The sequence below is a fragment of the Peromyscus maniculatus genome, chromosome X (assembly GCF_049852395.1).
Source record: "Peromyscus maniculatus bairdii isolate BWxNUB_F1_BW_parent chromosome X, HU_Pman_BW_mat_3.1, whole genome shotgun sequence".
Lineage (NCBI taxonomy): Eukaryota > Metazoa > Chordata > Mammalia > Rodentia > Cricetidae > Peromyscus > Peromyscus maniculatus.
This window is the reverse complement of record NC_134875.1, coordinates 58,921,963-58,994,051: the sequence shown is the minus strand read 5'-3', so window position 1 is coordinate 58,994,051 and position 72,089 is coordinate 58,921,963. Positions and strand designations below refer to the sequence as shown.

The 72,089-nt window shown below is 36.6% G+C and overlaps 1 pseudogene; it reads left to right on the top strand.

Moving 5' to 3' along the window:
• Positions 1-47,615: 47,615 nt before the first annotated feature.
• On the top strand, positions 47,616-48,725 carry LOC102903629 (actin, cytoplasmic 1 pseudogene; annotated as a pseudogene).
• Positions 48,726-72,089: the final 23,364 nt, after the last annotated feature.

Genomic DNA, 72,089 nt, shown 5'->3' with positions numbered 1-72,089 from the left:
GTGATAATTTTTATTTAAAAACGCAAGCTTCATTTCTCAGTCCTACTTATTTCTCTTTTGAAATGACATTTTTATAATTTTAAAATCAAAATATCTTCTAATATTATAAAATGGAACATCAAATACATAACAAAATTTAGACTACATTCTGGCAATTTTGATATCTAAAATCAAGTTTACCTTAGGTTAATTATATTATATTAATAAATACAAAACTTATGTTTAGAAACCATCTCATACTTTGACTAGCTTCAAAACATTGTCTAGAGAGCATGATCAAGGATCTTCAGGACTAAACTATAATGTAGAAAAATATTTTGTCTTAATTTTTTCTCTTTTTTATTTAAAAAAAATTATTCATTTTACATACCAACCACAGATCCCCCTCTGATCCCTCCACCTGCTCCCACCCAGTCTTCCACCCCTTCTTGCCACTCTCCATCCCTTCCTCTAATAGGGTAAGGCCTCCCATGGGGAGTCAACAAAGCCTGGTGCATTCAGTTGAGGCAGGACCAAGCCCTTCCTCACTGCATCAAGGCTGACCAAGGCATCCCACCATAGTTAATGGGCTCCAAAAAACCAGCTCATGCACCAAGGATGGATCTTGACCCCACTGCTAGAGCCCCTCAAACAGACCAAGCTACACAACTATCTTACTTATGCAGAGGGCCTAGTGTAGTTTAAATTTTTATTATATTGTGTGTGTGTGTGTGTGTGAGAGAGAGAGAGAGAGAGAGAGAGAGAGAGAGAGAGAGAGAGAGAGAGAGAGAGAGGTGGGTGGGAGTGCTGCACATGGCACAGTGCACCTATGGCAATAAGAGAACAGCTTTGTAAAGTTGTTTCTTTCTTTCCTTTCAGCTTTTCAGCTTTGCATGAGTTCTGGGGATCAAACTCTGATCATTGGATGTGTGTAACAAATACTTTACCCTCTTAGTCCTCCAATTAGACTAGACTATTTTAATATATTCTCATCTATGTTTTGAAATCAAATAAAGCATGCCTATTGAGCAGTTCACTGCGCTTCAGTATGGTGAGGAGATACTTTGAAAGTTTAGATACACAATATTTCCAGTATTTATCTATGTTTATCTTTTTATTTGAAGAAAGAGAGGATATGAGAATTGACTATGAAAACAAATGTGGTTTCGATGGGTTAGACAAAAGTCATTGAAAATCACATGAATAATTTTATTACATTCAAAGTACCAAAGCTCCTATGACTTTTGACCACCAATATTTCTTTTTTGAGCAGTATATTTCTCTCTTTAAGATATGTCAATCTTGATAAAAAGTACAAAAATGCAAATGTTTTAAGGTATAACACTTAAAATGTTCTAATAGGGGCATTATGCCAGTTTCCAATGGAACTTGTCTGTTAAAAAATATGATTAACAAACCACACCAACATGCAAGAAAACTGATATTCTCAGCTACTGTAAATACCTAAATTATTACCAATGCTTTAATTCCATTATTTATCACATAGGACCTGAGTCACTATTTTTACTGAAATAAGATCTGTAAACAATGGGCCTACAATCATTTTCTTTTCTTTTCTTTTGTTTTCAGAGAGGATCTCATACCACTGAATACCTTCCAACTCATTCTCTAGCCCAAGCTGACCTTAAAATCATTACCTTCCTTCTCACGCCATGAGTGGTGATGTGCTTGTAGGCATGAGCCACACTGTCAAGTTCTAACCAGTCTAGAGAATTCATAGCTACCCTACTGTTTATAATTATTCTGAAGTGCTCCAATATGTCTTTTGAATACTAAAATTGTTAACATTCAAAAGACGTTTAAGCTTTCAAGAATATATTAATCTTTTTCCATTTCAGGCCAAAGATAATAGATGATACAAATCTACTTAACTAATCTTCAATCAACACACATGATGTATCAGGCACGGTTCTCACACTATATACAAAAACTATAAGCACTCCAGACAACACCCCCCACCCCTGCATAATGCTTTGTCTTTGACATTGCACTACTCTTTTAATATTTAAAAAGAAAATAAAGCTTGGGAAGCCAAAAGCAAATATTATTTTGGTGGTCTATATTCTTTCCAGAATGACAAATTAAAAATGAGGAAACTGTATAATCAGAACAAAACCAGGCAGTTCCAAATATATAAGTTCTTTTTCAGGATAAAATAAAGTGATATGGGTGTGTATAGCAGAAGCACCAAGCCACTGGACCATGACCAACCCTCATTGGGATCCCTATTGAGCTTTGTAGACTGGGTTACCACGGAGGGCTGTCTTAGTTAAGGTTTCTATTGCTCTGAAGAGACAGCCTGACCACAGCATCTCTAATAAATGAAAACATTTAGATGGGGTGGCTTACATTTCTAGAGGCTTAGTCCATTCACTGTCATGGTGGGAAGAAAGGCAGCATGCAGGCAAACATGATGCTGGAGAAGTAGCTGGGAATCCTACATCTTGACTCAAAGGCAGCAAAAAGTGATCTATCTCACTGGGCATGATATGAGCATACATGAGACATCAAAGCCTGCCTCCACAGTGACACACTTCCTCCAACATGGCCATATCTACTACAACAAAGCCACACCTCCTAATAAATAGTGCCACTCTCTTTGGGGGCCATTTTCTTTCAAACCACCATATTCCACTCCCTAACCCCCAAATGTTTGTAGCCATATCATAATGCAAAAATGCATCCAGCCCAACTTCAAAAGACCCCAACATACATCTATAACAGTCCCAAACTTAATTAAAAGTCTAAAATTCAAAGTGTCTTCTGAGATTCATGCAATCTCTTAACTGTAATCCTCTGTAAAATCAAAATCAAAAGGCAAATCACATACTTTCAACATATAATGACAGAAGATGTACAATACCATTCCAAAACATAGGGAAGGCGAGAAAAATAAGGAAATATTGGACCAAAGCAAGACCAAAACCCAGCTGTGTATACTCCAAACTCTGCATTTCCATGTCTAATGTCAAAATGTTCTTCTAATTTCCAACTCCTTTCATCTTTGCTGATTGTAACTCACTTCTCTTTCTTGGGATCGTTCCACTCCCTGTTAGCAGCTTTCCTTGGCAGATATCCAATGACTTTGGCATCTCTTACATTTTGGGGTCTCTAAAGCTATCCAGGCTTCAACTTCACAGCTTCACACAATGGCCTCTCTAGGCCTCCATTCAGGAACACCCCTGATACACTCCTGACCTCAACTGCTTCCCTTAGTCATGGAGGCAAATCCTTAACCCCTTTCTTCTATCATTAACTCTAAAGCCAGAAACATGTGGCTGAAGCTGCCAAGTTCTGTTGCTTACTGGAGCTGGAACATGGCCCTTCATTCAATTACATCTTCACCAGCCTTCTGTTTTCACTGCCTAAGCTTGGCTGTCCTGAAACTTGCTTTGTAGGCTAATCTGGCTTCAAACTCAAAGAACTGCCAGTCTCTGTCTTCTGAGTGCTGGGATTAAAGGTGTGCTCTACCACACCTGGCTCTAAGCTTTCCTTTTTTCACAAATCAGAAACATAGCTGGATGGGATCTTTCCCTGAGGTCACCACACTATTTATTCTATTTCTTAATACGTTTCTCTCTTTTAATGCAGGACTTAGCTCCGCTCTACTTTCTGATGCTGGTGCTCCTTCTCTCCTCAACTAATTTTCCTTTCTCAGCTTGCTCCTTTCATCATATATCTTCATTAGAGTCAGCACTACGAACCACACAACAGAGTCTATAGTAGGCTGTTTTGAGATTTCCTCTGCCAAGGGAATTAATCCAAAACTCTTCACTTTAGCATCAGGCAGAATCTTTGGACAAGGGCAAAAGGCAGCCAGTTTCTTCACCAAAATATCACAGAAACAATCTCTAGACAACATACCAAAATTCTGCTCATCTGCAACCTCTTAAACTAGCACACAGCCACATTCTTCATCAAAATATTACAAGACCAGTCTCTAGACCACATACTAACATTCGTCTTCTCTGAAACTTCTTGAGCTAGACAACCACAGTTCAAATCACATTCAGCACCATTGTCTTCCATGTTCCTACTAGGTTGGCCCATTAAGCAGTACTTAAATAATTCAACTGCTTTTCTAATCCACAGTCTCAAGGTCCATATTCCTTCTAACAAAAACATGGTCAGGCCAATCACAGCAATGCTCCAGTCCTGGTACCAATTTCTGTCTTATTTAAGGTTTCTATTGATGGAAATGGACACCATGACCATAGCAACTCTTAGAAAACAATAACAGAGGGGGTAGTTTACAGTTTCAGAGATTTAGTCCATTATCATCATGGCGGGAAGCATGGCAGCATTTAGGCAGACATGGTGTTGGAGAAGTAACTAAGAGTTACTAAAAGCAATAGGAAATGGTCTGAGACATGGGTGTGGCTTGAGCATATATGAGCCCTCCAAGTTCACCTCCACAGTAACACACTTCCTCCAAAAAGTCCATACCTACTCCAACAAAGTCATGCCTCCTAATAGTACCACTCCTTTTAGGGGACATTTTCTTTCAAACCCCACAAGGGCCATATGGATGTCTGAAGCCATGTTGATGTCCATGGGCCATGCTGCCTCTGAGGACCAGATTAATAATGTGAGTGGACTATGCAGCCTCTTGAGTCCATGATCTTCTCTGGGTTCATGTTGTTATAGAAGGCCATGTCTGGGTCCATGATCCTACCTCAGCTGCGGTCTGTGTTGATGTCCATGGCCCATGCTAATAATGAAGACCATGTGGATATCTATGGTCTGCACTGCCTCCTGGGAACATGTTGGTGTCTATTGGCTGTGCTTCTGCCAGGGACAACACTGATGAGAGTAGCCTGCACTGCCACCTACGGCATGTTGATGTCAGTGGTTTGGCTGCCTCTGAGGGCCTTATCTGGGTCTGTGGTTCCACTGCAGCCAGGGGCCATGTTCTCAATCTGAGCTGTCACAAGAGACAATCTGGAGGCTTCTGATCCCTCCTGCTGCTGACTATGAAGAGCAAGGAGGTTGATTTGCTGTGATATCGATGACTATAGAACCAGGATTAAGATGGAGCGACATGAAATGCTTCTGTGACAACCCTACCTTCCACTCCCCAACCCACCCCCCAAAAAAACAGCCTACACAGGAATCCACCAAAGAGAACTCTTTTGAAGTGTTATGGGGATGCTAAAATGTGATTCTCCACAATGATGGCCACTGGTCGGTGTGTGTGAGGGGAAGGGCTCTGCTCTATTTAAGGGGCAGGCCACTAAGAGTTTGGCCATCTTCCAGTGAGTATATGGATAATATAAATTGAACCTTTTGATTATTCTTATTTTGTTTTTACTTTTTTGGGGGGTCACAAGATGGGGGGACTTGGAAGGACTAGAAAGTGAACATGACCGGGATGTATGATGTGAAATTCTCAGAGAAACAATAAAAAATGTTATGTTGAAAAGAGTGGAAAGAAGGATTTTTTTCATGGAATAAAAATAAAATAATGTAGAATGTAGTACACAAAAACATGAAAAGTCTGTCATTTTTCCTAAAGTTACTTATTTTTAGCTAGCCATGTATTCATATATGACTGATTAGACTCCAAACACATCTTTAAATAATTTCACTTAAGTAACTATTGAGCTTTCTTCTGTGTCAGAAACTAACTGTGTTAAGAATATAGCGGTAAATACAGTATGTATACTGTGGTCTCCATTCTGAAGTGTATCATTAAGCACAATGAGGATACAGGGTCTTTTCTAAGCATATAGTTGATTCTCAACAAGTTGAGAGGGTAAAAGAATCCTTTTCAGGGAAGACACATTTTATTTGAAAGAAAGCTAAATTAGGAAGAGAGATAAGGCAGAGGAAAGAGTGTTTCAGACTAAAAGAATAGCATATGTGAAGGTCTAGAATAAGAGAAAGGGCAAGGCATGTTCTGAGAACAGAAAGAGTATCAGAGTGTCTGGAGGGGAGAAAGCCAGATTGTGCTGGGACTCTAAAAATAAGATAATGATTTTGGATGTTATCCACTGAACGGAATTAGTCATGTGAATGTTTTTGCATTTACATTTTTGAAAGATCATCCTGTAGAGTGTAAAGAATGGATTAGTAAAGATAAGGATATGGTAGAGGCTATGAAAAGATCCATTTTAAAATTCCATTTCCAAGGCTATTGCTGGCAAATTTTCAGTATTGGAAGGAAGGAGTTTAGTAGGGTTTTAATAGAATTCAATAGAATTTAATAGGAATTCAAATTATATTTTCCCACAGATATTTATTTATTTGTGTATGTGTGTTCAGACACCATTTGCAGTAGTCAGTTCTCTACTTCCACCATGTGGGACCCGGAAAACAATCTCAGGTAGTCAGGATTTGGGGAAAATACCCTTACCCTTTGAGGCAACTCAAGCCCTAGCATTGTGGGATTTAAAAAAAAAAGTTGCTTAAAGTATCTTTGTCTACATGCATCTTGAAATTCATAGATTAAAGAACCCAGAGTTTTCTCTCCTACATCATACAATGTAAATCATGCATTGCTTTGAAAGTGCATCAACTCATTCAATATTTTTTTTTACCTCATCACCCACATAGATTGTTTGAGTAGTAAAGATAAAGTTGTTAGCAAGACAGCAATGTCTGATTTTCACTGGATTATACCCTAGTGAAGAGAGACAGGCAATGAAAGTAACATGGTATCAAATAATAGAGAAAATGCAATGAAGAAATACTACTTTATAGAAACAACAGTAACTACTATTGGCAAATGTGATTAATTAAGCATGTGTCTAAATTAGGTGGTCTGAGTAGGTATCCTTATCAGAATTATATTCGCTATAATTGAGATTACAAGAACATTGTTCAAGATTACAGTAAAAAGTATTCTATGAAGGGAGACTGAAAAAGGGGTTCTTAGAAAAGCAAGGGTATTGTGTGTCTAAGCGTATAAGAGGCAGAAGCAGTGGATGACTATGAGGAAACAGTGTCTTCTGGACACAGCAGTAGCTAAGTAGGTAGTATAGGAAAATCTAACTTTAACTCCTGTATATGAACTCATAGCTGTGGTCGTAGCAGCATGTACAAGACCTATGCAAGCCCAAGTCAGACCAAAACCTAGCATGGAGATAGAAGGTGAGTGTGAAGTTCTACCCTAGGAGGGGAGTTCTTAGTAATTGTTAGCTGATGGAAGAGGAATGATCAGTTTTCTCTAAAAGTACAGCCTCTGGTAAATGAGCAATGCTCCAGGAAAATGTCAGACATTCAATGATCTTTGGGCAGCACAAATTGGCCTGAGTTGTGAAAAATAGAGGACAGGAAGTTGTCTGGGAAGGCAAAGGTGGCTGGATCACAGAAGATTTAGGAGTGGCAGAGGAAGGGAGACTATGATCAAAACACATTGTGTGAAATTCTGAAAGAATTAATAAAAAAACATTTTAAATCTTTGAAAAAGAAAAATTAAATAAAACAACTAAATCCAGAAATATCAGGATGTACCAGTCTTAACAGATAAGGGACAGAGTGATAGGAGATTGGATCATAGAAGTGAGTGTTGAAGACATTATTTAAGGCACTGTAGGTTACTGTAAGGAATTAGGCTCTAGTTTTATGTTTTATGAGAAACTACTAACTATAAGCAAAAAAGTATAGTTCACATTTACCAAATGGATCATCTTTTATTTTCAATAGGAAGGCCTTCAAAAGGAAACACATCAACACAAGGTTTGATGAGCAGCAAAGAGATCAATTACAGCCAACTGTGAGTTCAGTTTAGCAGTAATGGTGTCTCCTAGGATGTGAAGTGAACTTAAACTCGTTTGACAAAATCACAAGGAACAATCAGGGGAAACATCATATACAGTAAACTAAGAATTTGATCTCATGGCTTAGAAAGGTTTGATGTCTGTCAAGTGGTAAAATTTAAAAAAAAAAATTAAAACCTCAAGGATCAGATTTGAAATTTTTCACAAATTTTTGGCTAGACTTTTGACGGTCCTATATTCTGCCTGTAGAAAAATAAGATAGCCTATTGGTTTCAGCAAAAAAGCAAATATTAACAAAACTGCATCTGTTTTACAGCTTCTTTTACTTATGAAGCAAGATGAAAAGATTTCTTTTCTTTTGGAGAAACTTGTTTTTGCAACAATGAGCATATGTATTAAATCACTCTCTTTCTTGACAGTGATAATAGATTGAGTGAGCCCTAAAGACATGAGCAAAGAGCAGAAATTCCTACATTTGGAATGATCATGGTTCTAGCTCAGTCTTCAGTAAGTTGTGTCTGTGTAGTCAGTCAGTTAAATTCTCCTCTCCTTACTTGTCTTCAATTCTTTTCCACAATGACTATTATTCAAGTGACTGTCAAACCTTTGTGTTATGACAGTTTAAATTAGTGCTTTGAAAGTTCTCCCTTTGAAAGGAGGCAACAAAGAAGACAAATGACAAATAAGTGACAAAGACTATACAAACCAGGGATACTGTGCCCCAGTAAAACCAGTCGAAGTCCCGTCTCATTACTGGGCTACTACTGACTGCCAAAAACATATATTTACCAAGGTGTTTGTAACATAAACTAAGAAGTTTTTAGTTTTTCTAGCACACACAATCAGTAGGGACATAATAAATGGCTGATTATATAGCCTCAGATATAACTTATCAAGTAATTAAGCAATGAAAGATGAATAATTGGATTTCAATATCACTTTGCCCCAATTTTCACAATATTTGGCAATGTTGGTACTGTAATTTGAACTCAAGTATAATTCACAAATGCATGCTATTTCCTTATCACTGATCATTGAATGGTGATGGAAATAAATGAACAACTTTATCAATGAAAGATTTCCTACCACTAGAGTAAATTTTAAAAAGTATTTTATTTAACCTATCCTATACAAAACATTTTTTCAAGATACAATAATTACAAAATATTTTATATATTTCATGAGTTTTTAAAATCTGTGTGTATTTTTATCACTTTTTATAGTTTTTACTCTTTTGCATACTATCCTGGCTAGTTTTATGTCAACTTGACACAAGCTAGAGTCATCTGAACGGAGGGAACCTCAACTGAGAGAAAATGCCTCCATAAGATACAGCTGCAGGGAATTTCTTAATTAGTGGTTGATGTGGGAGGGTCCATCCCATTGTGGGTGGTGCTATTCCTAAAATGGCTATAAGAAGTAAACAGAATTCCTCAATGGCCTCTAGCATCAGCTCCTGCCCCGCTCAACTTCCTGCCCTTGTTGCTTTTAATGATGAACTGTTACATGGAACTGTGAGCAAAATAAATGCTTTCCTTCCCAACTTACTTTTTATCATGGTGTTTAATCACAGCAATAACAACACTAAATAAAACACATTACTTTATGGTAAAGGGAATCACTTTATTATAACAAACTCACAAATGAAGCCATCACACAGCTGGATGAGGTAGCTAGTGCAACAAACTCTGTCCATCTTGGAGAACTTCTACCCAGATAGAATGGCCATTCTGAAGCCATGGATCTTCACTCAGGTTTTTACATTTTCATTATTAATTACATTTTATATACTCATTCACTACAAAAAAGGGAAAAATGGAAGCTTTAAAACCTTTTTTTCAACTTGTGTGTCCTTTTGCCTGCATTCATTCCCTTCTCATAACCTAACATTACTCTTTCTTGGTCTTGTTTCTTATGCTATAAAGATTATATGTTATATTTAACTTCAAATTAGCATATCATAATATAAGCACACAAAACCACAATGATTATCTGGAATTTTTAAAGTTCCTGTTCATAACTAGCATTCAGTCAGAAAAACTAGTTTATGTGTTGTTAATTTTTATAGTCGTTAGCTAAGCAAATAAAGAAGGACATTCATAATGGTAACATATTAAAGTCAGTGATTCTCAACCTTCCTAATGCTGTGATGATTTAATACAGTACCTCATGTTGTGGTGACCCCCAACCATAAAATTATTTCATTGTTACTTCATTACAGTAAGTTGGCTACTGTTAAGAATCATAATGTAAATATTTTATAAGTAGTATATATGATATACAGCCCACAAAAGGGTCACAATCCACAGGTTAAGAACCACTACAGTACGTGAATAAGTAAATGAAAAAAATCAAATCTGCCTTTAGCCTCTACCTCAAAACATGAAATAAATACTATTTTTAATTTTGTATCATAAGGTAAGCACCTATTTATTGAAAATGAGAAATCTTATAAAACTTGGTCATACTTTTATCTTTTCATATTTCTTTTAACCTATGTATACATGCATTTGCAACATATTTAATTAGATTTTCATTTAACATTTTACAAGTATATATGGTCATGTCTGACTATAAATTTATGGGTTTAAGTATGTTCTGTTAGGAAATAAGCATATTTCAGATGATAAGGAAAACAATATAATCATAAAATGCAGTAATACACACATAGTTTGCATTTGGATAGTGTAAGAAGAGGTTATGTAACTCCCAAAATAGGCATGTGTCTAGAGAAAGATGTCTTCTCTCAGAAGGGAAGGACATGGAAAATGTCAGAAGAGAGGTGGACAAGACAGAATTCTTATGTGTTTAGATGATATCACTAAATTGCAATGGGGAACCTCATCAGAGGTTTCCAAGGGGCCATAGCAACTTTGGGTTTTATAATTACTAGGTATTTATCTTATTACTACCCACAGTTAAATGTGGTGATATTTTATTTCTGCTGAAATGTGGTGATATTTTATTTGTGCTTTAATGAACAAAGCTTGCCTGGAGATCAGAGGAAAAAAAAAAAAAACAAGCCATTATAAGTAAACAAAGAAGTCAGGCAATGGTAGCACCTGCCCTTAATCCTATCACTTGGCAGATGGGGATCTCTGTGTGTTCAAGGCCACACTGGAAACAGAGCCAGGTGTGGTGGCACATGCTGTAAATTCCAAAACTAGTTAACCATGGAGGTCTGGAGGTCTGCACAGACAGACAGGAATTGATAGTACTGGGTACGAAGAGGAAGTGATGTAGCTGAATAGAGAGAAAGAGAGTAAATCAGATGGCAGAACAGCAAGGCATATAGGCCTGGGTAAACAGGAAGTTATGGCATTTGGAAGCTACAGAGTTGGTGAGGTAAGGTTGGCTGGTGGCTTTCCCTATTTCCCTGAGTTCTCTAAGGTGTTCACCCCTATATTTCCTTCCATTTGTTTTTAATTTAATAAGACCATTTAGAAATTCATCTACAGTTGAAGAAAAAGGTTTTTGTGGATTATGCAAATGAAACAAGCTCTAAATTGATCAAAATATGCTTTGAAGAACTACCTTAAAAATACTTATGTGGATAAAAATATTGAGCTCCACAATGGTGGGGATTGGACCAATAGGACAAAATTTTGAACAGAAATAACCCAGGGGCTATAAAATACAGTGCTTATAATATAAATGGATAAGAGTATCTCAATTTGTAATATTGGCCTTTGAAACAATGTGAAGAAAAGGCATTTTGTTTTCAGTGACTTATTAGACTACAAAATTCATATTTTCCTTTAGTTCTGAAGCTTTGTTTCCCAAAAGACCACCTGTCTTAAACTTCACCTTAAAGAATCTTGCTTGAAATGTACAGTATTTCAAATGTTGTGTCCTGTTTCTCATTTGCAGCAAAGCATTGCTTGTAAAATGTCATGACCGTTGGCAACTAAGTGAATAAAATTTCTCTGCTGGACTCATCCAAATTTGTATGCTGAAGGGTTAATATGTATTCCAGTTTAATATGCTCTTTAAATAATTAAGTAAAAATGATAGGCAATTAAAATACATTTTAAAAGCAAAAACTACTTGCTGTCTGAAAAAAATTCAAAAGTCTCTCAAAATATACCATTTGATCCATTATTTTAATTATTCCTAAATTGATCTCATTCAATCTAGTAACCAGATGGATAAAATCAGGGATTATTTACTGATTTTTTCCAGTTGTATTAAATATATGAAAAATTATAGAATCTTAAATGTTTATAATGCCAACTAATGCATAATAGTGAAAATGATCTAATTTTCCCAATAAAAAGTACCAGAAGAAAAAATTATCAATGGGTTATATAGCAAAATAATATTTATACATTAAAAAGGCTATAAATTTTTTCAGTTGATATGGAAGATGATCATAAGAATTACAAAATCATGAAAATTCAAACTATAGATGTATGCATGCATCATAATTTATAAATGTACACAAATCTAAGAATCATGGCTATCTTAGTGGATTTATGAAAATTTGTATTATATACATTTTCTAACTTTTTAGATCAAAAGTATGTAACTTTATTCTGATTAAGATATTTTTAAAATTATTGCCTGAAGTATTGCTTTAAATACATGATTATGAGTCATTTAAGAACAAAGTATTCATCACTATATTCTCAACAGTTAGCCTGTCACCAAGAACACAGTAGGTAATTAAAATTTTAAATAAATGAAAAATCATATATGCTATTGCTTTTCACTTGATCCTAGCCAAAAGGTCGAGAAGCGATGCTGCTATTGCTTTTCAAAAATCAATTCTATAGGTTTAAGGCCGAATTTATCCAATTCTATGGAAATTAATGTTTATAAAGTAAATTCAAACTTTATCCATTTTGAAATGGAATTGCACAATGTCCCTGCTAGACACTAGACACTAACAAATTAAAACCCCAGTGAAAGATATTATTTACTTCTTCTGAAGTTATTTGCCAGTGAGATGTCATAGACCTTCCATACAATACAAGCTATTGCCAATATTCTCAGTTACCTACCAGAAACTGATAGTAAGACATTGTAGATGAAGATCTAGCATACCTGAGTCATAGAATATGCAGAAAGTAAGGTAGTACTGACCTGGAAGTTTCATCTCTCTACTTAGCTTTCGTACTGGCAAGATTTATGCATGTCACCTGAGGAAAAAAGTAATTATCAGTCTTACTCACCTGGTAACCTTGCTATCTATCATAATTTCTGGCCTGGCAAGACACACCTACTGATGCTTTAGTAGCATGAACATCATTGAAGTAACCAAACATTTTCTGGTTGGATTTAAGTCTTGCACCACAAGGGGAAAACTATATCTGCTACCATTTGGGGCCTGAGAACCTATGGCTACATAGATCCTAGGTTCTAGGAGAATATACTAGTATTATTCTGCTAAACGGGTATAGCATTAAAGCAAATTCTAATGAATTTTCATTATATTCATAGGTTAATGTATTTTTCAATCCTCATCAGAGAAGTTTTGTTTGTAGTAGATTGTGATTAACATATAGACACACATTTAGTCAATGTGTGTAAAGTAAGAGAAGACAGAATTCTCAGCCCTAAATGGAACATATGTACTGCTTTGTGGTTGATATATTGTACACCCCAATAAACTTATCTGGGGGTCAGAGAAAAGAACAGCCACTATATTAAACATAGGTTTAGGCAGTGGTAGCACACACCTTTAATCCTAGCATTCTGGAGGCAGAGATCCATCTGCCTCCACATTCAAAGCCACATTGCAAACAGCCAGGCATGGTGACACATGCCTTTAATCCCAAGAAGTGATGGCAGAAAGCAGAAAGGTATATAAGGACCAGGAACTAGAGACTTTTAAAGCTTTTAGGCTTTTAGCAGCAGTTTAGCTTAGATCCATTTGGATGAGGACACAGAGGCTTCCAGTTTGAGGAAACAAGATCAGCTAAGGAATTGGCAAGGTGAGGTTAGCTGTGGCTGGTTGTGTTTCTCTCATCTTTCAGCCTTCACCCGAATACCTGGCTCTGGGTTTGTTTTTATTAATAAGACCTTTTAAGATTCATGCTACACTACACTACCTCTTAGCAAGACTCGGGATAATTTCAAAAGGGGAAACGGAGAGTGCAAACCAAGAGGTCGTAGATGACTACAAGGAAGCAGCGTTTTCTGGAAACAGCAGGGGAACTATTTACATGAACTCACAAATAGCTGTGACAACATTCACAAGACCTGTGCAAGTTCAAGCCAGATCAAATCCCAGCATGGAGAGGGGAGTTGGGAACAAAATCCCACCCCTACCATGGAGTGCTTGGAAATTATTAGCTGCTAGGAAAGGGAGAGTCCAATTTCTCTAAGAGTATTGCCCCTGGTAAATAGTCAGTTTTCCAGTGGAAAGACATGGCATCCAAGACTATTTGGTCTCCAGAAATTACTTTTGCGAAAAAAAGACAATGAGCTGGGTGTGGATATGATCAAAACACAAAGTATATTAAATGAAATTCCCAAAGAACTAGTAAATATTTTTCCTTCTTAAAATATTTATTTAGTTTATTTTCTATGTGACTTGAGTTTCATTAAAAATACTCACTAAATTAATATTATCTTAGGTTATAGACAGTATTCCCAGCAATTTCTGAAATGTCCCAAAATATACTTCTGTAATGCTATGCTATATATTTATGTGCCAGGCCCTTCTTAGCACTAAATATGAAATAAAAATTTTGAACAACCTTGACAATGGTCTATACCCTGTAGCATCAAATATTGATCGAAATTTAATTCTTTATAAGAAAATAAGAAAGCACATCCATCTCATTAGTGTGTATACTAGAGGATGGTTTAAAATAAGCATTTCTATTTATTATCAGTAAATGGTTTATTTGCATACCTATTTTTATCAATCTGTATACCTGGAGTCACATAAAAAGTTCTCAGGTAAAAAGTGCTCTCAAGTGGAAATTTTAAGAATACTTTTTTTTAAAAAAAATGATCTCATAAGTTTTGAAGCACTTTGGCTATGACTTTTTTTCTAATCTGATCAGACACTTCATCTAACCCTAATCATTAGAATTAAATCCAATACTTACTAAACCTTTCATTTCCTCCAATCAATAATCAATTTATATAATGGAAAATCAGGAGAAAAGAGAAAAGTATGCCTATTTTCAAAGCTGGCATTACCCACCAATGAAAGAGACCAATAGACCATTACACTATGGTGTGGTAAATATTACAATGGAAATATGTGGAATTAAGATAAAGTAGAAGGAAATCTGCTCTGGTATCTCAAGATGCTCTCACACAAAATTTATATTTAACTGATATTTAGTTGGCCTCTCATCACTGTATATTTCAAAAGTACTTTTTGCTCTTTTTATAGTCTCATTATAGTCTTTATACTATTTCAATCCCCTCATCACCAATCCAGTGACTTAAATTTATTTCAGTCCTTGGGATTGAACTTGGGGCTGTGTGTGTGTGTGTGTGTGTGTGTGTGTGTGTGTGTGTGTGTGTGTGTGTTAAGCATTTTACCCCTGAATTACCTCCAGACAAAAAATTCAAAATGCTTTATTTTGCTCTCTATGCCAGACATTCCTTTGAAGATGAAGCAATAACAAAATATAAACCTTTTACATTTGTGAAAATAATTTTAGTGTGTGCAAATGATAAAAGTAAATGATAAGAAATGTAACAAAATCCAGACACAGATGATTAAGGACAACTGGATCAGAGATGCACTTTAATGTGTATCATACATTGTTCATGACCATTTCTGTTGAATTTTGAATTACTCCGAGACATCATTTGAAAATATTCACTTTTGCTTTATGTGTGTCTATAGCTATTTGTCAAACTGAATTGATTATGATGCATTTCCTTCAAATTCCCATGTCTTTTTTCTTGCTTATTCAAATATCATAATCAAGGTACCTAGATAAAGTGATCAATATGATTTCTTGCAATTCATGTTCTGCAATAAAGAAACAAATTTCCTTTAACGTTATCTAAATTTCCCATTTTAAATTTAAAATTTTAGCAACATAAAATATGGGAAACCATGAAGCTTCTTTTTGTTTTTATTTTTTATTTTTCTTGTGAAATGACTTCATTTATGTATTGTACCTAAATACATAATGAAAACTATAGTTTGCATTTCACAACTAGAGCAATTAACTTGAAAACGATACTTAGAGAAAATATTGCAGAATAACAATAATAGTTTCAAAAGTACAAGACATTTTTAACCTGTGAAAGATGCTAAACTATAATGATGAACTGCAAGTCTGAAAAATGAATTTAAAGTTCTTGACAGTTTCCCTGGATTAGCATTTTTGACATCTACATTCACTACAAAGAATAACTGATACGATTTTTGTCAAGTGAGATATTTGTTAGCTTGTGCTTATCATAACTCAATAAAGGTGATGTTTGAGTCTGGGAAAATCCTTCCACAAATCTTAGTTTTCACAATGTGTTTAATTAGCCACCTAAATTTTTATTTGAATAGTAATGAATCCATCTGATTAATGTCTTTAAACTGAAACCGACGATTTGACTTTGTTTGGAATATAAAAAGTACAGCCAACTTTGAATAATAAGAAGCATGATTAATTGATGTCAGACTAATAATGTGCACTGCAATTTTCCCAGCATTGTTGAAATGTTAAACTACTCAATTGGGCTAAAATGACATTATGGAAAAATTTCAAGATGAGTTATATAAACTTTGCACTAATAACAGGATCTTGAAGAAGAGCCATAGGTAGTTGGCATGGCATTTCCAAGCAAAATGATACACAAACATAATTCCTTGTAACTTTAGAAACCTAGTATAAATGAGCACTTCCCTAAGTCTTTCCCATGATAAATTTCATTATAATTGGTTAAGAAGAAATTCACAAAACTTTCATATTCACTTTGCTGGTAATTTCCCATTTGTCATATTTTGTGTATTAACTAGTTGAAAATGAATGAGGACTTCTATTTTACTAGCCATTTTTTTCTTTCCTTAATATTAGTCATATTAATTCTCTCCTACAAGCACAATATTCTGCCATAAACTAAAGATTGTATCAAATGACATCTATGTAACCCTTACAAGAAAGGGATATACTATTTTTCTTGTAATAGGACTTAATTTATGTAAGGTACTAAAAGACATTGTCAATATATATTGTTTCGTTATTATTGTTGATATTGTTGTTGCTTTGTTGTTATTGTTTCTACTGCATACAAGCCCCCTATAAACCCAACCAGGAATTTCCCTCTGACAATTGGTAACACACTAGATTTCACTTATGTCCTTGTTAGTTTTTGTCACCTTGATGCAAGCTAAACTCAACTGAGAAGAGGGAACCTCAACTGAGAAAATGCTCCTACAAGGTTGTCCTATGGGCAAGCTTCTGGGTCATTTTCTTCATTGGTAGCTGATGTAGGAGGGTCTGGATCACTGTGAGCAGTGCTGCCCTTGGGTAGGCAGGTACTCCTTGGGTATATAAGAAAGCAGACTGAGCAAGCCATGGAGGATAAGCCAGTAAATAGCACTCCTCCACAATTTCTAGTTCAGTTCCTGCATCCAGGATCCTGCCTTAAGTTCTAGCCTTGACTTTCCTCAGTGATGGAGAATGACCTGGAAGTGTAGTCTTAAATAAACTCTTTCCTCTTCAAGTTGCTTTGGTCATGGTGTTCAGTCACAGCAACAGAAACTATCTATAATTAAATCTATCTATAAGTCAGACTGCGGTGGGATATCATTCTGTATGCTGTGAATCTGTGTTGCTCTGATTGGTTGATAAATAAAACACTGATTGGTCAGTAGCCAGGCAAGAAGTACAGGTAGGGTAAGCAGATGAGGAGAAGCCAGGAAAGAGGAAGGCTGAGTCATGAGTCACCAGCCAGACACAGAGGAAAGAAGATGACAAGGCAAAACAGTAAAGGTACCAAGCCACATGGCTAAACATAAATAAGAATTATGGGTTAATTTAACTGTAAGAGCTAGTCAGTAATAAGCCTGAGCTAATGGCCAAGCAGTTATAATTAATATAAGCCTCTGTGTGCTTACTTGGGGCACATGTGTAGGAGAGATTTGTCCAAAACACCGCCAGCCAGGACACAAGAAAACTTCCAACTACATTTGGCATACTAATGTGGGGCTCTCGAATTTCCATAAGGCCTAAAAGAGCTTAAAAAAGGACTTCTAAACACACAATAACAGTGCCAAAAACATCTTTCTACTTCATGTCTCATGTGGGTAGAGATATAGAGACACCAAGGTACAGAGATGCTATGTCATGCAAACTTGACCTACAGTATGGCAGGTTCATAGCACATGGGCTTGAGTGCACCATGGCAGATTCCTGCCACTGTCAGCATGGTGCATGATGGATATAGCTTTTGCTACTACAGACAAAAAATCTAAAAGGTTTTTGAGCTACACACTGCTGGATGGAATCATAGAACCACTGTTTCACAGAGTCAGCAATGAGCATGGTTCCCCAAGAGCTAGCAGTAAACCTAGTTTCTGCCATGTTGTAAAGCTGAGGTGGGCAGAGCGATCAGCCAAAGCTGCCCTTTCAGTCCTAGCCATGCTGCAGTTTAAAGCAAGATTCACAATAAAACAGATTCAGATGAAATAAACCTCTAAATGGTTTACAATGTGTATAAAATTATATGTAGGCTTGGAAGACAGAGGAAAAGGACTATAGACAGTTATATAAAGAAATGGAAAGTTTTAAAAAATAAAGTCTTTAAAGAGAAAGTAAAAGTAATATAAATAATAAGCCACATAAAGATGGAAATCACACAGAGGATCTGGATTATGTTGTCTTTGGGATTTTTAACTGCAGAGAGACATTTGATTATAAAAGCTGCTGAGTTAAATCAATATGTATATTTTAAAGATCTCTTGATTTCAAAATTTATGTCTAAGGATACATTGTTTTGGAAAAGAGGTTCTGTTTTTTTTTTCCACAGAAGATGGGAACCTATGGATTGCTTCCAGGCTAATGTGGTTTGATCAAGAAAGACCCCCTGAGAGGTCTCCAGATGATTGAATATCCAGAACAGCTTCAAGGCAACTAACTGGCTCAGAGAATACAGTGTCACAGACTACTCCAGTCTGGATTTGCCCATAATTCTTAATTTTCTCAGGATCCCCATAAGACTACCAGTGCCCCCTATCAGCAGGTAGTAGCCTAGAACACTTTGCCCACATTCCCAAAAAAATAGATTATGGATGTTTTTCTTTGTCAAAGATTGGTTACAAATTGTTATTGGTCATAGTCAATATCTTTCTAAAAGAAAAAAGGGGGATGGGATATAGATATAAGATGAAATGGTAGATTGTTGAATCTACTTTTTTTTTTGTTTTTGTTTTTTTCGAGACAGGGTTTCTCTGTGTAGCTTTGCGCCTTTCCTGGAGCTCACTTGGTAGCCCAGGCTGGCCTCGAACTCACAAAGATCCGCCTGCCTCTGCCTCCCAAGTGCTGGGATTAAAGGCGTGCGCCACCACACCCGGCTTGAATCTACTTTTAAAGAACAATTGGTTTAAAATATTTTACATTGCTATAGATTTTAGTTTATTGATACAAATTTAAAGTTAATTTTGTTATACTATATGTATATTTCTACTCTTGCTAAGGTATTATGTTTATACAGCTCATTTGAAATTGTAATGGATAATTAAATACACACTAATAATTAGTCTTCTATGATAGTCAAACTTATAGTCATGTTAGTTAAGTTTTCTAGATAAAAATAGATATAATTCAGTTAGGTAGGTAATCTTCAAACACTTCAAATTCCTATAGAATATGGCATTTAAAATGTTTTAAAAACTTTGATTTTCTGGATATTGAGACATGTCTGCTCCTGGCAGCACCGATCTACTTCAAAGAAGATAATGGACATTGAAGAAACTCATTATGGAGTTTGCTTTCTTTGTGGCAAAGGTTAGCCACTGGGCAAAAAAGTGCCCTTGTGTTGACTGCTTGGCTGTATGTTGCATAAACTGGACATGCAGGACCCATAGGAAGGTGACCCCTGAACTTTGCAAGGCAAAATGGTCCTTCAGGTTCCTGCTTCAAAGAGAAGACTGCCAGATAGTCTACAGGACACAGACAGAAACGACTGAGAGTCTCTAGTCCTATAGGCTGAAGTTGGATGCCCCAACATTGCAGAGGAACTTTGGGTGAGTGTCCAGGCAGCCAGCTGTCTTTGGATGAATGTCTAGCATCCAGCTTTCAGATTTTTGGAAGTTGCTTACAATGCTCTTCCTGTTTAGTTAGGTAATATTATATCCTTCTGGGGCCTTTGATATAGTTGAAGACTAGATAGTTATAATTGTAGTTTTCCTTGGTTATGATAAAATATTAATTAGATATGAAACATTAGACTCACAAATATAGGAGAGATAGAATATTTTCTTTAATTTTGCCAAATACAAATAGATTAGATATCATAACTGAAATTCTTGCTTGATAACTGTTCTATTATAAATAATTTTACTATGTTAAAACCTTCCTTTTTGATTAGACAAAAAAGGGGAAGTGCTGTGGGATGTTGTTCTGTATGCTGTGAATATGTGTTGCTCTGATTGGTTGATAAATAAAATGGTGATTGGCCAGTAGCCAGGCAGTAAGTATAGGTGGAGTAAGCAGATGAGGAGAATTCTGAGAAGAGGAAGGGCAGAGTCAGGCGTTGCCAGTCAGACACAAAGGAAGCAAGATGACAAGGCAAAACTGAGAAAAAGTACCAAGCCATGTGGCTAAATATAAATAAGAATTGTGGGTTAATTTAACTGTAAGAGCTAGTCAGTAATAAGCCTGAGCTAATGGTCAAACAGTTATAATTAATATAAGCCTCTGTGTATTTACTTGGGGAACACAAGTGGGAGAGATTTGTCCTGACCATGGGCTGACCAGGACACAGGAAAACTTCCAACTTCATCAGAAAATAATGTTAATTAAAAACATCCATAAATTATCAGATGGTATTAGGCATTAGTATAGTTTTTCCCAAGACAGTTTTGGAAATCTGAATGATCTGGAATAAGAACAGCCAGTGCTTTCAGTCAAGTAATCTGTACTATGTTTTCAGTGTTTTGAATATTTAAATAGCTTTGATTCAAAAATAATTTATGTGTAGGTTTTTTTTCCTTAATAGACCCATGTGCCGTGCACATAAACACATGATTTTGACCATACTTGTATTTTTTCCTTTCAGAAATGGGATGGGATGTTTTCCCCTCGCATTTCCTATATGCTCTAGACATCAACAAATAAGGTTGATCAAAATAAGATCCTAAGCACACTTCTAATTCTTGTACCCTTAGAAACCAAAAAAACTATCCCTCCTAGTTGATGGCATCTACTTCAGAATCTGAAAAATGTGTTTACAGCACCATTCATAAACTTACTGTAATCAATGTCTTCCTTCTAGTTAGTAAGCAATTTATTCTTAAGAAGTGTTTATTGGAAAAAATGCAGTTTTATTTGAACAAATTTTGGGGGAAAAATAAAGTCTTCGGGTTAGTCATAAGTGAAGAAAAGAAAAATCATTTGAGAAGATACTAGTTGAAGGAGGACCTGATAAAGAATATGTAAATAAATTCTAATTAGTCAGGAAGCATCTAAGAATGCTCCCTACAGCAAAATTATTGTCTTCAATAGACAATATCTTTTGTTATCAATAGAAATCTAACTTTTGTTAGACATTTAAATTTTTCCTTTTATATTTTCTCACTGAAACTATGCAGTAATGACCAAATCCCTTGAATGAACAAAGTGTCTAGTAGAAAGTTTAAAAAATAGATATTGAATAAATGTTATTGCATATAATCTAATGGCAATTAATCTGAGGGAGTATCACTTTTATAGAGAGCACACAGAATATTAACAAGTGAATTAGTAACACTATTGTGCATGTTAAATCACTTAGCATTTTCCAAAGGAAGGAATTCTTAATTGATCCTTTGCATGATAGTGATGATAAAGTTTTTATCATAAGCCCTGTGTCAACATATAATATGGGAGATTCAAGCATTACAATGGTATATGAGATATCTATAAAGTTTCTGCTTAGTAGCAAAACTTTTATCACTCTGAGAAATCTGAGATAAATAACTTTTAGTTGATGAAAAAAAAGGGCTGACATTCTTTTGTTTCCTTTCATTTTGTGAAACAAAATCAGTGATCCTGCTTCAGGCACCTCGAGTTCTGAGCTTACATACATGGGCCATCACCTCTGACTACCTGGTACATTTTAAAGAAGTTAACTATAATATGAAACATGTAATCTTAATAGCACCACAGACTTTCGCTGTGCTGTGTTACTTTCTATAGTTTTTTTTTTTTTAAGACTTCTGGGTAGATTATAGCATTTTAGTAGAAGTGCTCCAACAACCTGTAAGTGAAGAATTCCACAGCTACTGAGTATGATGGAATGTTTTCTAAACAAAAATGTAAGTATCTAACACAGTCTAACAGTCATTTCAAGGAACTCTTAAAAGAAGAAATGAAAAAAAAATCTGAGAAATTGAAAATGATTAAACAAAGTAGCATTTTATATAGAATGTCCAATTACTGTGATAGGGTAATTTTGACACTGGAGTACAATGACACTTGCACAATTTTTCTGTTATTAAAACATGAAGGGAAACATTTGAGACTTTTGGAGAAAGATCAGTTGAAATTTTAGGGTTTCTGGCCATCTTTTTTGTTTAATATCTATAACCTAATGATCCCCAGAAAGGTATTTATAGCTACAAAATTTCTTTGAACTACAGATAATACAGTCCAACAGAAGATACTTATACTTGAATGTCTCAAATAGAACAAAAATTGTCAAAGCATATCCTTATGTTCCCCCTTTATCAAATTGATAGCTCCTCCCTGCTCAAGACAAAAGCTGACATCATTGTTTCTAACTTTATTCCTAAATTGATCCAGATTCTGTAGACAAACTGCTAAAGGCCTTATTAATAATAATAAAAAAACCAGAGCCAGATATTGGGGTGAAATCTGTAAGATCAGAGAAGCAGAATAAGCCACAGCCAACTTCACCTCAACAACTCCTCATCCAATCCTGTTTCCACAAATCTTCAGACTGAAAGCTTCTGAGTGCTCACCTGAATGGATTTCAGTTGAACTGCTGCTAAAAGCCAAAAAGCTTAAAAGCCTGTAGTTCCTGATCCTCACACCCTACATTTCTTTCTGCTTCCTGCCATCACTTCTTGGGATTAAGGGCATGTGTCTTTCCCAAGCAAGACATGAGATGTCAAGTCCTAGGATTAAAGGCATGTGTCTTTCCCAAGAAATGAGATTTCAAGTGCTGGGATTAAAGGCGTGTGCCACCATGTCTGGCTCTGTTTCCAGTGTGGCCTTGAATTCACAGAGATCTGGATGGATCTCTGACTTGGAATGCTAGGATTAATGGTGTGTGCCACCACTGTCTGGCCTCTATGTCTAATCTAGTGGCTGGCTCTGATCACCAGATAATTTTGTTAGGGTACACAATATATTGGGGAACACAATATATCACCACAAGATTCCTCCTCCAAACCATACCATACAAATATTTACTTCAAAGTTGCTATTTTCTTTTCAAGAAATCAAATTGCTACCACTGTCTGCATAGTGGCACAAGCAAGGATTCTCACTCAACACACATAAACACTCTGTCTAGTTCTGTTGCTCCTTTTCCTTATAACTCCATCCCTCTCCTTATGCTCTCTTATTTTCTTTCATTTGGTAAAATATAAAAGTATACTCTCTACAACTCTCCAAAAACCACCTCTATTTTATACCCTAAGCCACCACTCTATACCAAAACTTTACCATCTATCTCCCTGATACTGGAATAAAAAGTACACTACTAACATCATAAATATATTTCCAAGACAAAATGTGTTATATCATGACACAATAATTTTAAATGAATAGAGAGGTGAAAGATAAACTATGTTTATATGAAAGAAATTATGAAATATTCTTCAATTCTCTTATTTACATGGAGTATGAGTATTGTCTTTGATTCTCTCTTCTCATGTTTATCCTACACTTCTCTGTCTCTGGGTTCTATCAGCCTTTTCCTACTATTCTTATAGTCTTTTTACTTGTCAAAACAAAAATACTTTGTGCTCCTTGTTCTGTTTGTAAAATCTTTTTTAAAAAATCTCATTGAGTGTTCTTTTTTTAGAAAACTGCAGTAAAAAATAAAATAATTGATTTCACATTTTCAGAAATAACAATTATCAATGTTATTTTGATAATTGTTTTTTATAAAAATTATCAAAATCAAGAGCTGTGTAAGCTCTTCCAGACTTTATATGTATTTTGCTTGCACTCTCTCTATTTTATTTTATTTTATTTTTTTGGTTTTTCGAGACAGGGTTTCTCTGTGTAGTTTTGCGCCTTTCCTGGAACTCACTTTATAGACCAGGCTGGCCTCGAACTCACAGAGATCCTCCTGCCTCTGCCTCCCGAGTGCTGGGATTAAAGGTGTGCGCCACCACTGTCCAGCCTCTCTATTTTATTCTTTCCTCCACTTTCTTTCCTTCTGCCTCCATTCTTTCCTTCCTTCTTTTCTTCTTCCTCTATTTTTTTTATTAAAGTCCTCTTCAAATTTCCCAGGATAAACTTATGCATAAAGCAATCTTACCCTTTCCAAAGTTTCTTACTAGTGTAAATAAAAACAGGTAGTAAGATAATTATATTTCTCAATTGGGGATATAAAAGACATAAAGAGAATTGTGTGATGAGGGATGACTGGATACCTAATATTGATGGAAATATGAATAAACATCTCTTTAAGGAAATGATATTTAAACCAAGCCATATAGGAAAGGGTAATAGTAGGACACAGGTGCCATGGAGAGGAAAATGGAAAAATGGTAAGGTAGAGGCTTGGTCACCTAAATATCTGAACAATTACAGCACCATTTCACATGTCAGTGTGAATGGGGGAAAGAAAACCCACAAGGCCCCAAGATTAAGAGATACAGACAGACTGTTGAAACAAAAACAATTAGTCTTCTCCAAGGATAAACCCTTTAATTGCTTATCTAATACTCAGTGGTCAGTACTAAAGATATATATATATATATATATATATATATATATATATACTAATTGGATTCATCAAGTTGAATTTATATATGTAATAAAAAAGATTTAAGAAAAGGAGATTGTGAATTTGAGATGGAATAGGAAGGGCACATTTAGAAGAAAGGGAGAAATGGCAGGAAATGATATAAATATAAACTCATGAAATTCTCAAGCAAATAAAAAATAAATAATAATAATTATATGTAAAGTATCTGTTATGGAAAAAGATTTTCTAAGTCCATATAATTTTCCCATATGTACAAAAAATCTTTCCAGTGGCATAGACTTTGCAGTGATCTATATATTCCTACAGTATGATTTCATTTGCTGCAGTTAAACATTTTGTTCATCCATGAGATTCAGATCAGGTGACAGATATAATAGTGATCACCAAACTCTTCAACTTTTCTATTTCTTTTCCAGAGTCTTTATTGTCATGGAACATCATATAGTTAGTTCTCACAACATTACAGGGGTTTTGTTCACTTTTGCATTGTCAAAGGATATTACACATTCCTGAATACAGCTATATTTTCATATTTATGTCAGCAAGTGTTTCCGAGAAACTATGTAGAGCAGAGATAGTATCACAAGCAGACATGGAAGTGGCAAATACGCTCTTGTCTTGCTAAACTACTGACTGCTAATGTTCCGGATTGCCAATGCTCCTTAAGATAGTCTAGTTGTTTTCAAACTTCATTGTGCATAAGAATCACTTAGAAAGATTTTTTTTTAAATGACAGTTTTCAAGGTCCCACTCTCAGTTTGAGTGACATCTCAAACTTTGATTGCTAGATGGTTTTGATCCTACAATGTAGAACCACACCCTGTGAACTACCCTTTTACTTCACCAATGTAAGTGTTATTTTTAACTAAGAATTTATTCCATGAACACTGCTACATTTCAGTATTGCTTCTTAAATATTACTTTTATGTTAGTTTATTTAATATTTGTGCCAATTTCTGTTACTCCATTAAATTTCTCACAGTTGCTTGCTTGCTTAATCAAGCACTTACAGCCTTCATGTAATATTTATAAGCACATGTTTTAATGTTTGCTATGATCATCTTTTCTTGCCACCTATCCCAAAGTACTTGCCTATTTTTCAAGGACCTTTATTTTTGGTTTTCAGATAAACATTAGAATCATTTCCAAAGATATAAATAAAAAGAACATCTTATTTGAGATTTGATTGGGTTTATGTTAAATTTCAAGATTAATTTTGAGAGAATTATATTTTAAGTCATGCAAGTTTGAAATGTGCTTGCCCTCTGTTCAAATCTGCTTATATGTACCTTAGTGAAGTTTGCTTATCACCTTTTGCATGGGCTAATACAATAATCTTCTATAACTCTCCTACCAATTCAAATCTGACATGACAACATTCCCAGATCAATCTGCCAAGAGCAGGGCATTCAATATAAAATCTGCTGCTTGAACATTTTTGTGATATTGCATTTCAAAGCAAGTAAGGTAAAACTCTTTAACCCATGCTCTAGATTTTAGCTAAACTCTCATGATTAATGAAATTCTAATGCAATTGTCATTCAATATATCTAAGAGCAAAAGAAGTTTGGAATCTTGGAAACTCAGATCTGTGCAACAGAGGTGCTTATACTAAATGTGAATTTAATATGCGTGCTTTTAGACAAGATAAATAAGTTTCTTCAGATAAATAAGAGTACTCTTTCAAATTACTCAGAACATGCTTTGACTCTGAAGTTCAGAGAGTAGTCTAACCTGTTTCACTTCCATTGTTGAAACGTGTGTAAAGGGATCAACTGTTTAATTCAGCCACTCTGGGATTACTTTAGACAAGGAAGGAGAATAAAAGCCTGGGTCAAAAATTAGTATTTTCTAATCTTCTTTTGGAATCCCTTATTATTAGGTAAACATGGAGAGGAAACTAATGCATTTGCTAATTATATTGAATAATGGAGCATACAAATCAGTAAGCAATTAAATCCTGGGGAACTGAGATGGCCTGTTTCTGAGGACTTCTGAAAAATTTAGTGTCCATATTATTTGGAGCAATACTAATTGCTATAACAAAGAAATCTTGTAAGTGCCAATGGTGCAACAAAATAGAAGTTAATGTCTCGTTAACGTGAAGAGTCAAATGTAGTTGTTCCTCTTCAACATGCTGCTGCTTTCCTCCATATGGTGATTGAAGGAGCTAGTTTCCAGAGTAGGTCCTGGGATTCCTTTGCATCAAGCTGAGGACAGAGGAATTAAGTACTGCAAAAGCACAGTGGCTTCATCATGATACCTATCTCCACAGTCACACACATTTCTGCCCACATTTCCTTATTGAAAATCGGTAGCATTCTCACAACAGAAGGAATGCATACATGACTCTAAGGAGAGGTCATTGGCGTTGAGAAAATGCCATCACTGGCTGAGCAGCTACATTAAGATGTGACCTGCCTCAACAGAATCTACCAAGCTGAGCTGAATCTCCAGGGGAGTCCTTGCCTTGGAGGAGGTGGGAATGGGGGGTGGATTGGGGGGAAGGGAGGCAGTAGGAGGGAGGACAGGGGATATGGCTGGTATGTAAAATTAAATTAATTATAAAATTAATATAAATTAATTATCTTAAAAAAAAGATGGGAACGCTACCCTATGGAAATGTCCAGTGTCAGTGTTTGGTGCAAGGTGAATTGTCTTTATCAGTAAATTGAACTATGTTCACCAACTGATGAAATGCCAGTACAGGACAGCATATTACACTTAATAATTTTTTATTTACTACATTCAAGGCATGTTATACTCCAGTATTCATTACTGAATTTCACACTTTGTGATCTAATCATCCTGGTTTGTTCACTAATTGTTTCATGTGCAGATTTTTGTCTTTCCAAACAGATTATAAATTCATGTACAACAGATTATATGAGCGCAGAATAGGCAGCAAGTATTATTAAATTCAATTGAATGCTCCCATACTTCTGAAAACTCTGCAAGAACTGATCATAATCCCTCACATCAAAATTAAGCTCCTTAGACTTCACTGTTATTCTTCCAACTATCCAGTCATCTGCATCTTCCCTCACATTACCTAAATCAATCAACTCTCCAAAATTCACTGGAAACGTAGAGGATTTTCAGAGGCAGTGACTTGAGATAATCATAATTCTCCATATGCTTTAATTCAAAGCTGAGATTATAAATTATACTAAATTTATGTGGAAAGGGGCATATATAGAGATAATTCATGACTGCAAATAAAGCTAAATGTCTTAGGAAAAAATTGAATAAGGTAGTGGGAATAAAGAGTAGTTTTTATTGGTTGCTAAGTACTCTTTTTAAAAATAGATAAAGTGACATATTTCGTGTGTGTCACCAAAATATTACTCTATTTGTTAATTCAGAGACACAAAGAAGGAGTCACTTGTCCTTTATACTCAGACAATTTTATACCCCAGTGTTTCCAGGATGTATTTGTATCAGCTGTATAGAACCATCAGTACTTCTGATAACTCTTAAAAGGAGTCCCTCTTTAGATGATAAATTACATGGTTATCCTATCCACATCTCACATCTAAGTCTTCTATATGCTCTGCAGTATGGACAGAAAAAATGCCACCCTAGAGGCTTATGAAGCTTGTCTGTCATTACCAATATGACATTATTCCATACTGCTGCTACACTAGTCAATCTTTTCTGAGGCATCATTGTCTGCCACTGCCAATACGGCTAACAAAATGTGAATGTTGCTATTGTTGATGCCTTCATTATACATGAGCTACTGTTCTAGTGCTGTCTATGCTCTACTTTCAGTATCACTGATTCCATCCCACTTAACACTGGGAAACCACATCTTTCCAACAAGTAAATTCAATCAGCTAACTCAAAGCACTGTACCTTTGTGAGCTTTATGCTTTTGCATGGAGGTAATGTTAAAATTAGTTGTATGGACCATTCATTGGGACACATAAAATAACCCCTTGATCATTACTTTTAGAAAGTTAGAATGATATTTCACTGTCACGTTGTCAGAATTATAAATCCTCCTTTTCTGAAGGACTTAGCTTTTTAGCCTTCAAAACTGCTCCAAACAGTACCTTTTGATTGCCTCTTTAGATTTAGATCTTATTCCATTGTTTATAAAAGTGGAATGCAAATTAGACCTCCATGCTCAAGGAGTGATATCAGAGTTCAGATTGTTGAATGAGATCAGTTTCATAATTATAATCTATTGTACTTCACAATATCCTCTTTCTTTTGTTCTGTCATTTTCAGTTGATTTTGTTATTTTATTTGGGCATTTTAAATAATATCATTAAAATGAAAATACTAAATTTGTGTTTTGACTTATGTTCTAAAAATTTAAATGTTATATTGCACCTTGTGTCAGATTATCATGTTGGATTTATAAAAATAGTTGAATATTGCTAGGAGGAACCTAGTTGGATACGGTATTTATAGATTAAAAAAGAGATTGAATGGTTTGATAAAAAGATTTGGCATTTAGAAGGGATTTCTGGAAGAAGTTATTGAGATGTTATGAGTACTACTTTCTCAGAGGGTGATTATTGTGGGATGCTTGCACCTATCATAAGTCAGAGGAAAGAGTCATCAAAAGAATCACATGGAGACCTTGAAATATGTTCCCTGGAGGCTAATGGACAGAACATTAATATATGACTCACATCACGTAGACAACCTAAAGGGCAATGTTTATAGGTTAACTATCAACATAACAAAGATAACATTAAAAAATAAATGAACAAACAAAGACAGCAAATAGAAGTTGCTATACTTGAGGAATGCCTGCACTTTGTATAGGGGGATAAAACATACATAAGTGTATATGTGTATGCTTTAGAAGAAATAGCCATCAGATCCCTTAGAGCCAGGTCAGAGAGGTAATGGCAGAGACACTTTCAACAAGAGAATAAATTGTCAGATTCCTATGTGTAACCAAGTAACTGCAGGAAAAAATCCAGAATAGGTTAATGACAGCAGACAGAGAGGGAAAGGGAGAGGGAGAGGGAGAGGGAGAGGGAGAGGGAGAGGGAGAGGGAGAGGGAGAGGGAGAGGGAGAGGGAGGAGAGGGAGAGGGAGAGGGAGAGGGAGAGGGAGGAGAGGGAGAGGGAGGAGAGGGAGAGGGAGGAGAGGGAGGAGAGGGAGAGGGAGAGGGAGGAGAGGGAGAGGGAGGAAGGAGAGGGAGAGAGGGAGGAGAGGGAGGGAGAGAGGGAGGGAGGGAGGGAGGGAGGGAGGGAGGGAGGGAGGGAGGGAGGGAGGGAGGGAGGGAGGGAGAGAATTTCAAGCGATATGTGTCTAGCCATGAGATGGTCTCAAAGGTTAAAGGGATATTCCATGAAAGACAGAACTAAACTTAAACAACTTCTAGCTCCAGGAAGTATCTGTGCCTCCCTGTGATAGTGTAGTGAAGCCCTTCCTTTCCTGTTCTCTTCTGCCTTTCTATTGGCATGATGAAGTACAAAATGCACAATTAACAAGATACAGGAAGAAAATGAAAACTTAACATAGAAAAAATCTGCCACCCCTTCTTCAAGTTATATTGTGAAACTGATGGAATGAAGACAAAGTTGTGCTTAACACTGCAGTCAATACATTAATTTTTTTAAGTGAGACTCCTATTGCTTAAGGGTAACCAGAAAGTGTATGGAAGAGTCCTTGATTATTCTCCCCAGGTGCAAGGGAAGATGTCATTTCCCAGGATAAATTTAAATAGATCAGAGGAAAGAAAACAAGGATTTTTTCTAATTATATTCCACAAATCTTAGAGATGAGTTATATGGTAACCATATCGATGTTGAGTATTTTGTGTCTTGTTCAATATTTAATAAAAAGGAATCCATGTAGATCTAGATCTAAAAATCTTCTATAGCATACAATAACATAAATTTCCAATAGCTTTTTTATTTACCCAGTTATTAATTATTAATTTCACAATCTGTCTGTCTCTGTCTCCTCTCTGTCTCTCTGTCTCTGTCTCTGTCTCTGTCTTTCTCTCTCTCTCTCTCTCTCTCTCTCTCTCTCTCTCTCTCTCTCTCTCTCTCTCTCTCTCTCTCTCCTGAGCTGAGGGCCAAACTCAGGGCCTTATGCTTGCTAAGCAACCCAACTCCCACAATATGATTCCCAATTTTTTTAAGAAGTGTTAGAGGACTGGAGAGATGGCTTTACATTTAAAAGCACTTGCTGCTCTTCCAGAGGACCTGAGTTTGATTCCCAGAACCTACATGTCAGTTCACAGTCATCCGTAACTCCAGTTCTAAGGGAATTGACAATCTCCTTTTTTTTATTTTATTTTATAATTTTATAATTTTACATATCAGCCACAGATGCCCTTGTTCTCCCCACTCCCGCCACTCCCCCGCCCCGGTGTGTGGGCCTCCTCATTTTAAGGAAATAAGGGGCAGAGACCTGGGAGAGTTGGAGAATCGGAATGGTTCATACGCCATGGAAAGACACATAAAGGAAGAAGGTGGATGGAAAGGATTGGGCAGATGTTGGAGGCCAGCTTGCCACCTTGGTCTAGAGTGAAGGCAGTGAGGAGTAGACTGAGGAGAGAGGTCTGCTTACCACCCAGGACCACTGCAATGTCCGGATCAGGCTGCTGCCAAGGACCATTAGTGGGTTTCGGGTCCTACAGTAGCCAGGGCCTGTGTTGATATCCATGACTCCTATTGCCAGTCAGACTCCAGTGGGCTGGGCCGCCTCCTGGGTCTGAGGTCCAGTCCACAAGACATTTTGCCACTGGAGCCATACTGACCTGGGGCCATGGTGACAACCAGGCCTAGGATGCTGCTAAGGACCATGTCTGTGCCCATGGTCCTACTGCAGCTCAGGTCTAGGTTAATGCCCATGTCCCCACAGTGCCACCAAAGGCCACATAAAGCCTGGGGTCTGGGCCACATCCTGTGGCCTTGTTGGTGTCCAGGGGCCATGCTGCCATCAGAGCCATCCTTATCTGAGTGCCTAGAGCTACCACTCGAAACAAGGATATCGACCAAGCTGAGCTGCAGCATGAGGCCATGTCTGAGTTTGTGGCTGAACTGCAGCTGGGTCTGCATTGAGCTCTATAGCACAGGTTGCCACTAGGGCCCATACAGAGGCCTTGGATCTGGGACTGAGCCTCTGGCTTAGGTGGAGTCAGGGGAGCAACGCCACAGCTGGGACCATACAGATATGGATGGCCTGTGCTACCAACTGGGGCTAGGGTGTCATCTGGGCCCAAGCTTCTGCCAAGGGCCATATCTGGGTCCATGACCTTATAGAAGCTAGGGTCTGGATTGACATACATGGTGCCAGTTATCCCTTAATGCCAAGAAAAAGCTTGGAGTCAAACCAGCCACCTGAGTCTGGGTTGGTGTCTGAGGACCAGGATGCAACCATGGCTGAGTTGTCTGCACTGCTACTCAATGACATGGTGACATCTGGGTCTGAGATGCAGCTGAGGGCCGTGTTAGGGTCCGTGGCTCCACTGCAGCCAGGGTCTGTGCTGGTGTCTGATGCTCCTGTTGCCATTGAAGGCCCTGCAGACATCCAAGATCAAGGGCCAAGTTAGTGTCTCCGGGCCATGTCGCCACTGGGAGCAGTGGTGCTATCTAGAAACAGCTGCTGCTAAGGACCATGTTGGGATCCATGGTCCTACTGCAGCTGGGGGTCTGATCTGAAGGTCCAGGTCTTGCATTGCCACTAATGGTCGTGCAGAGGCCCAGGGTTGGGGCTGCAACCTGAGGCTTTGGTGATGCCTGGCAGCCTCACAACTGTCAGAACCATTCCCACTTGTATAGCCATTCCTTCCACCCAGAGTCAGGATGTCATCCAGGCCTAAGCTACTGCCAAGGTCCATGGTGCAGCCGCAGCTGGGGTCTGTGTTGGTGTCTGTGGCCAGTGGAACCTCAGGAGGCCTTAGGAATCATGCAAGATGATATCAGAGGGCTATACTGAGCCAGTCCGGCTCTTCACTGCTCTGGGAAAGCTGGCCTGACCTCTCATGGGCCACTACAGCAAAAGAGTTGGGCCCTGAACTCCGGAGAGAGGGCCCCCACCCCTTACCACAGGCAAGGATGAATCTGCCCTGAGGGCATGCATGTAGGGGAGCTGACTCTGCCATTGCACCCGAGGATCTCCAAGACACAGGATACTCCAGAAGAGCTCTGGTGAGGATCCAGTGAAGATAGTGTACCAAAAACCAGAGGCTTTGAACCAGACCAATGGCCCATTGCAATGAACAGTTGCCAGTCAAGCCAATGGGACAAAGGAGTAAACTCACAGAAGCCTCCAATGCCATCAGGATGGATGAAGAGTTGACAGAGAGTCAGGAGAGAAGGAGAAGCAGAGGTTTTTCTGTTTCTGGTGTGGGTTTTGTTCTATTATGGTTTATTGGGGTTTTGTTGTTCTTGCTTTTGCTTGCTTGCTTGCTTGCTTACTTTGTTTTACTTTCTTTCATGGGAGGAAAATGCAACAGGGATGAGAGGGGATATGGAGGGAACTGGGAGGTGAATAGAATTGGGGTGCATGGTGTGAAACCCCCAAAGATTCAATGAAAAAGTTTTTAAAAGGGAAACGAAACATAGGGTTTTATGAATAGTTTCTAGCCAAATTCTAAGCATCAAATGGATTCTCATTGTTTTATTTGTGTTCTAACAGATTATGGGATTATCTGTTGTCCTCAAATTCATATACTAGTATGTTTATCTGGAGTATATTTCTAAAGCTTTCTACTCTATCATGCAATGCTAAAATATACCCCAGCATTTCCACTCCTGCTATATAAGTCAGAGCAATGTTAGATTCTATAACAAGCTAAAATTTTAGTGGCTTATGGTGGTTTATTTCCTCTCTACATCTTTCATTGTCTCTGGCTGGCCTTGAACTGGTGATCCTCCTTGAGATTGCAGCAAATCTCCATGTCCAACTGACAATGTAGTTCTTGCTGAAACTGTAGCTAGAGTTTTCCTGCCTGGCCCACAGTCAGGACAAATCTTTGTCACCCGCCAGTCCCACAGCCGCTCAGACCCAACCAAGTAAACACAGAGACTTATATTGCTTACAAACTGTATGGCCGTGGCAGGCTTCTTGCTAACTGTGCTTATAGCTTAAATTAATCCATTTCCATAAATCTATAACTTGCCACGTGGCTGGTGGCTTACCGGCATCTTCACATGCTGCTAGTCATGGCGGTGGCTGCAGTGTCTCTCCGCCTCAGCCTTCCGCTTCCCAGAATTCTCCTCTCTCCTTGTCCCACCTACTTCCTGCCTGGCCACTGGCCAATCAGTGTTTTATTTATTGACCAATCAGAGCAATTTGACATACAGACCGTCCCACAGCAGAAACAGTCTCTTTGGATCATTAAGATGTTTAGACCATTACCCCACCCCGATAGCTATGCAATGACATAAAACCCTAGAGTTTTGTTTATTGATTGAATGATATTCCTTTAATCAGACAATGGAAAAAGATACAATAGATAGGAGTGCCTATTTCTTAACCATTTATTCCTGAAAGTGACATCTTCAACTTTCATTTACTGTCTTTTAATGGAACATGTCCAGAGATAGATATAGATAAAAGTAGAGATAGAGATAGATAAATGGAGATGAAAATACAGATGATACAGACACAGAAATAGAGATGCTGGTAGGATAAAGAGCACAGTTTCTTGTAGGGCAGCTCCTTCTCCAAAACACCTCTATACTAAAGAATTTGAATAATAGCTGTACAATGTGTGCCCATACCATCCTAAATTAATGAATTGCTCTAGGCTTCCATCTACCTTATGACTTACTCCTCTCCCCTAGCAGCCTATATAGCTCCTTCTGGTACTATGAAAGCTGGCCATCAAAGAAGTTTCTTAATCAGTACCAACTTTATCTTTGTGTCCTGTGACCAAAGTGTATGTTGTCTTGGGCAGTGTGCTTCACCATCAAGTTCTGATAGGCAACCAGGAGTAATGGTGAAAAACTACATCCATCTTAAAGTTCTTCATGATATGGCACCTGATGGATCTATCAGACTTTATTTTCTGGTATTTGTCTATGCTCTATGATCAGAAATTTATTCTTGCTTTCTTATAAACAAGATAATAATAGTCCCATCTTTATGCTCTATCATGTCGATTGTTTTATATAATGCAAATTTTCATACTGTATTCTTCTTAGATATTCAAATATTATGAATCCATCAAATAAAAGTCAACCTGCAGTCTTCTTTAAAATCATCCCTTATAACTCAATTTGTATAGTGCTACCTGAATATTATAGTCATGGTGTGGTTTAGAAAGTCTAGAATGTTCATTATTATAAGGGATTGTATTTGGCTTGGAGTGCATTGACTTTCTTTCATTCCTTCTGTGTTGTTATTTTAAATAACTCTAACAAAAGTACTAAGATGAAATTACCTTATAAATAAGAGGTTTATTTACTTCATAGTTTGAGAGGCTGAAAAATAAAACAATGGATGTTCTGACAAGGGCTCCTATAACAATGATTGAGTCATATGAAGAAGGAAGTGGCTATACCCGGAAACAGGGGCCAAGAAATTGGGTGATTCCAGGATTAGTCTCATTCTTTTGACAATCTGTTCTCAGGAAATATCAGGATAAGCAGGGAAACTACTTTAATCCCTTCTGAGGGTAACAGTGATCTAAGGACCTCTCACTAGGTCCAATCTCTGCAAAGCTTCTAATTCCCAGCATGGTTATCTTGAGAATTAAAATCCTAGCACTTGAACCTTGGAGGAAAACAACACATGGCTCATTATGTTTTTGTTTAACTAACAAATTCATTGTAGCATTGGGGGCAAAAATGTATGGCTTATTCTATACATTTATATGGCATTTTAATATTATGTAATGATGAAGAAAATCATTGCCTTTGCCTTCAGACAATAATTTTAAAGGTGGGTTTCCATTTCCCTATAAAATGTATAAGGTAGTTGTACCATACCATCTGTTGCTTAGAGTAACACACTTTTAAAATTTACAGATTTACTTATTTGTATCTCTGGGTCTTGAACTCAATGCATATTACACATATATTCTGCCATTGAGATATGCTTCTAGCCTTTTGTATATTTTAAAAAATAAATTACCATATATATATATATATATATATATATATATATATATATATATGGTATTCCTATATATGTATATACATACATATATGTGTGTGTATCTTCATTTAATTTAATCTAAGGAGAATTTTAAGTATAAATAAAAGGTTTAAATACCTCATATAACTAAATTTGAGTCCTGGTTTGTCTACATACTTAGAATGTAGTAGAAGTAGAAGTAGTAGAAGGCAAACTTGTAAATATTTTTTCCTGAAAATGTGGATGATAATAATTTCCTTAAATCTATTGTAAGGATTTAATAATGTAACATTAACAAACTACCTGTCATAGAATAAAGTTCAATAATCACTATTGTAATTTTTTTTGTTTGTTTTTTGTTTTTTCGAGACAGGGTTTCTCTGTGTAGCTTTGTGCCTTTCCTGGAACTCACTTTGCAGACCAGGGTGGCCTCGAACTCACAAAGATCCGCCTGGCTCTGCCTCCCGAGTGCTGGGATTAAAGGTGTGCACCACCACCACCCGGCAACTATTGTAAATTTTGCTGGGCTGAGTTTTTCCATCTTGAACGACCACACCCAGGAACTAACATGAGAATATGCCTCATCTCCAATTAAATTGGCTTATATATACATCACAGAAAGAGTATGTTGTTCAATTATCCTCTTGATAGGATTGTAGGACCTCCATGTTTATACTTATATTTAAATTTCTAGACGGTCTAGAAAAATTGAGTTTAACTAGCCCAATACTTGTAACTGATAGTTATAACTGCCTGCAACAGATAGTACTGATTGTCAGCATGACAGAATCTAGAATCACATTAGAGACAAATCTTTGGGCCTGTCTCTGTCTATGACAGAATTTCAGATTAAGTTAATCAAGGTGGGAAGATCCACTCTCAATGTAGGTAGTAGCATTCTATGTGCTTGGAATTGAACTAGAGGGCTGAGCTGGTAAGGTAGCTTAATAGGTTAAGGAATTTGCTCTCAGCCTTGCAGACCTGAGGTCAGTACCCAGGAACCACATTGGAGAAAAGACAGAATCAGCTTCCCAAAGTTGTCCTCTGATCTCCATATTAGAGTTTGTCCATGCACATGCAGGTACATATTTAAGCATATGGATGCATGTGCCCATGCACACAAACACACACAATAAATAAATAAATGAATAAATAAATAATAAATAAATTCAATTTTAGATTGAGTTTTTATAAATTCCTTGAGAATTTAAATTTTTAAAAAGAGGAAAAATAGAATTGGAGATATGTTTTGTTGGTTAAAAATGCTTTCTGCTCTTACAGAGCACCCAAGTTTGATTCTCAACACCTACATCAGGCAATTCACAACTGCCTGTAACTAGCTCCAGGAGATCTGACACGCTTTTCTGGCCTTTGTGAGCACTTGTACTCATGTAGCATTCAGTCTGTCTCACACACATACACATATATTTTTAAAAAATAAAAATGAATTTCTTTAGAAAGGAACTAAGCACAAGCCTTCATTTCTCACTTATTCCTGACTGTGAACTCAATGGAATGAGTTACCTCACACTCCTGTTGCACTGTCTTCCTTGTCAGGATGGACTGTACCCTCAAATTCTAAGACATAATAAACCCTCTTTTCCTCAAGTTGCTTATCAAGGATTTTGCCACAGAAGAGTAACAAGTATAGGTGTGAGATCCAAGATTTGTCTTCACACCAATCTGATTCTAAAGCCTGATTTTTCTCAACATAAAACTCTGGTAGGTCTCACCCATATTTTTTCAAGAATAAAATAAAAAGAAAGCTTTTCCCTTAAGTGAATAAAAAAACTATTTTTATATTTCATAAATGTATGACAGGTGATATGACTTGAGCAGAGATCCACCTGGTATATTTATTGATGTGTAGTTTTTTGATGTCCATTTCCTTTTTTGTCCCCTGAAGGATTACAATTTCAAAAACTGATAAGCAGTAATTCGATTTTGAGTGTGAATAAGGACATGTTTGTTTGCATATGACAGGAACTTCTCTAAGATTCTCAAAACTTAAAAGCAATCTTTCAAATACATTCATGATATCTCCACTCAAATCTACCTAGATTAACAATATAATATTACCACTAATTACCACTATTGCCACTAATACAAACAGGTTTTTGGAACACTGTTATCATGCTTTATATTTGTTAATAGAATCTTAGTCCTAGTAGAGAATATATAGAGAATGTATCTAATTTGTATTGTATTTTTGTTCATTTCTTCTTTTTACGATGTAAATTTCATGAGAGTATAACAGTTTCTTTCACATCCTAAACCTAGTGCATAGCCTTGTGTACAAACATTGCTTTTTAAATTACTAGTTAAACGAATGAATATATAAGCAGTAAATCAATGTCATTTCATTACATTCCTCTTCTTTTATGCTTAATCAGAACATTTATTAACATTTAATTATGTGAATCAGATCAAGGAATATTATAGTTATTTGTGAAGCCTTCAATAAATTGCTCAGTTAATTAAACTCCCTGGTCAGTTACCTGTAACAGCTGTGTCATTCATAAGACCTGTTATTCCATATTGATACTTTCTCTCATAGTTATGAAGACAATGACCTTAGTACCAAATGACATAGGGTTTTTTTTTCTATTAACCAGTTAAAGTTAAATGTCTTTAATTATATATTTTCCTTAGAAATTGCTGCTGTAGAACATCATTCTGTATGCTGTGAATATGTGTTGCTCTGATTGGTTGATAAATAAAATGTTGATTGGCCAGTAGCCATGCAGGAAGTATAGGCGGGATAAGAGACATTGAGAATTCTGGGAAGAGGAAGACTGAGTCAGGAGTCACCAGCCAGACACAGAGGAAGCAAGATGATAAGGCACAACTGAGAAAAGGTACTAAACCATGTGGCTAAACATAGATAAGAATATGGGTGAAATTAAGTGTAAGAGCTAGTCAGTAATAAGCTTGAGCTAATGGCCAAGCAGTTATAATTAATATAATCTTTTGAGTGATTGTTTTGTAAGCAGCTGTAGGACTGTGGGTGAGAGATTTGTCTAGACTGTGCACAGCTGTGCAGGACACAGGAAAACTTCAGACTACAAACTACAGTCATCTAGTTTCTCCTCTACAGCTGTATACAAGTAAGAGAAATGGGGGGGGGGAATAACTTGTCTTTCTGTTTATGGCACCATGAAATCACATTTCTATCAGATATACTAAAAGAAAAAAAAGTATAAACTGATAGCTTGAATTATGAGAAGACAACTTTACCTTCTCTATTTCTAGTCCTCATCCATCTTCCTTTGTCAATTACATATGCCACAATCTTGCAACACAAAGGCAAGGGCACAATACACAATATGACATTGTGATATACAGAAAGAAACTGGAGTCTGAAATTCAAATCATTAACTAAATGTATATGGTTTATAACTTAAATATTTCTGCAATAAATTAGTATCTATATTAGTAAAACTAATCCCATTTTAGGTTTCTACCAACTTAAAATTGAATGAGTTCTACCTAATAGATCCTGTAAATACTTGGCTATTGCGTCTGTATTCATATGCTAGGATTTTGAAAACAAACACTACGGAATGCAGCCTTTCAAACAGTGATTTGTTTTCCCATAGACTTGAAATCCAAAATTGAGGTGCTAGCAAGGGTTGTTTTATTTTGTTTTTTTTTTTTCCCCAGGCTCCCTCTCTCTCTCCCTGGTCTACAGAAGGTCTTTTCTCTATTTGCATACACAGTCAGATTTTATTAGGACCCACCTTAACCACCTAATTTGAACTTTAGCCTTTTGAATCTTGAGGATAAGTTTATACCTGTTACTGATTTTGTTGGAGAAAATGAGTGCAGTGAAGGGAGGAGCTGCATCTTCACTCAAGCAGTGACTAGTGATTAGCATACTATCCAGGAGAAAATAGGCACTTGCTGAATGGCAGCTGCCTTTGAACATTGAATCTGTTTTTCTTAATGTTTAGACTGAAATGAGTGGCCAATTTAACTGAATGGCCTCAGCGGACTCACAGAATTACAGCCTTAAAACTCCATTTCTAAAAGAGTAGATTTGGGTATTTCAAAAAAGATCTACAGCAGGTTAAAATGGAAAGCCACAATGAAAGGAGCCGAATCCTAAGAAGGTATTTAATATTAAGCATTCCCAGCTACTGAAAATATAGATTGTACAAATACCAGAGAGAAAATGATGAAATAAATTTACCATAACCTAATGTTGCCTTAGTGGTATTGAGTATATCTCAGCTGGGCTTCCTATACAAACCACTCTTTCCTTCCACAACTAATCTGCATGAAGCCATAGTATTGCTGCCACACTGAGTGGTGTGTTGGAGCAGGCTACTACCAAACCACAAGAGCTGATCATTATATTTTGAATCATCTTTCATGCTAACAGTTAAACCATCAGTGGTTTTCATCCCCTGTAGTTGTCATATTCCTGCAATAGAAATTGGAAAGTCAGGGCTGGGTTTGGGGAAAATAGTATCTAGATGTTTAACAAACACCCCTGGCTATCATCCAGAAGAGAACACTCCATACAAAGACTCTATACATAACTATCAATTGTGAAACCAAAAAATAAGAGGTGAGGATCAATAGGAATAATAACGAGGTGGTGATTAAAGAGGGGGGAGCTTCTCCAAGCCTCTGCCTTCACTCTCAGAGTTTCAGGAGGGCAAGCCGCCCCAGCTCTGCAAAGCCTATTTACATTGGTTGTCTTTTAATCTCAGCATATGATTTTGAAGCTCTGCAACCTACACTCCTTATCACCTGATATTCCACACTACGATAAATAAACAATGAACCTGTTATTCCAAACTTTCACCAACTGTACTTTCTTTGACTCTAAGGCTAAGTACTTCAGTTGTTTTGATTGTCATTGGCCAATTTTCAACATAGAGCAAGATGAAATGTAACTCTCTCTTTTATCTTCTCATTAAGCATTTTGCAACATGTTTATACTTGGAAAGTGTACCCAAACCATTAATTTGATATTTTTTAACAGTTACAGAACCTGATGGCATGGGAGGAATAACTTTACTATGCTATTTCTCACAACCAAAGCACAGCAAGCTTATTTTTCTTTAACTCAAATATACATCTTAAAGCTTATAATGAAGCACAGATCTCTAAATCAATTCTTAGAACAATCAGTGTACCTGTTTTACTGTCTGTGCACCTCTCTCTTATAAATATGTAAGCTCTTGTAATGTAAGCACTAGCCCTCACTCTTTTTGTTCATATACCAAAGGAGCATATTTAAATTGTATTAGTTATTTGAGAATATTGTACAATATGTATTTGATCATATTCAACCCTAACTCCCTAACTCTTCCCAGACCTACTCCACCATCCACACAAAACCTTTTGTCTTTTTTTTTTTTGTTTTATACAATTCAAGAACAATTTGCACCGGGTGGTGGTGGGGCATGTCTTTCATTCCAGCACATGGGAGACGGAGGCAGGCAGATCTCAGTGAGTTCAAGGCCAGCCTGGTTTACAAAGTGAGTTCCAGGAGATCCAGGACTGTTACACAGAGAAACCCTATCTCAGAAAATAAAAAAAGGAACAACTTGCTCTGCCCAAATATTCTTGAATGTATTGTCTTCCTGTGGAGAATATTGACTTACCTGGTGCTGTTCCCAGTAGCTAGCAAGTGCTAATAGCTCCATTGTTAGGGGTTGGGTTATGTGATCAAGTCTCCCTCAGTGCTGAGATTTGGTTTGTCTTGGGTTTACACAGGGCTTCTGCATACTGCCACAAATGCTGTGAATTTATACATGTAGCTACCTGTTGTGCACAGCAGATAGTTTCCTTGTAGTCATCCACTACCTGAGACTCCTACACTCTTTCTGCCCTCTCATCCACAATGATCCCTGAGCCTTAGGAGGACAGTATGTAATATAAATATCCCATTCTGTGCTGGACATTCTGTAGCCTCTTCTTCTCTGTGCCTTGGCCAGCTGTGGATCTCTGTATTAATCACCATCTACTGCAAACAGAAGCTTCTCTGATGAGAGTTGATTAATTCATTAGTCTATGGTTATGATGATATGTCAGGGAGAATCGGTGTAATTCTATGTCCATTTAGCAGAATAGATAGTAGTAATTTTTTGCCTAGGGCCTATGACTTGTCTAGGCATAAGTTCTTGTTCCAACAGTTGGTGTCAAATAGAGGTTGTATCTTGTGGATTAGGACTTAAATTAAATCAGTAAGTGTTTGGTTAATCCCATGATGTTCATACCACTATTGTACAAGTGGGCATGTATTGCCAGACCAGTCATTATTATAGTTTATGGGTTCACAGCTGACTAACACTGATGATTACTTTTCTACTCTGATAGCATTCACCTTCCAAAAACACAATGGAAGCTAGACAGTAGGGATGCCAAGTCAAGTTTTCTCTGTTAATTTCTCTCTGTTCTATGACTAAAGTATAATGTATCTTCAGCAATAGAGCTTTACCATCAAGTTCTAGTGGGTAACCAAGAGCACTGACAATTTCATGTAATATCTGGGGGTCAATGGTATCCCACTGGCCAAGAACTTAAAAATAACTAACCCACCTCTGGCACAGGGACTTACATTTCTTAGACATACAGAGAGAGAGAGAGAGAGAGAGAGAGAGAGAGAGAGAGAGAGAGAGAGAGAGAGAGAGAAGACTTTAAAAGGATGGAAGTCCATCATCAGTCATAACAGTAGCTTAATTTTTATGTACTGTGCACCTTTTGAAATAATGTTATAAAGCACCTTTCATAGTGACTCAAATAGATACAGTCCTACTTATCACATGAGGAAATTGAGACCTAGAAATGCTACATAATTTGCTGAAATACCTAGAAAAGCTTAATTGGGATCACTAAATTTTAAAGAGTTTAAAATTAAATTTCATGGTTAATGTAAAATGAAATTTTTCTATCATGTCACATATACATTATCTCACATAAACACATGGATTGATTTTGGTTTCCTTTTGAACGTTTTGGAAATCAGGTCTGAGAGATTAAGTCACTTGGTCAGAGTCACACAATTAGTATGTGACATAATTAAGATTACAACTAGTATCTGAGGATAGAGAGGGTTTGGTGGTTAAGTGTATTGTCTGCTCTCATAGAGGACCCACATTCAATTCCTAGCACCCATATGGTGACTCACATATTCCAGGGAATCCAATACCCTCTTCTGGCCTCCATAGGAATCACTGGATTACATTCATGCAGGCATAACAGACATAACACAAAAATAAACACATATACATCTAAATGTAAGAGCCAAAGGGGTCAAGGACACCATGAAAATATGGCCCACAGAATCATCTAAGCAAGGCTCATAGGGGATCACAGAGACTGAAAGTGACAATCATAAAGCTTGTATGGGTCTGACCTAGGTCCTCTTCATATATGTTATGGCTGTGTACCTAGGTGTTCTTATGAGACTCCTAACTGTGTGAGTGGGGGTATTTCTGACTCTTGCCTACTCTTTTCTTCCTACTAGGTTGCCTAGTCAAGCCTTGATATGATGGTTTTTTTGCCTAGTCTTATTGCATTGTTTGGTTGATATGCCTGGGAGGTCTGCTCTTTTCTGAAGGGAAACTGGGGAGGAGTGGATCTGGGGAGAAGGGAGGTAGAAATGAACTGGGATGAGTGGTAGGAGTGGAAACTGTGATCAGGATGTAATGTATGAGAAAAGAATAAAAAGAAACTACTAAAGTCTTGTGATTTTCAAATCAGAGTCGTTCCTACTCTAAGACAATGAAAGAGAACTGGTACATAACCAGCTTGTTACCTCTTGAATTTGCTCATTAACAGACTGTTGAGTTACTCTCTTTATTCTTGCTCCTTTCTAGCAACAGGTATTGATTTTGCACCTTTTTATTGGAAGCATTAATTTATTGCTCACATACAAGTTTTCTCTTCTGAATATTACATGTTGATACAACAAATAAAACAAATGATATATGTGTCTCAGGGCCTACAAAGAGCAACATAGTAGTACAGTATTAGTGGTATTACTTTATAGAGATTCAGCCACTGTTTAAATCCCAATAGGAAATTAATGTAGTAACATTCTAATATGTTCAGTATAAATGTCACTAATCAAGAGGAGATAGCACTGAACAATTTATGATATACCCTAAATTCTAATAATCAATAAATATTCTCCAAACAAGTATCATGATTTAAAGTACTAAAACTATGAAAAGGTAAGAATTTCTATTAGCTCAATTAAAGCTTGTTAGGCTTTGAGTATGTGCCAGGTGACATTTTGAGTACTAAGAGTAAAATCACAACTAGCAGCATTCTAATTTTGACCTTGTTTCATGAAGCTAACATTGTTCTAAAGACTATCAAAACAGCAAGCACAGGAAATAGAAAATGAATAAAGTTATTGAAAACGATAATCATCATGAAATAAATGGATAAAAATAATGGCAGAAAGAAATGAGACACACATTTTATATTTGATTGTCACTGAAAAAGGTTTTAAGGAAAATTTAAACATTCCTTTATACTTAGTGAACAAATATAAACACTCATTTATTTTGTATCTGTGGATTTAACCAATTACAGATTGAAAATATTCATAAAAATCATATCTGTATTGACAAGATGCCAAGATTTTTTAAATTTCCTGAAATAAAATATTATACAGAATACTTTAGAGAATACTTTTATTGTATTTGGGGTTATAATTAAGATAGAGATAATTTAAGTATATGAGAATATATATATATATATATATATTTCATGAATTTTACCATCCATGGACTATCTTGGAACTAATAACTGAGGGTATACAGAGAAAGCAATATAGACACTGTATAGTATATATTAAGAGCAAAAATTACCTTTTCTTTTAGAAGCTTAATTTGTTGGGGAATAGAAATTATTCTTAACAAAAGGGGAACAAGACCACTTTCATTTGTGAAGATGTGATATACAATAATAATATTTAAATAAATATATATGTGAAATATGTATATATACATGCAAGTTTTTCCAGTTACATGGAAATGGTTAAAGCAATACAACCAAAAAACAAGCCACGTTGTCATATGTTTTGGAATCATCAAGTTATAAATTTGAGGAAAATTATAATGCAATTATATTGTGGTATCGCTTTGAAGCTATATTTTTGATTAATATCAGGTCCAATTTAACCTCTTTTTCTTTCAGTACTAACTCTAAAGGATGTTTTTCACATATAAGAAAATAGAAAGATGCTACTTTCCTTGGTATTTTTAAGATTCCATCATTTTAATCTTATGTCATTTAAAAAATATGGAAATTCATTCATTGTTCTTTGTCTTAGAAACAAACTCTCTCCAAGTCTGCGTGTGGACCTTTTCCACAGATTTGGATTTTAGAAGTATAAAATTATTGGTGAATTGTTCAGACTCATCAAGGGGAATTTTTAAAAATCCAGTTTACCTTCTTTCATTTTTCTTGTTTTATTTTTGTTTTTCATACAATGAAACAGAGCTGTGACATTTATTACTAGAGATTTGTTGTTGATATCAAGGTTTGGTGGGTAGCTCAAGAGGTTACTAAAAAGCAGTCCTGAAAAAGGCTGTTGGACATTTGTTTTTGCCTCTCCTGGTTTTTCAGAGATGTTTCAAAAATGTTCTGATTATAAAGCTTTCTTAGTTTGTAAGGCTAGGTCTATCTTTCTCTAATACTTGGGGTTGCTGTATCATGCACATAAAGTCAGGAATACTGTGATAACTTAACAGGTACTAAGATAGATGGTAAAACAATGCCCTTAAGATAATTAACTAAGTCACCAAAAGTAGCAGTTTGTACAGAAAAATGTGTATATTCTAAACAGAGAGAGGATAATCCCAAAAGCAGCACCACCAGGGAAAAGGAGAATAAAGGTCTTTTTAGGCCCATTAACGCAACCTGAGGTTATTTTGACAAGAAATGATCAGATCCCTTTGGAAATTTCTTAATGAATTTTCTATTGTTCTACTGGTTACTGTTGTATGTCTGATGCATTGTCATAAAATCTTATACCTGGGTTATAGTTTTGGATGATTATAGAACTAAATTTTGTAGCTCTTTTGGTACAGTGGCTTATACTCAAATTGTACAAAGCATTTCTTCTGTGACCTATAAGAGGATCTGACTTTCAAAGGCCAAAACATGGCAAAGGAGAAAAGGAGAACATTGCCAGAGGCCCTCAAACTTCTGACTAGTGATATAGGACTCAATGCACTTACTCAATTTGCAATCTGTAAAATTACCTCAGGTGATTTTGTATTCTCATGTGATTTCCATGCAATCATTAGCCAATTTCTAAATACCAGCTCCTCAGTTGAAATTTCCCCAGTAAGGATAGGAAATGAAAGGATGAGTTTCAGGAACTCTCTTACTTAACTAAAGCTTGGTATGTTTCCTGGGAATGAAGAAACACAGTAGTCAACATCCTGATTATGCAAACCTTGCCTTCCTCTTTATTAGTACTTACGCTAAAAACAGAATGGGCAATGATCAGCTATGCACAGGTATTTCCTGAATGAATCTCCACCAAAGCAATAGCCACACAAGTGTTATCTATAAAGTAAATTTTTACTTGCCATTCTGTGTGACAATCTCTTCCTTTTGAATGGAAAATAGAGGGACTTTTTCATGGCCAGTAAGCATTGATTTGACTAAAAGCTGTAAGTGTTTTAATTACTTAAAACTGTTTTCCCACAGAACAAACATGCCATGCTTGTTGGCACACTTTAAATGACTTTAATGGCATCAATATTAATATCAATTATACTAATTGAGTACTTACTGTGCATTTTTCACTGTGAATAGTGATTTCCATGCCTTATTTCTCCACTTATTCCACTAAAAGTATAATACAAAACAAGGGTTACTCAAATTGGTTTTTGAACCAAAGCAAGTAAACTCCTGCCAGTCTTCAACAAGAACACAGACATGAAATGCCAAAACCTCTGTTTACTGTTACAACACAATATATGTCTCATTAAACTCTAATGTTATTCAATTCATGTAGCGTGTCAAACTTGGCTCAAACCATGTTATTGTCATGTGTGGTAAGACTGTATCACTTGTGGTATTTCCATATTCATTTATCAACTGTCAACCAAACAGATATAAAGCTGACATATTTACCTTCATCAAAAGATAGTTGTACTGTAACTTTACAGATTAAATTTTTTGAACTGGCTACCAATGAACATCAGAAGATAAATTTCAAATTTGCAGCATCACTCACTTCATTGTGGATAAAAAGAACAAGAAACTCGAGCTTGGTGAAATTGCTTTAAAATCTCTTCTGTTTCACCTATCAGAGTACTTATGGGATAGCTCTCTTTAGTCTAAGTGTTGTTAAAACCAAACATACAAGATAAATGTGTATGTATATTATTGTTTATTGTGAGTAATATAGTCACCATTGCAGACTAGATTATGTAGATTAATTAGCCAGAAGCAGACTCATTTGTCACATTAAAATTTTAGATGTTGATATATATTATGCATTATAGTGTTCATTAAGTCATTTAATATAAGAATCACTATTTCACTCCTATAATCAAAAATTACTTCTGTTTACACTTTCAATAAGCACATTTTTTGTTTAATTTTTCTTGTGATGTTCTCATTATATTTTGTACAACCTAATTTTTAGGTCTGTTGAAATCTTATGAGAAGATAGGCTTAGTGGACTCTGCTTCCACCCTGCAAGCACAGATTTCTCATCGCTCTTCCCCCCTGGTCCACACCTGCCATTAGTTCCCCATGGATGATGATATCTCTTCACTGGTTGTCTATAGCTCCAGCATGTGCACAGCTGACTTCACCAGTGACAATGCTCCCTGAGAGATCTTCCTCTTCATCATGCATCTCTCATTGCACCAAGGCATGATGGTGGGAATGGGCCAGAACAACTCCTGTGAGGGCAACAAGGCCCAGAGCAAGAAAGGTATTCTGACCTGAAGTACCACACAGAGCATAGCATTGTCACCAACTAGGATGACATAGCGATGATCTGGTATCACATCTTCTACAACAAGCTGTGTGTAGTCCTGAAGGAACACATCATGCTGCTCACCAAGGCCCCCCTTAACCCCAAAGCCAACTGTGAGATGATTCAGATCATGTTCAAGATTTCCAATATCCTAGCCATATACATAGTCATCCAGGCCATGCTGGGCCTGTATGTCTGTCATCTTACCACCCATATAGCAATGGACAGAGGAGATGGGCTCACCCACAGCATGCCAATCTATGAGGGCTACACTCTTCCCCATACCATCCTGCCTGTGTACTTGGCTGGGCAGCACCTGACAGACTGCCTCACAAAGGTCCTGACATCTTAAAAGCAGCTATAGCTTTCCTACTGCAGCTGAGTGGGAAATCATATGTTGCATCAAGGAGAAGCTGTGCTATGCTGCCCTGGATTATGAGTGAGAAATGGCCACTGATACATCCTCCTCCTCCTTGGAGAAGAGTTAAGCACTACTGGAAGGCCAAGTCATCACTACAGTCAACAAACACCCACTGCCCCAGGTACTCTTCTTCCTGGGAATGGAATCCTTCAGCATCCGGGAAACTACAGTTCAGTTCCATCATGAAATGTCATGTTGACATCCACAAAAACTTCTATGCTACCACAGTGCTATCAGGTGGAGCCACCATGTACCCAGGTATCACTGACAGAATGTAGGAGATAACTACTCTTGCTCCCAGCATGATAAAGATCAAGATCTTTGTTCTTCATGAATGTAAATACTCTGTGTGGATCAATAGCTCCATCCATCTTAGCAGGTGTGGAGCAGCAAGCAAGAGTACAGCCAGTCTAGACCCTCCATCATTCACCTCAAATGCTTCTACACAGATTGTTACTGAGCTGCATTTTACGTGCTTTCTTAACAAAACCTATCTTATGCAGAAAAATAAGGCAAAAACATTGGCATGGCTTTTTATTATTTATTTTTTAAATTTTTGTTGCTGTTGTTGTTGTTCATTTGTTTTGTTTTGTACTCAGGATTTCAAAGTGGATCAGTGAAGACAACAGTATTCAGTTGAAGCAAACATCCTGAAAGTTCTGCAATGAAGCTGAGGACTTCAGTTGTATATATTTTATAGTCACTCCAGGTTTCTATGAGATACATGGCTAAAGGGTGCCTCTTGCCCACTCAGAAGGTGTTTCCCATTCCCAAAAGGAAGATGACCCTATCGTCCCTGAGTACATGCCGGAGAGGTGACAACATTGCTTTTTTGTAAATAATGTATTGTAAAAGTTTTGTTTTGTTTAGTTTTGTTTGTTTAATCTACTGCCTTAATACTTTTTTATTTTCATTTTTGGATAGTCATCATGCCCCCACTTTTTGACCAATGTGAGATGTAAGAAGGCTTTTGGTCTCCTTAGGAGTTGGTATGGAGATAGGGCTTGCCTATATACTGACTTGAGATTTGAAGCAAGTTGAATAAAAGTGCACACCCTACAAACAAAAAAGTAGGCTTTTTCGTGCTGAGCAAAGCCATTTGATCTTTGTGTAAACATTTGCTCACAAGCAATGACTGTCCTCCTTTTCTTCATTCATATTTAGCAATACATCCATATTTTATGTTTTGAAACCATTAGTTAATAATTAACCATATTTTAAACAATATGGCCTTTTATCACAGATAATTTGACCAGTATTCCACTAAATTCAACATATTGAAAATATGATTCTTTAAGATGATGCTGTCATCTCATACTTAAGTATGATGGTTGCCCAAATAGAATATGACTGACATTATTTGCATATTCCAAATTGGGAAACTGTCCTAGTTAGAGTTTCTATTACTATGATAAGACACCATGACCAAAAGCAACTTGTGGAAGAAAGGGTTTATTTTAGACTACAGTTCCACATCCCAGTCAATCACTGAAGGAAGTAAGGGAAGAACCTCAAACAGGACAGGAACCTGGAGGCAGAAGCCATGGAGGACTGCTGCTTACTGGCTTGCTTCCCATGGTTTACTCAGCCTGCTTTCTTATAGCACTCAGGACCATCAGCCCAGGGTTGGTACAGTCCACAGTGGTCTGGGCTCTCCCACATCAAATATCAGTCAAGAAAATGTACCACAGGATTGTCCACAGGCCAATCTGTTGGGAGCATTTTCTCAGTTTTTTCCTCTTCAAAAATGATGCTAGCTTTTGTCAAGTTGACATAAAACTAGCCAGCACAGAAACTCAGCAGAAAACAAATGATCTACCTCTGCTAAGCTGTTGAGTGGAAGAGCCCAAGTGTGTTCCAGATTCTTAAAGCCATTCTTTTCTTAAGCAATACTATGTGCATATAGCACCAACTTCGGGAATTTTTAAGTATAGTGGTATAGGCCAAAGAACACCCCCTCGCCACCCCGAACCAGTGGAGAATAAGTAATCATCATGCTGACCCATCAACTCTGAATATTATACTCCAAATATTTTACCGTAAAGGCCACAAAAATCAGGAGTTGGAGCTGACATATCATTGTCATATATATTTCAGACCCTTTTAAGTTTCCCCAGTTGTCCCAATATTGTTGTTTATAGCCAAAGGATCTAGGCAACTACAGTGTATTTCATTGTGACATTTGATGTCATGTTTTAATTCCTATCACTAGCATAGTTGAAGTTTAACTTTATAGCTATACAAATTATAGAAAAGTTACTTTATGAATTATATCTCAATCAAATTTGTCTGCTAATTAACATGATGTACTTTTGGTTACATACTGAAAGGAGTCTTACAAAATCAATGTTTTATCCATTTTATTCCATCATCAGGCTGTACACAATTTCATTTTTCATTTTTACCCCCATTACAGACACTTAGTTTAAGGCAGTGTATTGCATTTTCTTCACTTCAGTTGTCAGTCTTTTTATATCTTGTTATTAATAAAAGTAATGTTTACTAATGGTACCCCATGAAAGGCACTTATAGTATCCTTGGAACATGTTCCCTTTATTGAGAATGCAATGCTTTGTAACAAAGCAAGATGTTTTAGGTTTATAGAGTGTTTTGCTGATCCTGGTCCCTTAAAAAGCCATTTCCAAAGAACTTTATTCAGAAGGCAACTTCTTAGCCATGGTTATACTCCTAAATATCAGCCTTCATTACCCCCACAGCTCTTTTTATTGTACAAATAAATAGATGTTCACTAACACAGGTTCAAACACACAGCATATATATATACGTGTGTGTGTGTGTGTGTGTGTGTGTGTGTGTGTGTGTGTATGTAGTTACTGTAACAACTCTAAGAAAATACAGGTGGCAGAAATTCTAATGACTTCCTACTTCTGATTAAATGCATTACTTATTGCCTAAGAGCTCATGACTATATCTTCTAATGGAAAGAAATTAGCTTTGTCAATGACCTGAACCATTTTCCTATAGCTCATACATCTCTTATAGCCTTTCCCCTCTTCTATGTATTAAGTAATAGCCAAATACTAGTAAAAATATTTAGAGTTGTGTAGTCAGCCAAATGTAGTCAGAAGTTTTCCTGTGTCCTGCCCGACCAATGGTCAGGACAAATCTCTACTACTCATGTTCCCCAAGTAAACATACAGGGGCTTATATTAATTATAACTGCTCGGCCATTAGCTCAGGCTTATTATTGACTAGCTCTTACACTTAAACTCAGCCCATTCTTATTAATCTATATTATCACCACACGTTCCATGGTTTTACCTGTGTGCCATTACATGTTGCTCCCTGGACAACAAGATGGTGTCTCCTCACTCTCTGCCTTTCTTCTTCCTGTCTCTCTCTTCAATTTCCCACCTAGCTATTACCTGATTTGCCATAGGCCAAATGGCTTTATTTATCAACCAATCAGATCAACACATATTCACAGGGTACAGAAAGACATCCCACAGTGCTTCCCCATTTCTGTTTAATCAAAAAGGAAGATTTTAACTTTAACCTAGTAAAATTATATATAACAAACAGTTATCAAGCAAGAATTATAGATACAATATCTAGTCTATTTGTATTTGGAAAAATTAAATAAAATATTCTATCATCTATCCCATATTTATGAGTCTAAAGCTTCATATCTAATTCATCTTTTATCATAATCAAGAAAAATTATAGCTATCTAGTCTTCAACTACATCAAAGACCCCAGAAGGGTATAATATTACCTCAGTAAACAGAAAATGCATTGTAAGCAGCTTCCAAAATTCTGGAAATGACAGAGACATCTGCCTGTCTCAACAGTCACCCAAAGTTCCTCTGTAAAGTTGGGGCGTCCGCCTTCAGCCTATAGGCCTAGAGTCTCTCGGTTGCTTTTTGTAAAATTATAACTGCTTGTCCATTTTGGACAGCATACTATCAGCAGTCAATGTGAGGGCACTTTCTTGCCCAGTGGCTAACTTTTGCTACAGTGAAAGTTAACTCAGTGGCTGAGGAGTTATAATATAAGCTTCTAAGTGATTATTTTATAAGCTGGGTGTAGGACTCCAGGGCCAGACAGGAATGGAGAAAACTTTTGACTACAGGGTTGATAAATTATCCCCTGAAATTGAGAATTCCAAAGATGAGACAAACAGCTAGAAAGTGCATTCTATTATGGGAGAAGTAACAGACTTCTGGATCAGAGAGGTGGTATGCGACTGAGAGAAGATATTTTAAGTTTATGACTTGCCAGATTTTCTTTTTGCAAGATATTTAACTTCAACCCCAGAAAGATATTGACTATAACTAAGGCATATCCCAAGGAGCTATTAGGCAGGAAGAAAGGAAAATTATTAAGGGACTGCTGGACATTGGCTTCTTGGAGTCTAATACAATGCCAGCATATGATGGACCACAGGAATAAAGAAATTACATGAATAAAAGTTTTAAGAACCATGTAAATGAATGAAGCAACATTAAAAATAAATTATTAAAGGAAGTACTGAACACACACACACACACACACACACACACACACACACACACACACACACACACACAATCAGTGAATACTTTTTACAGGCCAGACTGTAAACTAAAGTTTTAGCTTTCACTTAATTCTGACCAATGTGCTCAAAATCTGGGGATGTTTTGGTATTATTTCTCCCCAGATACATCTGTGTATGAAGTCAAAAGGTCCCTTCAGTAACAGATGTACCTAATGCCAATGAATATCAGGTGAAATTAGTGCCACATTTTAACTGTCCTTAAAATTCCACTTCAAAGGGTATTTGCATTTGCTTCTTTGGACCCAAGAGTGTCATATCACCCACCAGTGAGGCACACCTATTAAATATTTCCTGACTCTGTTTTGATGATCTGGCACCTGACAACTAAGGGAAAATATAAACCTAAAAGATTCTCACGGGACCTTTAGCTTGTTTTGATGAGTCTAGAAGAAAAGGAATTGAAAATACACACTTAATCAGTGTGTTTTGAGAAAAGGATGGAAATTTCATTTTACCCTCATGGGGCTGATAGTTCCTGCAATCATTATTACTCGGTGTTTTCTGCACCAAAGGAAAAGTTTAAAGATCCAAAGTGCTATCAAGTATGATTGTTGTATATTGTAATATAATCTGCACCCAGGTGTAATATATAGACAAGTAATTTGCATATATACATGCATTAATGGTAACCAAATAATGCATAATTATATGACATAAATAAAAAAAACATTTAAATGTATGGTTAGAACCCCCTTTTACTTGAAGAAAATAGTGGAAGCAAAGAAAATACTAAAAGGGAAACATAGTTGTTGTAATTGATATTTTCTTTTGTTATGTTTAATTTTGCTGTTATGAATTGTAATATAACTATTTCAGTTTTCTTATGGTCATATGAGACCCCTGTAAAAGGGTTGTTTGACCCCTAAGGGGGTCATGACCCACACGTTGAGAACTTCTGGATTAGACATGAAACATACAGTCTTCCAAGTGTCTTTTTTTAATTAAGAAAAATTTTTAATTCATTTTACATACCAAAAATCCCCTCTTCCCTCCTTCTGCCCCTCCAGCCTCCCCCTCCCAACCCACTCCCCATTCCCTCTTCCGAGAAGGTAAGGCCTCCCATGACGAGCTACATGTAATAGAGACAGGTCAAAGCCCCTCCCCCTGCCTCAAGGTTGTGCAAGATATCCCATCTTAGAAGTGGGCTCCAAAAGGCCTGCTCATGCACCAGGGATGGATTCTGATCCTACTGCCAGGGGGGCCCCTTAAGCAGAGCAGCTACAAAACTGTCTCCCTATGCAGAGGGCCTATCCTGGTCCCATGGAGGCTCCATAGCTGTTGTTCTAAATTTCGTGAGTTCCCACTAGTTTGGTTTGGTTGTCTTTGTAGGTTTCCCCATCATGATCTTGATGCCCCATGATCATAGAATCCCTCTTCTCTCTCTTCGACTGGACTCCTGGAGATCAGCCTGGTGTTTGGCTGTGGATCTCTGCATCTGCTTCCATCAGTTACTGGATGAAGGCTCTATGATGACAGGGCATTCACCAATCTGATTACTGGGGTAAGTCAGTTCAGGCACCCTTTCCACTATTGCTAGTAGTCTAAGCTGGGTTATCCTTGTGGATTCCTAGGAACTTCCCTAGCACCAAGGAGGACCCAAAGATAGATGAATGAATCACCCTGAGAAGGGGAAATAGATGAGATCTTCCAAATGTCCTTATCATGAAGTCCTAACTTATTTCCCTGTATACATCATATCTCCTTTTTATTAACTGACACATCTTTGAATTGTTTAAAAATGATGCATAAATAAATAAATAAGTAAATAAATAAATACATACATAAACACATAAATAAATATCTTAACTGACTATTCTTCAGGAAAAATGTCTGGCTAAATATGCAGCTTAGTTCTTCTCTCAGAGAGATAAAGATTTGAAAATAGAACTCCTATGTACTTTGAAATTAAAATAATGGAATGGAGAAAGCTGATTTCCAAATAAGAAGATGGCCAAACACAACCAGTAGTCTGAACTTCAAATACTTCTTTGTTTCATGAGTCACATAGCTAGTGAGAGCAAAGAAAGAAATAAAATCTATGTTCCTTTTTCATACTGCACCATGAAGGGCAACATTCAGCTGTTTTTAATTTCAAGCAGTCAAACTATAAAAAGAAGCATTATTTTAGAGTCCTTGAGATGACTTATAAAAAGCCTTTCAAAAGATTAAAGTGTTAGTGGTTCTATGTAAATGTCTCAATTGAAATTAAAATTCTTAAAAATAAATGTTTACCCTGCTTTACATTTAGGTGGAAAAACACATTGCCTCACCCATAAGCAGAGTGCTATTTAACTACCTGCTGAATAGTTAAGTGGTTCAGCTGCCTCTTGTTCTAGACTGAATGAATGGTATGGATAGCTTTGCAGTGGAACTATGCAGCTTTTTGTTTCTTTATTGATAGCATTCTCTTTTGGAGACAAGATCTCACAATATAATTCTGGCTGGCCTGGAATTCTATACAGATGGGGTTGACATCTAAATCACAGAGGCCTGCCTCTGCCTCTGACTCCTTAGTGCCATGTACCACCATCATGCCCAGCCTGTTAATAGAATTCTTCATTTTGTCCTCTTCCTATTATCTCCTTCATTCACTTAATCAACTATAAACCTAAATATCTATGACATCCATACTGTACACGTTATATATATATAGAAACTGGTCTTGTTTATCACATTATAAGCATGTATCCAACATTATTTTTCATAAAATATAGTGGACTATATGTGCAGAAAAATTCTTCCTGGTTCATAACCTAAGCTTGCCTAGTAACTTGTCATCAGCCTAGACTATATTATATACATTTCTGGAAAGATAGTAAACTAGATGTTTAGAGACAAAATCCTCAATCAGAATACCAAAACCTGTAAAACCCCAACATAGCCCAAATGCCAGCAAGTGGGGCGTTGGGCACACAATCTTTCCCCAAGCTATGGAGCTATTGACAAATGTTAACAATTACTGGGAGAGGAAGATGCAGTTTTCTCTAAGAGTGTGTAGCCCAAATAAATCAGCATTCTCCAGAAGACTACATATTAAGGAATATTGGATTAGCACAAAGTGATCTTGAAGGATTTTTTAATGACACTATATTTGTTGGGTAGGTAAGGAAGACTGAGGGTTGTGGAAGAGTTGAGGGCAGAGGATGAAATCAAAACATTGTACAAAACTCTCAAAATACCGATAAGAATTTTTAAAAATCATAAACCCAGAAAACTTTACAATGCTTAATATGGTATCTTAGATACTCCTATTAAAGCTTTAGTGTGCTTGTAATAAAACAAAATATAAACATAGGAGCTAAAAATGATAATAATATAATAATAGAGGCCCACAGGTATGAACCTCTGGCTATCATGTTTATAGCATGTGCTAGTGCCCACTCATCCCACTGAGTGACAGATGTTTGCAAGGTTCAACACATGATCCCACACTGAGTGGATAAAATATTCTCCTCTGGAGATTTAAATCCAGAATTCAGAAATGGCAATTCAATCTTTTTATGTGGATTTAAATTTGAAAGCTGGAAGACAGCCATATTTTAACCCATGGGCATAGAAGCAAAAGGAATAGTCATTGGTATAAGACAAAGAAGAAACAAAGAAAGAGAAGCAGAAAATCAATAGTATCCCCTGGGTTGAAGGCAGCTTTCTATTTCCTGATTCTGGTCTGGTTTTCAGACCACATTCTTTTCTGTCTGTATTTGTTTGGAAGAGCTACTTCAACAAAGTACTACATACTGAATACATTCAGAAGTTGATTTGCTAACAACTCTTTAGACTAGATGCCTGAGGTCAAGGTATTGATGAAGTTAGTTCCCTCTGAATCACATAGATTGCACGTAAACTTGTAGATGGCTATATTTTCCTATAATGGCTTTGCATTATCCCCATTCTGTGTGAGGATACATCGTATTTTTGTGTTTTCATCACCATTTATTAAATGTACAAGTTAGTAGGTTTTACTGAAACATTTTCATACACACAGAGAAGGTACTTTGATCATATCCTCTGTGTTACCTATCTTTTTGCTTTCTAATAATTTGCTCTTTCCATATAAAGATCTCAAAATACAGTCACATACCTAGAAATGTCATGTTGGAACTGTATCATATGAACACCAAGAACATAACTAGGCCTGTTACTCCTATGATTCCACAAGTCAGAACTTAAGTTTTATATAATCCATAAGAAATTATGCTAATTTTTGACATAGTATTGTAGACAAGGAAATATATAAACAACAGCCAAACAATAACTGAAAGCTATTCAATTACCATAGTATTTTAGAAAAATGCTATGAAAAGTTCTAATTTGACACACTTCAAAGTTTCCCTAAAATTTTCTGTATCCCCTTTTCTATTTAAAATCCTATCCATTGTAACACAGTAGCTAACCCTAGTATAGTCCCCTTCCCTGTTGTTACTTCCAGTCATTCATGTCTAAACTAAGTTAAGTATTCTTTCTCTTTCATTTTCTCCTATTACTAATATGCCCTCTTGTTCCATGTTAACTCTTAGAGTCAGTAAAATTATAAAATCAGTTTTAAATTCTTTCATTTCCACTCATCAACTTTCATATTTATTTGCCCTAATTCCATACAAGAAAATCTTACTTACCTATTTGAGCTTATTTTCTGTTACCATGAATACTTTTGTGTGTTATAATTGACAATAACCCTATATACACTTTTCAAACTATGAAGAAATGACTTTAAACCCCTTCCCTCTCTAGGGTAAGGATGCCTTGGCACCAATGTGGAATGATGACCATAAACATTACTCTCAAGGCAATGAATCTAATTACTCTTGCGTTCCTATCAAGAAGCTCAGTAACAAATTTACACATGTTAATTCTAGCCAGGAATACTGTAGCTGTAAGCACATACAATCAATAAATAATTCTACAAAATTAGGTGATGCTACTTACGTCTTACTCTCTACTTATGTCCTCATAATCCTCTCTCTTCCAGAGATACAAACAATACCTAGAACTATCTGTCTCTCCATTGGGCAGAGACCAAATTTATACTTTGGAAAGGGAAATAATTTAGCCTGCTTAATAAAGACAGTGGTTGTGAGTACTTGGACCAATGTGTAACTGAGCTAAATTTTAATGAAGTTTTAGGTATATGTGAAAGTTCTGAAGAATCAAAAGCTACACAGGATGACCAAGGTAACAATGGGGCTGAACAGAGGCAATAGAGGCATGAGTAGGGTAACCAAGTATAGAAAAGCTTAGAATACAAACAATGATGATGTGTCTACAAATATTTTGCATTCTCTGAAATTTATTATTATTATACATGTATCAGTCCTGGGTAGTGTACAAAGGACTTGTTCTTACCATTTACCAGTTCAAGTCCCCGTAGACTAGCTTATAAGTAAAACTATTACATTTCTATTCAATGTCACTTGGACTACTTGGATCTGCTTATTTCCTCTTCTATGTATCTGATGTCTTTATCATGTAACATACTAACTACATTCTTATTCAAGTATAAATCCCTGAGGCTATGGAATTTGGCTTTTATTTGACACAATATCACTAAAAATAATATGAACAATTTTTCTTGGTGAATTTTTAAAATGTGCCTGGAAAAAAATCATTTGCCTCCTCCAACACTGAAATCCAGTGAGTTTCTCCATATCTCAGGATAGTTATCTGCTTGGATATATGTTAGCTCCCTTAGGCTTTTCCTCTCAGTTTTTATATTCTTCTTTGTAACTTAAAATTCTGTTCCTTCCCTTCAGAGAGTTCCTAATTTGTATATGTTATATATAATAAATATTGTGCTGTGCTATTCCAGAGAAATAGAGTCTTGGGGCATCTTTTGAGATCCATTGTAACCAATTAGCATGACTTATTTATTTTCCATATATTTTCATTCTCTACAATGTCTTTCATCCAAGGCCCTCAGATAATTTTCCAAAATATAAACTAACCATCATACAGCCTCTAGAGATTAAAGCAGACAAGGGAGAGAAGGGAAAGCCAATAATATAGTATTCAAAAGAAAAAAATCCCCTATCTACTACATTATAGAAAGACCAATCTTGGGACCATTCAAAATGCAACCTAGGAGCAAAGTCCTTCCTCATAAAAAGGAAAGAATATGGGCACTCAGAATTTATAAATAAATTACTTTGTGTTCCCCTCTCAGAAGATCTCTGCAATACAAGAACTCTAATAGATAGCATTTCTGGGTTTATAAGGTTTTTAATGGTCATGTGTGATTGTCAATGGCAACTTTTCCCAGTACCGAGGAAAACAGAGAAGATGACCTTAAAGAAGAATAGAGTTATGGCACTGGATCAATTTCTGCAGTTAGCAAATGTTCACCATAAGACATAAAGGTAGTGTTAGAAAGGTGAACACCTTCGTGCACCAGAACAGCAGCCAAGACTTAAGAAGACAGGTTTAGAACAAATGAAAATGAAAATATAAAATTTATTCATTAAAAATTATAACTAAACTGTCTCCTTTCTCCTCAAAGATTCATGGAAGGAATTACAGACACTGACAGAAAAGGCTGTACTATGTCCTCTTCCAGACATGCTCAAGTTTCTGCTTTTCTTGTCACATTACCTATTGGAAAAGATAGAAGGATATAGAGAAAGGGAACTGCCTAAGTTATAATGTTATCTATTATCATGTCTCACTGATTAACATAAGCATGGCATTTATATTTCCAAAATTAAAATTATAAGGAATGTAAATGCCATGTTTATTCTAGGCAGTAAGAGATGATAATAGATAACATATATTGGATGGATACAATGTATGAAATGATGAAAAAGTTTAGGTGCATAGTCTTACCCAACTCTGATAATTAAAAAAATACAACATATATACTATCAATATTTTAAAGAGCTAGAAGAAGCAATGGAAAGGCAGAAACTTTCAACAACATGAAAAAAATCACAAGGCTAGTGAGCTCCAGTAACCATTGGACTTAACCACATTTTTTATGACTTACTTGCATTTTTATTTTTTTAGATCATAAATTAAGAAAGAAGCAGATTTTGTGATCAGAACTGATAATAATACAAAGAATTATCACTTTCATATCACATTTAAATTTTAAACTAATTATTGATGATGAGATTGTAAGTTATGGATAGAGCTAGTGGGCTGTGTACTCTTTTCAAGGATAATCATCATCATCACCAAGTTATTTAGATTGCATCATGTAGAATAGTAGAAAGCTTTGGTAACTATCAAACCATTGTGGTGCACATGATAGTCAAAAGTCTACTATATGTTACCAAGTATCTCATCAGACATGGCTGACCCTAAGGAAATATACAACTAGAAAATATCATCCTGAGTGATGTAACCCAGACTCAGAAGGACAAACATGATATGTACTCACTCATAAATGGATACTAGATGTAAAGCAAGGGATAATCAGACTACAAACCACAGCTCAAGACAAACTAACATGGGGAACCCTATGAGGTATGCATGGATCCCCTTGGGAAGGGGAAATAGATGAGATCCCCATGAGTAAACTGGGGATGAGGCGGGCAATAGAGGGTAGGGGGTGGGGGGATGAAAATATAAGGGAACAGGATGATTGAGCTGGAACAGAGACAAAGTGGGAGAACAATGAAAGAGATACCTTGATACAGGGAGACATCATGGGAATAGAGAGAAACTTGGTGCCAAGGAAGTTGCCATGAATGATGGATAACCCCACTTAAGACTACTAGCAATAGTGGAGAGGGTGACTGAGCTGGCTTACCTCGGTAATCAGATTGGCAAATACCCTAACTGTCATCATAGAGCCTTTATCCAGTAAAGGATGGTATCAGATGCAGAGATCCACAGCCAAGCACCAGGCCAAGCTCCAGGAGTCCAGTCGAAGACAGGGCAGGGGGCTTCTATGAACAAGGGGCAGTAAGATAATGATTGGGAAACCTACAGATAAAACTAAACCAAGCTGGTAGGAACTCATGAACTTTAGACCAACAACTGTGGAACCTTCATGGGACTGGACTGGGCCCTCTGCATAAGTGAGACAGCTGTGTAGCTTGGTCTGCTTAAGGGCCCCCCCTGGCAGTAGTATCAGGATCCATCCCTGGTGCATGAGCTAGCTTTTTGGAGCCCAATCCCTATGGTGGGACACCTTGCACAGCCTTGATGTAGGGGGAGGAGTTTGGATCTGCCTCAATTGAATGTGCCAGGTTTTACTGACTCTCCATGGGAAGCCTTATCTTTTTGGAGGAGGGAATCAGGGATGGGTTGGAGGGGGAAGGGAGAAGGGAGAAGGGAAGAAAGAGAGATCTGTGATTGGTATGTAAAATAAAGGAAAAAAGTTTTTCCCCATGTTAAGAATGGGGAACAATATTATGATGCAGGGAATTAGGTCTCTGTATGCTTCCACAGTGGATGGTTTGAAAATAGAAAAATTAAATGAAAGGATAATCAGCTTAGCTGGGATTGACATAATGTCAATTATAATCATTATCAGTTTGGAATTCATGTTTTATTTTTTTAAAAGTGTTTTGACATGATGCCAAATATGAAAAATTGACTGATAGATTATGATCCTTAGAAAGACCTACTAACAAAACTAAGAAAAACATTCACACAGAGACACAGGAGTTTAGAGCAGAATCTACTTCACCATTGCATTATGAAACTGAAGTGGAGCGGACTGAGGTTATTAGAAAACCAACCTTAATTTATCCAAGTACCATTTAAGAATGATCACCAGATACTAGGCACCCCAGAGGCTAAACAGAAGTTAACTGGGATCCTGTAGAAATGTTAGATTTGAAGAGATTTAAGGAAGCAATAGTTTCATATGTTATGAATTCACCTTGTGTGAGGCAGATGTTAAACTGATGGTCCACTCAGACAGAATTATTCCACAAGACAGGAAAGATTTATTTACCAAAGTATTGGAATCTAGTCCTCACTTACGGTGGACTGCCTGATGGAGAGATGAACCTAGGGCCATAGAACAGCAAGGTAGGGTTAGAGGTTATGAGATTTCCCAAGATCATATCCTTGGTAAGGGCTGTTATGCTGAAAAGACAAGTTACATTTGATTATCACACCTTGTCGGTATGCTGTACAGCAGCTTTGAATGATTGTGACAGGGTTTGAAGAATCAGTAAAGAAGACTGAGTTATTTACTAAAATGCAAGGCCCAAAAGAAGCCTTCACTGAATTTTTACAAAGATTGACTTCATCTATAAATAGAATGATATCAGATCCAGAAGTTAGACAAATATTAATTAGGCCTTTGTCTTTGAAAATTCTAATTTAGAGTGCAAAAGAGTGATTAGACTTCTGAAGGCAAGATAAGCACCTATAGATGAATGGATTAGAAATACAGCTGATATTGACTCTAACTCATATGATGATACTTGGATAGGAAAGTAATTTCTACATTTTTTTTAAATTAAAAGGTTAGATGTTTTAATAGTGTTAAATTCGTCATTTGAAAAGGGATTGTAGGCAAGGCATTCCTGGAAACAATGTTTTTTTTTCTTGACATAGTACAAATACAAGGCCCTAGCCTTCTAGAATATGCAAGGTTTGACAAAGAACAGCATTGGACTAATGAATATGAATCAACATGGGACAGGCACTGAGAAATGCTTTAGGGGGCCTCTTGCAGGCCCCCATGTCAAATTTGGTACAATCATTCCTTGTCAGTGTTGGAGAAACTCCTTCACAGAACAATTAAAATACTTAATGCCTGTGGTTAAAACCATACTGCTCTGGATGACAAAACAGCTTCAGTAGATAAAACAAAATTTTCAGAAGAGACCATAAACCAATTATTTTGTCAAACTTCCATTAATGATCAAATATTAAAGCTAAAAATACATATAAATGGCATTGTGTTTGAAGGTTTACTTGACACAAGCATGGTTGTAACAATGTCACCAAAACCTTAGCATCCAGATTGACCTCTTTAGGAGGTAAATATTCAATTTCTAGGGATTGGAACTTTATCTCCTATAAAACAAAGTAGAAGGTGGGTCTAATGTATAAGGCCAACAGGAGAGGTAGGGCCAACAGGACAGGTAGGGAAAGGAAAGCCATATGTGGCTAACATAACAGTGAATTTATGGAGATGTGATTTGTTACAACAATGGAAAATCCAGATTAATTTTCCTCCAATCTCAGAAACAAATGATAAAATAAAGAATGCTTCTGAGAGAAATATTAAAAGGTATTATCAAGAACAGTTTGCGGGGGGCAAAAGGGTGAGGAGTGGGAGATGAGAACATAGGGAAATGGGAGGGTTGAGCTGAAACAGGGACAGAGTGGGAGGGCAGGGAGGGAGATACCATGATAGATGAGGACATCATGGGAATAGGAAGAGGCAGGGTGCTGGGGAGGCTCTCAGGAATCCACAAAGTTGACCCCACCTTGGCCTGCTGGCAGTGGTCCAGAGGGTGCCTGGACTGGTCTACTCTGGTGAAGGGTCTAGTGAATACCCTAACCACATCATAGAGCCTTTGTCCAGTGATTGATGGCGGCAGAGGCAGAGATCCACAGCCAGGCACCAGGCTGAGCTCTGGGAATCCAATTGACGAGAGAATGATGAATCCACCTGGGTTGTGATAATGCCACTGTGTTGACAAATACCACCCAAAGATCAGCTTTGAACTACAAATGGCTCAGGACTACTTCAAAGTGCTTAGCTAAGATGGTCCAGCCTCATAGACAATACTAATCTGGACTTCAGATAAGTCCTGCACTTTCCCATCACACCAAGACTGGACAACATTTAGCTCTTCCAGGACTTGAACATTTTCTTAGGGTCCCCTAAAGATGTTCTCATCCACAGACAACAGGAAGTAATTTTAAGAAGATGACACCCACATTTCAAGAGGTGAGGGGGTGATTTTTGGTCATTTGATGGATTATGGATATTTGACATAATTTGACGGGGATGGGTTACAAGTTGTCACTTGTCATGGTCATGGAGGAAACTGAGCCAAGGAGGTAAGATTCAGGGATTTCATTCTGAAAAGAAAGTATGTGGTGGGGGCATGGGTATAGGAATTATAGGGAAAAAGGGTAGATTATTGAATCTACTTTTAAACTAAAAAAGCAACTACTAGTCTTAAATATTTACATTGATATGTGAGATAGATTATGCTGAAGCACTGGCCCATGCATTAAGCAAACAAAGAGTTGTGAAATGCTGTGAAGAGCACTCTGGCCAGAGGAAACCTGACCCTTAAGCTTCAAACCAAAAGATGATGACATACAGCCTAGAGCCAACCAAGAAATGCCACAGCAACTAGGAGCAAAGCCATCCAAAAATCCACATATATAAACCTCAGCCCTTTGTTTGATAAAGGAGAGTTTGCTTTCAAACCTCCAAAGTCTGTGTCATTGACTTTGTCTACCCACCCCCTGCCCTCAGGATCAGGGACAGCAGGACCCCAGCTGCAGAGCCAGCAACAGGTATGGATTTGGGTATATTGGTAAAAATTTAAGGTTATTTTTGTTACTGTATATATGTTTCTACTCTTGTTGAAGGTATTGTACCTATGCAGTTCATATAAAATGTAGTGTAAATTTCTGGTACTTGAAAGTTATTATTAAAAACTTTTTAGGAATATTAAGAAATACAGTTAGTCATCTAACAATCAAATTTGTGGCCATGTTAGGTATGATTTCAAGGTCAGAGATATATATTAGATAGATAGATAGTCTTCAAAAACTTCAGAGACCAATCAAATACAGCACTGTATTTGGTATTTTATTTGTATTTGGTATTTTAATAGCATAAGGCTTTTCATGACAGTGAGACATGTCTGCTCCTGGCACCACCAATCTACTTCAAAAAAGATGGAGTTTGCTTTCCTTGTGGTAAAGTTAGCCACTGGGCAAGAAACTGCCTTGCTTTGACTGCTGACAATATGCTGTCCAAATTGGACATGCAAGACACAAAAGAACTGGTGACTGGTGACTGCCAAACTTTGCCAAGACAAAGTAGGACAATTCTTGAAAAATTCCTGCTTCACAGAAAAGTCTGTTGATATTCTAGATGTGTAGGCCGAATATGGATGCCCCAATGTTGCAGAGGAACCTTGGGTGACTGTCCAGAAGTCAGATGTTGCTGTCATTTCTATAGTTTTGGAAGTTGATTGCTCTACACTTCCTGTTTACTCAGGTAATACTTTATCCTTCTTGGGTCTCTGATGAAGTTGAAGAACAGATAGTTACAGTTTTACAGCTTTCTTTGTTACCAAATTCAAAAATGAAAATTACAAAAGAAATGTAAGGTTTATAAAGGTTGAGAAATATAAAAGCTTAAGTTGTTTAAGAAAATGTTTTAAGATCAAAAAGTATATTCTATGGCTGGTAATACATGAAATGATAGAAAGCAAATTAGGTAGAGAACTTTGGACTCATCAAGATAAAATAGATATGACTCATTTTTCTCTGAATTTATAAAATGCAAATAGACTGTTATGGTGGTATTTTATTTGTACTGAAATGTGATTTTAATTGTATGTTAATAAATAAAGTTGCCCAAGGGTCAGAGCTATTAGAGCCATAGCAAGAGCATAGAGGTGGTGGTGCACGCCTTTCATCCCAGCGCTTGGTAGACAGAGCTAGGTAGATCTCTGTGTGTTCAGGGATACAGCCAGCATTGGAGACATACGCCTTTAAGACCTGGAGGGCGGTACTTACAGGGAGTGACGAGGCAGTCATGTGTTTGGGTTTACAACCAATGAGAAGGCAGAACAGAAAGATTATATTAAAGACAAACACATAGGAAGTAGCTCTCTTTCCGAGAGGTAGGAGCACCGCAGGAGGAAGGGTAAGATTTTAGCTCTGAGCTCTGACCTCCTGGCTTTCTCTTTTACATTGGTTCTGTGTTTCTTATTTAATAAGACGGTTGGTTACATCTACAGACTGGACATTGTGAATATAATTGTTACATGACAATTGTTCTTATTGTACATAGTTTTACTGTGTTAGAGTTAAAACCTTCCCTGTTTATTTAGACAAAAACGGGATATGTTGTGGGATATTTTTATTGCACTCTGATACTCCTGAGACTGACAATAAAGTTTACCTTGAATCAAAGGGTGGGTCTAGCTACTAGCCAAACAAAATTAGCCATAGAGATTTTCAAGGACTCAGGACATATAGAGAGACACAGGAAGTATTTGGGAGAGGTTTAGAAAGGTTCTTGGCCTTTTGGATTGAGGAATGAAAGAGAGAGAGGAGGTCACCAGTTGCTTCTCTGATCAATCAGGTTCTTAACCCAATATCTGACTCCTGAGTTTATGCTAATAAAGAATAACTAGATAAATGTTTCATTCCCACCAATAGCTGAGGAGTTATGAACAGTTGATGGCTGCTTGGTAGGGAAGCTAGGTTTTCTTCAAGTATGGGGACACCTGGGTCAACCATTTTCCACTGGATATCATGCCTGATCCATGAATATATAGGCAGTATAATTTCGACTGAGGATTATTAAAAAATTAAAGAGGATATGAAGTTGGGAGATATAGATAAGAAACAATTGGATCTCAGAGGAATTGGGGGAGGAGTAAATGGTGAATATGATGAAAATGTATTGTTTGAAATTGTCAAGTAATTAAAATATATTTAGAAATAAGTGTGGATAAATCTTTTAAAAAATCATCACTGAGAAGATACTGAATAAGTTGACAAAAGAGTATAGAGGGAAAAAATTAAAGAACAGGGCCTCCAGGAAATGTATACTTCATTAAACTTATTGCACATTAAGTTTTGAATATAGTTTTAAAATTTTTGAGATGATAATCAAGGCCTAATTTTCACCCAATCTTTTCACAGAAAATGAAAATTCAAAACCTCAGAGATTTAAAACAAGAATGGGTTTGCTAGAATATAGATAATTTTTATTCTAACTGAAACAAAGTAGAGAAGCAATAAGCAATTAGATTAATCACATATTGAAAATAAAACTCCAAAAGATCTTATTCTTAAAGAATGTCTTCTCTAGCTATGAGGAATTTATACAAAGACATACTAAGTGCTTTCCACTTAATTCACAAATATTTGATACCAATCTTCCCATATATGTTTTATTCAATTAATTCATTCAACAAATATATATTAATTCTTTACTAGTATAAATTCAGAGTAGTCCTAAATAATAGCTACAACAGAGGTATGATTAAAATGTAGCCCTTACTTTCAAGGAGCTCACAGTCAACCAAAAATCAAAGGCAGTACAATAATAATTGTGTTAAAACTTTGGAATGAGAAATGACACAGTCTGATAGAGAGAGCCTAAAAAAGACAGTTTTCTCCTGAGAGATTATGGCTACTGGTAAAAATGGCAAAGAAAGCATACTGGAAATGCTACAGACTTATTGTAGTGTTAGATCCCAAAAAAGATGATAATAGAAGCCCTTGCTGCATTACAGAGAACTAAATTCTAAAGAATAACAAGGAGAAAACACTGGATGATTGGCCTTGGAAATGGCTAGAGGTATAGATTACAGATAGTCATAGATGAAATACGGAGTGGCAACTTTATCCACTCTTGTACTGTTATTTCTTTTCTTTCTATTGTAAATCAATGGGAACTTTACCTCTTTGATGAAATGAATAGTGACTTTAAGGCATTTTGAATTCTAAAACAGTCAGTCAATGCTATAGGAAAGGTAATGATACAAGCTCATTTTCTGGAGAAAACTATTTTTTAAATCCCCTTACCATTGCCACTAAGTTTTCATTACCTGATACTAATAAAGATCCTCTAAGTCTTAACAAAAATCAACTATATATTCAGACTAGAATGACAATAGTAGATACCCCCAAAACAGTTTGTCTATATCTTCTAAACTGACATTTTAATCTTAAATAAGTAAACATGATACCAACTAGGGAAATGTGTAGTGTTGCAGCTAAATATGATAATTATTATCATCGTAGCATTTTGATCCAAGTGGAATTAGAACACAAAATAAGACTGAACATTAAAAGGCAAAAATGAAGAAAAAGTAGACTTCATAAAATCTACATATTGAACAATAACATATAGCAAGCATGAGCTTTACCAGGTGATATTGACAAATGGAGAGTAAATGTTATCTCAGTAAAATATTGTTTCTGTTGTGCATAGAGACACATATACATCTGAAGGTATTTTCCTTGTAGGAGCACAATGGCTACTTTAATTTCCATTTCCACCCAGAGTAATGTCAGAGACATCAAAAGTTGGGTTTGTAGTTCCTATTGAAACATTGTCTTCTACAAACAACTTGAGAAATTAATGTGACTATATTATAGCAATAGCTACTACACCAAGTAATGTATTAATTGTGAGTGTTCGTGAAGTTTCTATTTATGACAATATATTGAAAAAAAATCCTAGTTAAAGTGTCTTTAAACTTACCCTCAAAGCTGTCACATAATTTTATTCTTCTATATGGTTCAATAACCACTTCTCTTCATAATTAGTGCAAAAGTTTCAAAGACCTAAGGAGTATAGATCCTCCATCCCATCTCAAATTTAAAACATTAACTTTAAAACAGACAAAATTTCAGATACTAACTCTCATAAGAATATTCACTCAGTTATAAAATTCAAAAGTAAAGAAACATCTAACTCTTCCAAATAAAATATCATTATGTTGAGCTGGGCGGTGGTGGCGCACGCCTTTAATCCCAGCACTCGGGAGGCAGAGGCAAGTGGATCTCTATGAGTTTGAGGCCAGTCTGGTCTACAGAGCAAGTTCCAGGAAAGGCTTCAAAGCTACACAGAGAAACCCTGTCTCAAAAATAAATAAATAAATAAATCACTATGTCATTGTTAAAGCCATAGAAGAAACCTTAGCGTAGAAAAATTAGGGATTATAGTTAAAAGGTTTAATCCCAAGAAATTTTACTTTAGTACTTTTCTGTACCATCACTTGGTGACAGAGTACTTCACATTTCCATTTAAGCCAGATCCTGAATTTATTGTATTTACCCCAGTGGGAACAGCCAATTATGTACAATGAGTATTAGACTCCAAAGAAATCTTGAGAGTCAGAAAGGAAAATCAGGATCTAAACTGAACATGCCTGTAATCCTAGCACAAAACAGGCTGAGAAAGGATGATTGCAATTTTGAAGTCAATCTTCACTACATTTCAATGTTCTGACTCAGAATATACAATAAACAAAAAAGAAATGAGAGGATTTACATTTTGAATGGTATCCAACTTGACTAGTCACATATGCTTTTGGAAAATTCAGTTTATCTCATCTTACCTGTGCTTTATTTAACCAATATGTATTAGAAGCCAGTCAGTTAAAGATATAAGGAATAAGGCACATTGTGTAGGTTTATGGAAATATTAATGCAATCACTCAGAATTACTTGAGTTATCAAGTAACCCAGTATGATTTATCATAAAATCATATAAGACATTAAAAGCCAAAGGATGTGAAATTAGCCTGTGAGACACACACACACACACACACACACACACACACACACACACACACACACACACAACCTGTCCTGGTCACAAATGGACCAAAATCAAGACTTAAAAACAACTTCCATATATATCCCACCACATTTGTGTCAGTCATAGTACCTATACCCTTTGATATTTTGCAGATAAAGTAGCAATTATTTCTGATTTGCCTGCTATTTTCTAATCATTAGAGTAGCACAAAGGGACATAGGTGAGGTTCCCATGGGAACCATATGCTAGTGTTTCTTGCCTTTCGTAAAATAAAACATTATCAGAATTGCATCATCAGCACTTAGTTATTCATCCATGCAAGTGGAGGTGGATACCGATGTGATATGAAAAGGACAAAACTGACCTTCCAGCAATTGAACATGAACTCTGTGTTGTTTTTAAGTAGAAGAGATAAGAATAATTGAGTCATCTCTACTGTATTATTCAGGATGATTAGTTACTAAGGAACTCATCACTTTCATAAGTTGGCTGGTTAGGTGAAGGGCAGAAAATTGTTCAGTTCCTCAAACATTTTATCGAAGAAATCTTGCCTCAAACAGACTAAGTAAAAGTTTCAAATTATGGTAATTCTGTACTTACACCCAAACACACAGAGAAAGAATACACACGTACACACACACACACACACACACACACACACACACACACACAGACAAGAGAGGGACACAGAGAGAGACACAGAGAAAGAGAAGGAGGGAGAGAGAAAAATCAAAATGAAATTACTAGGTAGGAGACTAGATAGAAATTGGAGTGTGTAGCAATAATATCTAAAATTAACATCTAAAACAATGAGAGAAGTTACACATCTTTGTTAAGTTTCAGGCTTAGGCATTTATTACTACCACGCATTTCATGCTTTGGGGAGCTAAAAATCCTAGCTGTTTCCATTATGGACCTATCATTTTTCCTCTGGTGGGATTCTAGCTAACAGTTTATAAAAGCAGAAAGCATACCCATTGCTACCCCACTAGGTAAGTTTAGCTAAAAGTCATTATAGCCATGGCTGGAATGCTCTTGAACTGTGTGGAAGCCTTCCCATTGAATCTTCTTTCATGTTCTCACTTCTTGACAGGTATCAAACCGATATCAGTAGCCAAAGACTTCCTGGGCATAAAGACACATGCTTGTAACCCCAGCATCTGAGAGACTGTGACAGGAGGCTCATTAACTCAAGACCTGTATGGACTACATAGAAAGGTTAATGCCATTGTCTTCTCCAAATACTTTTTTACATCCTGACCACTGTTTCTCCTACCAGGCCCTTCCCTTCACCTCCGTTCTGTTCTCAAAGGCATTTCTTTTAATAAGTGTATTGCAAATCTAATAGTAATATAATAGTAATATATAGTTTAGGGACTAGTTCACTTACTCCCAAATAGGGAAAGAAAATGTTAAGCTTTGTTCTGTGTGCACAAATAGACCCATGTGAAAGTCACTCTATTGAAAATTTTACTTACAATGATCTTGGGAAATGTCCCAATGGAGGTAGATTCCCTTCTAGGAAAAAGAAAGACTGAGAAATTTGATAGATATCTGGGAGAATATATCTATAAGAACAAGGAAGGAGATAGATATCTTAATATTTGTTCTATGGCTACCACAAAATACCCAAGACAAGGTCATTTGTAAGTAAAAGACATTTAATTAGTTCATAGGTCTAAAAGCTTAAGTATGATACCAGTTCACAGATGGTTCTGGCCAAAGTCTTGTGGCTGTATCACAACCTAGCAGATGGTATCGTGGCAAGACTGCATGGAAGAAGAAAAATATCACATGAAAAATCAAGAAACCAGAGAAACTCAAGAGGCTGGCTTAGTTTTATAAAAAGCTCAATTTTAAGGAGGCTGGTAGGGTCAGAAAAGAACAACATCAATCTTTTCCCAGGATAATGCTTCCAATGACCTAAAGATTACTCCATAAGCCCTAGATTTTAAAAGTTCTGTCACAGATCTGGGATTTAGCTCAGTGATACAACATTTGCCAAGCATGTGCAGGGCCCTAAGTTCAATCCACACCACTATAAAAGTGTATCACCACTTCTCAAGACCACATTTGGGACAAAGCTCCTGGCACACAAACATTTTTGTACATAATCAAATATATAGCAACTCTTTATTACTAAGTTATATACATAGATTGGTGTAGCTTAGTAAGAAACTAAAGGCTAATCAACCAATAAAGGTCAAGGAATAACACCCATAGAACCTCCTTAATATAGTAATGGAAGTCCTTATCTTCTGTAGTAGAAGAACAGACAGCTTGAGAGATGTAGAACCTTATTGGTAGATCCAGTTATAATGTTCTGGAACCCAGAATAATCCAAGCAGATTAACAAACAAAGTTAGCCATCATGCCATATAGCAAAGGTGCCAGGAAACCAATGAACTCTTGCCTATTTTGTGGTTACTTAGCTTATCCATAACATTCTATTACAGAATTAATGTCTTGGAAAGCACATCTTACTACATACGACCTAATTCCTGCAACCACCTTAGTATATATTCTATTTGTTCCCTTAAAGGGCACAACATACCTTCATGGAGTTTATTCTGTGATGTAATTGCAATTATATTTCTTGTAAGCATGAGGAAAAAGTGGGAGCAATTCTGAGGAATAGAGAATGGGAAGTTTGATGTCATATTCTTTCAGGGGAAAAGGTTGTGTTGACTCCCATGAGGCAAGCAGCCTCTGCCACATGTTCCAAGTGTTTTCATCCTCTCTGTCTCATCTCAGTCCCAAAACAATGGATCCAGAAGACCATGGGTTAAGACCTCTGAAACCATGAACCAAAACAAACAATT